The sequence below is a fragment of the Juglans microcarpa x Juglans regia genome, chromosome 3D (genome assembly GCF_004785595.1).
Source record: "Juglans microcarpa x Juglans regia isolate MS1-56 chromosome 3D, Jm3101_v1.0, whole genome shotgun sequence".
Lineage (NCBI taxonomy): Eukaryota > Viridiplantae > Streptophyta > Magnoliopsida > Fagales > Juglandaceae > Juglans > Juglans microcarpa x Juglans regia.
In genome coordinates, this window is record NC_054598.1 from 31,701,084 (window position 1) to 31,773,172 (window position 72,089).

At 34.5% G+C, this 72,089-nt stretch overlaps 2 protein-coding genes and 1 long non-coding RNA gene across 3 annotated transcripts; 2 read left to right on the top strand and 1 right to left on the bottom strand.

Moving 5' to 3' along the window:
- Positions 1 to 9,039: 9,039 nt before the first annotated feature.
- LOC121255223 (cytochrome P450 89A2-like) lies at positions 9,040 to 9,773 on the top strand. The gene is made up of 2 exons (XM_041155500.1): positions 9,040 to 9,207; positions 9,381 to 9,773. The coding sequence occupies exons 1-2, from the start codon at positions 9,040 to 9,042 to the stop codon at positions 9,771 to 9,773; spliced, it is 561 nt and encodes a 186-aa protein (XP_041011434.1).
- Positions 9,774 to 30,151: 20,378 nt separating this feature from the next.
- LOC121256381 (cytochrome P450 89A2-like) lies at positions 30,152 to 31,771 on the top strand. The gene has a single exon (XM_041157159.1). The coding sequence runs from the start codon at positions 30,174 to 30,176 to the stop codon at positions 31,707 to 31,709; it is 1,536 nt and encodes a 511-aa protein (XP_041013093.1). The 5' UTR covers positions 30,152 to 30,173; the 3' UTR covers positions 31,710 to 31,771.
- A 15,733-nt stretch (positions 31,772 to 47,504) lies between these two features.
- LOC121254917 lies at positions 47,505 to 47,842 on the bottom strand. The gene is made up of 2 exons (XR_005938746.1): positions 47,744 to 47,842; positions 47,505 to 47,559 (listed from the first exon to the last, which is right to left on the bottom strand). It is a non-coding gene; the product is annotated as an uncharacterized LOC121254917 (long non-coding RNA).
- Positions 47,843 to 72,089: the final 24,247 nt, after the last annotated feature.

Sequence of the window (72,089 nt, forward strand, 5' to 3'; positions counted from 1 at the left end):
TCAAAGAGAAAATCTCTCACAATTGAGGAGAAAATACGAATCATGTTACATTCCCACGTGACACTACCATGAACGAGAAGAAAAATCCAGCTACAGGTACCCGTCGTTGGCCACCCTTTGGGGAATCAACTGAGGTGGCCAATGCCACGTCAGCTGGTATTATTATAATAAAAAAAAATCATTTTCAAAAGAAGAAGCAAGGCATTATGTGCCGTCGAACCCCCATCGCAGAAAATCGTTGACCATTCCTCATATTCCTCATATTTTGCATCTACCAGCGTTGGGTGCCGTCGAAGAAATAAGCCCTGACGTTGTCTCTATTTTTCTCATTGCGCATTTTGTGTGGAATATGTTTGTTCACTCAATGTTGTTTGGAATTATGGTATTTCAAAGCTAGAGTAAGAGGAATGAATGTGCTTTTTTAAGCTAATTGCAACTAGAGTCAAAGGCTCAGGCTCCAAAGATGAGCAAAGTCTCTGCAAACTATCCACCTTCATAGCTTCTACAATTACACTGCACATAAAGCTGATCGTTAAGAAATGGACTTCAAAAAGAGTAACTCATTCAGTGAAAACAATTATAGATAACAAGCAGTGCCAAAGCTGGCAACTTTGGCTTTTTCAACCCAGGAACATGCACTGCATCATCCTCCAATATTCCCCGCTCACAACCTTTCTTCTCCACTATATTACTCCTTGAAGTTTCCATCCAATCTGACAACATATTTCTAGTTTTATTGAGAATATAAAATTACTAAAAAAGCTCACGGAAGCAACAAAGCTTCAAGTTTCGCCCAAAAAACAAATGTCTGATATTTTGAGAAATTTTGGATCTAGGTAGTGTATGATAGATCTGATTGGTCAGTCAGTCTAGGAAAGATCTAAATTAAAATTTTATGTAATAGCGAAGACGAAGAATATTTCAGAAGATGTGAACCAGTAGATGAGAAGTCCATGTCTTCGTGTTTCATCTGAATCTGTTCCATGGGTATACGAAAGGGAGTGCTGCATTGTTTCAAATGAGAAGAAGATGCAAAAAAATCAAAATCAAAACATAAAATGAGAAGAAGAAGATGAGCTTCGTGGTTCTCTGTAGAGGTACAAGAGAAGAAGATGGCATCAGTCTCCGTGAGTTTTCGAAGCTTGCTGCATTTCACCTAGCCAAATTCAACAACACGTCCCGTTTTATTTTTACACGTGAAAGGACGCGTACGCAGTGGTTCCCAACCAGAGTGCGAGTAGAGTTTTTCCGAGAAGAAAGAGTTGGAAACTTGAAACTCAAGAATATCCTGTAGGTCCCATTTCCGAACCCACGGTCAACATTCATGACTATTGTTTTTCTTAATTTTTTTTTTTAATTCCTGTTTGATTACGTTTTCTTTTGCCATCTTCCTAATAAAATTAGAATTAAATATTTGGTACGTTTTTTTTTTTTTTTTTTTGCTGTATTTTTACGTCTTTTTTTTTTTTTTTTTTTTTTTTTTTTTTTTTTGTGAATAACTCAATTCCATTCAATCAAACCAAAGAGATACAAGGAGGGAGGTCCTCCAACATTACAATATGATCATAATTGGAAAGAGCATCTTTTGTTAACAAGTGAGCTATAGAGTTGCCATTTCTCCTTACATGAGAAACCTCCCACTTAGCAAAGTTTTCTAAGAGCTGTTTTGCACATACAAACATACTTGCACTGTTACAGCCTTCTTTGTCCCCTCTCAGATTGTTGATGACTTGTAGGGAATCCCCTTCAATAATTACCTGTGTTAGACCAAGCTCCAGTCCAAAATGCACTGTTTTAAGAGCTCCAAAAGCCTCAGCTAGTAATGGATAAGGGAAGAGATGTTTCTTAGTCCTCATGGTTGCAATGATTTTGCCCGTGCTGTCGCTAACTGCCACTCCCACACCAATGATACCTCTAGCCTTATCAACTGCACTATGGTGGAGCCTGCCAAACATCAACTGAAGTACAAATCTTACTAGAGCTACAACCCTGATTGGATGCCTCCTAGTTCAGCATATCCAAGATACTTCTTGCCTCTTGCACAATTACCTTCGGGTGAGCAAAAACACCTTTAAAAACTAAGTTGTTACTTCTCCACCAAATCTTATTGGCCACCACAATAAACTCTTGAATGATCTTGCTTCCCATGGTTTGAAATAAGGCTTCAAAAAGATGTAGCATATAAATGTATGGTAGATTGCATTTATGTAACCTTATAGAACATTGACTCCGCACATCCTTGGCTGACTCACACCCCCATATGGCATGAATTGAGTCTTCTTCCTCCATGTTGCATATAGGGCAGAGGGGGTGTTCTACTACTTTCTTCTTGAAGAGATTGGATTGGGTTGGAAATGCCTCTTGAGAGGATCTCTTTAGGAAAAATTTACTCTAGGCTGAACCTTTAACTGCCATAGCTGCTGCCAAAAACCTTTGAGGGAAGAGCTACTTGATGCTTGACTAGAAACAGGAAGGCTTCTTTCAATTTCCTTATGGTAGGCACTTCTAACTGAAAATTCACCATTTTTTGTACCTTGCCACACAAGTCTATCTCTGCTATTGAGGCAGCTTATGGGGGTTTTGATTATGGACCAGCTTCTCAGTGATTGAAAATCTGTTGCACCAGTGCATATTTCCACTGCTTAGTGGTAGGATCAATTAGAGATGAAACTGTTGCATTATTCTCCAGCACACTAGCATTACTCTGGGCCTTGCTAGGATTAGGAGAGGATATCCATTTATCCTTCCAAACCTGAACATTATGACCATTTCCTATCCTCCAATAGGATCCTACCTCTATTAATGGCCTAGCTGCTAAGAAGCTTCTCCAGATATAAGAGGGTTTCGAGCCTAATTTTGCCTCTTGAAAGGTGGAGCTTGGATAATACTTGGCCCTGATCACCTGAGTAGCAAGGGAATCAGGAAGTTGGATCAGTCTCCAACATTGTTTGGCCAACATTGCTTTATTGAAAGCTTCAAAGTCCCTCAGGCCCATACCCCCTTCTGATTTAGCCTTTCCCATATTTTTTCATGAAATCCAATGAATCCTGTGTTCACTGCCTTGCTGCCCCCACCAAAAGTTATTGATGACCCTGTTGATGTCTTGGAGCAAGGAATTAGGGAGTTTAAAAATAGACATTGGGTAGGTAGGAAGAGCTTGGATAACAGCTTTGTTAAAGATCTCTTTCCCAGCTTGAGACAGCATGTTAATCCTATGATTACTGACTTTTGATCTAATGTTGTCCAAAATTCCTTTAAAAGTCTTGGCTTTATTCTTTCCCACCACTAAGGGCAGTCCCAAGTATTTCTCATATGACATGCCATTCCTTACCCCAGCAATAGATAAGATGAACTGTTGTGTGGCCCTTGTTGTATTCTTGCTGAATATGATAGAAGTTTTTTCCAAGTTAAGCCTTTGACCCGAGGCTGATTCATAGGCTCTTAATAACCCAAAAAGTCTGCCTCATTCAATGGCATTAGCTTTGCAAAAAAGAAGGCAATCGTCAGCAAAAAAGAGATGTGAAACTCTGAGCCTATTTTTTGCAATAGGGAACCCATGGATCAGTCCCTCCCCTTCAACTTTATTGATCAGACTACTAAGTGCCTCAGCACATATGATGAAAATATAAGGTGAAATGGAGTCTCCTTGTCTAATCCCTCTAGTTGGGTGGAAAGATTCTTGAGGGTTTCCATTGACAAGGATAGCCTATGATACTGTCTCGATGCATTTCATCACCAACTCTATCCATTGATTGCAAAAACCCATTTTGATAAACACAACTTTGATGAAGCTCCATTCTAGTCTATCATAGGCTTTGCTCATGTCTAATTTCAATGTTATGTAACCCTCATTTCCTGTCATTTTAGCCTTCATAGTATGCAAAGCTTCAAAGGCCACTATCACATTATCATAAATGAGTCTATTAGGAACAAAAGCAGACTGTGAGTTAGAAATGATAAGAGGCAATATATTCTTGAGTCTATTTGCCACTACTTTAGAAATGAGCTTATACATGACATTGTACAGAGATATGGGTCTGAATTCTGTGACTTTAGTGGGGTTCTTTTTCTTGGGAATTAAGGAAATGAAGGTGTCATTAATAGCAGTGAGATTGCCATTCGAATTCAGTACCTGTAATATGGCTTCACTGACTTGTTTGCCAATGAGAGACCAATGATTCTGGTAAAAGGCTGCTGAGAAGCCATCTAGGCCAGGAGAGCTGAGGCCCTCCATTTGAAAAAGGCCCTCTTCTATCTCTTGTTGGGTGTAGGGTCTTATGAGAGAAGCATTATGTGCTTCTGATACTCGAGGCTCCATTGCATCCAAGCATCTGGAGATGAAGTGGTGAAGAGATCTTTGTAGTAGCTTTGAAAGAGGGAGCTAATACCCTCTTTGGATTACACCTCCTGTCCATCTTCATCCACCAGCATCTTTATCACATTATTTTTCCTTCTGAGAGAAGCACATTGGTAGAAAAATTTAGTGTTTCTGTCACCCTCTCTCAGCCACCTCTGCTTAGCTCTCAGCTGCCATCTAAGGTTTTCTTCCTCTAGTAGTCTGTTGATAGCCTTCTGAGCCTACTTGATTTGTTCGTTCAGATGGCCTTTGTTGTCTTTTTGTAGTTCATTCAAGAAGGTCAATTGCTCAGCCACCTGTTGTTTAGAGTTGCCTCTATCTCCTTTATTCCACTGCATGAGTTTTTGTTTGCACATTTTAAGACCCTCTTTAAAAGCATGCAGTTTGTTCTTATATTCCATGGGACTAAGCCAGGCTTCCTCCACCACTTTAAGATAGTCCTCCCTTAGAGACCAAATTGCTTCCAGTCTAAAAGGTTTGTTCTTCCTGATTCCTTGAGGTTGGCTTTCATCCATAGTTACCAGCAAGGGGCAGTGGTCTGAGCTCAAAGCAGGAAGAGTGTAGACCCTCGAGTTTGGAAAGGACTCAGCCCAACAGGAGTTACATAATGCTCCGTCAAGCCTTTCTTTGGTAAAGGCTCCTCCATGTTGCCTATTAGTCCAAGTGAATTTATTACCTATTGAACCCATATCACAGAATTCACAGGCCTCCACAGCAGTTCTAAAAGCCTCAATCTGAGCACTTGACCTCAAAACCCCTCCCCATTTCTCTCTATAATTAAGAATCTCATTGAAATCTCCAACACACATCCACCCTTTTGAACTCTCTGGTTTAATAGCTTGAAGTAAATGCCAACTTTCCTTCCTCTTAGTGGTGATGGGGTGTCCATAGAACCCAGTCAACAACCACTCCTTCCCCTCCTCAGACTCCTTCACCAACAGAGAAATGTGGTGTTTAGTAAATGTGTGTACTACTGCCCCAATGTCCTCTTTACAAAGAAAAGCAAGACCACCACTCATTCCTTTACAGTCAATGACAAAACTGTTATCAAAACCCAAGCGTTTTTTGATGGCTTCAATCTTATCTCTTTTACTCTTTGTTTCCATCAAGAAAACAAAGTATGGGAGCTTTTTAAGCACCATTTGGTACAGATCATGAACTATCTGGAAGTTTCCAAGCCCCCAACAGTTCCAACTGAGACAACTCATTGGTTTTGGTGGGGCTATTCAACAGCCTCCACCATAGCAGATTGAGAGGAACCAGTGTTTCCATCTTCCTCGGTTTTGATTTTCTTACTAGTGTTCAGCCCCTCATTAGCCAAAGTATGGTTTCTTTCTCTCTTGTTACTAATTGGTATGTTAGAATTACCTCCCAATCCTTGAGAAAAATTCTCAAAGCATATGTCTCAGGCCCTCCTCTTCCAGCTAGCAGTTCTCTTGGCTTGTTCAAGAACTTTAACTTGGTTGGAGATAAACTAGTCAAAGGAATGGATTTGGTTCACCAGATCAGACAAGGTCTCAGTTCCCTTTGGAAATCTGTTGTCTAGGCTAGGGTCAAAACTATCCTCTATTGCAACAGTGTTTCCATTACTAAGTACTGAGCCCACCACTCCAAGCATGTCACATGTCTCCTCAACGGGAACTAAAAGTGTAGTAGCTGTCTTATTCAAGTTTTCCAAGCCTACCCTTTCTATCTTTGGTTTTGACTTTATCACCTCCCCTACTACCTGCCCCTTTCCCATGCTAGCAGCTTTTTCCTTGGGAATATCAGTCTCCTTGGTAGGCATCTGACACCCCTCCCTAAAATCTGTTTTGCCAGCAAAAGTATCTTCACTGTCCTCACCTTTCTGCCTCCATGGACGAGGTTCAGTCTGAGCATCCTGGTTATAACCTTCACCATATCTTTTATGCTGCAGTTCACTCTCCCTTACGATAGGAGCTCTTAACCAGGATCCATATTGGTCCTACCCCTCACCAATCCTACCATTAGAGCACAAGGAATAAGAGTGTTTGATGATCCCACACTTAAAGCAAAGGGAGGGCAACCTCTCATACTTAAAATACACCCACGATTCTTCCCCTCAACTGTGATGAACATGCCTCTTAGAAGGACTTTAGTAATGTCAAGTTCAACCCTTATTCTAAGAAACTTTTTCCACCCAATACCTCTATCATCTAAGTGGACTTTAATAAACCTTCTCATAGTACTTCCAATCTGATAACCCACTACTTAGATCCAAAACTCCTCTTTGGTGAACTGCACTTCATTAATAGACATAGAACCACTAAAGGATTGAAAACATAGTAACCATCTATCAAAAGACCACGGCCTACCATTGATCACCCTCTCCATATCCTTGTTGCAATGGAACTCAATAAGGAATTTATTAGCTCCAACTTCTGAGAATTGTAGCCAGCTCTCACATTTCCAGACTTTTGACATGGTACTCTTAAATGCTTTCCTATTAAACATTTTTTCTGCCACAATCATAACAAGTAAACAAAGATGTTTTGGTTTTACAGTGATCCCTAATGTTTGATGGTGTAGAGCCAAACCCTCCTTCTCCCTCTATGTAAGACTTAGTCTCTTCCATTGCTTTGACAGCTCCTCTTCCATGATCACCTCTCTCATACCAGCAGAAGCTAACCCAAAAGACTCACTCTCCTCTTGAGAGAAAAACTCACTTGCAAGCAAGCAAGAGCACGGTCTCAAAGGGGCACCTATAGTTACCTTGAGTTCCTTCCAACCTCCTATTTTTACGTCTTCTTTAGTCATCTGGTCAATTCAATTGGAATTAAATAATCTGTACGATCCAGTAGTACTTGACGGAATATATATATATATATATATATATATAATCAAGAATAATATGCAACGAGTAAAGAAAAAAAAAGTCAACCATTGAAGTAAAAATACACAAAAAGCAACCACGTCTCCAGTAAAAAATGTAATTTATAGATTTTTTTTTATTAATCACATTGCATCAATTAATCAATTAATTTTTATTTCAATTATCCATTTCTCTATTAGTTTCACTCTTTATTATTTTGCATTCATAATTTCAATTTAAATATTCTTTTTTTTTCAATAATATTTTTTGATAATTTCTGTTTTCAAAACCATCTATTACGTATTTCGAAACTCAATTACTCTCAATTGTCATTTTTCTAATATTCGTCTCTTCTAATAGTCATATATCTAATATTTTTGATAACTTTCATATTAAAATAAATGAATAAAACATTTAGAGCGGGTTTAGATTGAGATCTGATATTACTACTATTTACTATTATTTATAAATTTCAACTTACAAATCTAATTATTATTTATAAAATATTTGATCAACTCATCTTATTTCATCTTTAAATTCAAATAGAATGATAATTTTCATCTCTTTTGATACTAATAAAGAGACAGATGCAAGTTGATTTTACCCATTTGGTTTTTCAAAATTTATTTTTTCAAAAATATAATATAGGAAGCTAAAAATAAAAGCCGGATATTAGGAATGGTTTTAAAGATGACACCTCAAGCAAATTTTCCTGCACGTCTTGTCAAATTATTTTTTTTTGCTATGTGCCATTAATGTTCCGTTCTCATGCCGTCACCTACATTTTTTCGTTTCTCATATATCTAATGCTTTTGACTATCTCATTGTATGTGCCATTAGCTTATTTCAGGGTTACACAATGCATTCATCACTTACCTTCTTCTCTCCCATAAGAAGTTTTAAAAAAAGACAATGACATGGTCATGAGAAAAGTGATGGTTAAGAAGGACAAATTATCTCATTCAGAGACTATTTTTCGACAAAAAATTTCACGAATTACTTAAATTCAAAACCTAACTTTTGAAAACTCTTAAATCAAAATATATCAACAACACAAAATTAATCAACTGCATGATTATCTGCTACAGAGAGAGAGAGATACCAGTGGATGCAGCTGTGTTCACAGGGAAAAGCTGCAATGAAGGCACACAAGAAAATTAGGGCTTGTTTAATATTTGGAGAGAGATAGATATATGGGTAGTAATAAATGTTGTAGGACCAATATGATGTGTTTATCTCTCTCCTCTTAATAATCTGACGAAACTTCGATATCAACTTAGAGCATTCACAATGGTTCCTTTATTTTATCCTTTACAATATATCATCAAATTTAATTTTTTCTATTTTACATACTGACTTTTATAATATATCTTATATATATCAACTTACCTATTTTTTCTTCATATCATTTAAATAATATTTTTTTATTATTTTTAAATATTTCCATTCTACCAATAAATTTGTAATATCCATATTTTTTTATATTTCCAATATATTATTATATCAAATGTAATATAATTGAGTCCTATACACACAAAATAAAAATTTATAAACCATTGTCCAGAACAGTGCCGCCTACTCGAGCCGTCCCTCGATCGTCCCTCTCAGCTCTGTTCTCAGTAATAACCGCAAGGATATTGGTGGATCTCCCTACGGCCAGACTTGGCGTGTTCTTTGTCGTAATCTCAACTCTGAAGTTCTCCACCCTGCCAGAGTGAAATCTTACTCTCTGGAATGCAAGCGGATCTCGGGAACATTGGTTAACAGCTTCAACCAGTGTTTCTTGCATGGCGATCAGCCCGTTCGTGTGTTCGATCATATCCACCATACAGTTTTTTCCTTGTTCATTCTCATGGCTTTTGGCAATGTCAATGATAGCACGATTAGAGAAGTTGAACGCATTCAAGCTGAACTTATTTTCAACTACGACCAGTTCACTGTGTTCTCCAGCTGGCCAAGGTTGGGGAAATTGCTGTTCAGAGATCGTTGGAAGAGGTACTCGAATATCTTGAAGAGTCAGGTGAAATAATCTTGCCACAAATCAGAGCTCGAAAAAAGTTAAAGCAAGAGGAAAGCAAACAATCTGAGTTGGTATCATACACCGATACCTTACTAGATATGCAAATGAATGATGATCATGATCAGGAAGCTGGCAAGTTTGAGGAAGCTGATATACTGAGTTTGTGCTCATAGTTCATCAATGCCGGCACCGACACAAGCCTAATGACGCTACAGTGGATCATGGCAAATATAGTGAAGCACCCACACATTCAAGCCAAGCTTTTTTCTAAAATCAAGGCGGTGGTGGGAGAAGGAGCCGAAGAGACTAAGGAGGAAAATGTGCAGAAGATGACATATTTGAAAGTAGTGATTCTCGAGACTCTAAGAATTCACCCGCCAAGTACCTTCTTGGTACCTAATGCAGTCTCAGAAGATTCAGAACTTCTTGGCTACAAAATCCCGAAAGATACGACAGTGAACTTCGTGATATCACTGATGGGGTGGGATCCAAAGGAGTGGGAGAATCCAATGGAGTTTAGGCCGGAGAGGTTGCTGAATCGTGAAGAAAATGGAGAACCAGATTGAGGGTCTGATGTTACAGCGTACATGATGATGTCGTTTGGTTATGGGAGGAGGATCTTTCCAGGGAAAAGATTAGCCCTGCTTAATCTGGAGTATTTTGTTTCAAATTTGGTGTGGAATTTTGAGTGGAAACCAGTGGACAGAGAAGGTGTTGATCTTTCGGATAAGGAGGAGTTCTTGATGGTGATGAAGAATCCTCTGCGAGCCCACGTATCTCCAAGAATCAAATGAAAGCTTAGGATTGCAGTCATCTAGAATAATAATAATAATAATACATGAATTTATTCATTTGTTTGTTTTGCTAATTTAGATGGTCGGCCACGCTGATCTGTTCGTGTCTGGGCTTATTAATTGCCCATTATGTTTGCTAAAGGGAAATACTTTATATACATAGGGATTATATAGAAGTAACACTACAACAAATAAAGTCTTTTGGGACAAAAAGTTCCATTCCAAAAGACTGAAATTTTGTCCCAAAATATATTTTGGGACAAAAAAAACATCCCAAGGTCGCCCCAGTAAAACTGTCTCAAAAGGTATTTTAGGACGAAAATTACAAATTTGTCCCAAAAAAAATCTTTTGAAATGAAATTTAGTTGGACCATTTGATCACAGTCGAATGGAATTTTTTTTTTGAGACGATTGAAATTCGTCTCAGAAAGTCATTCGAATGGTGGAAATAACGTTCGAACAATATGTCTGTTTGAATGGATACTTCATGGCGGGTCGATTGATACCAGTCTGTTCGACCAAATACACATGAAGAAACATTTGAAGAAACAAATTGATGATCGAACGTAAATTAAGCCGTTCGAACGTGTTTGAGACGGAAAGAATGAATTGCCTGTTCAAACTTATTTAAACGAGGGGCAACTTTTTTTTACCATTCGAACTCTAACTTGTGAGGTTCAAAAGGTTATGTCTGATGTATAATGTTCGAACATTTGATAACAGTTCGAACGGTTAGTATTTTCATGGACAATACTAATTTAAAACCAAATAGATATTTATATTTCAAAAATACATTGTAAATTGTTCAATATAAATAAAACTAATCTAATAAGTGAGAACTAAATAATAATACTAATAATGTTATCAGTACATATATAATTATTCAATATGCAAAACAATTCTAACGAAAATCAATTGTTTGAAGGTATGAATTGTTGCATAAGCATCTACATTTGAAGCTACATCTGTCTTTGTTGATCTTGCATTTGGAGTTGCATCTCTCTTTGTTGATCTTCTTGCTATTTTAATCGCATCTCTATGTTTGTTTGTTTCGTCAATTGAGCCTCTAACTCATACTGTTTTGCAATCAATTCTTCGATCCTAGAATTTACATTCTTTAACGCAATAGCAGTTGTACTTTGCGTTGATGAAGAGTCTAAAAGTTTTATATAGTAACCCAAACCCCTCAAATATATTGAACGTTGACCCAGAACTTGTGTAAAAATTTCAACATCACTTGTTGATGAATTCTGATCTAATAAAACTTCAACATGGAAGGCAACCATTTTATCCTAAACACACCATATAAAATTAATATTGACACAATAATTTAAATATATTTAATTAAAAAAAATTATAATACTTACATAATTCTCACGAGTATCGGGATGGGTCCACTTTTCATTACTATTAGTATGTGATGCAGCATATAATTTTGTCAGATCATAATTGGTGTCTAACTCTTTCTAGAAGAGACATTGTTAATTTATTTGTTTTGTTTATAATACTTCGCTCCGGCATAGAAGCTGTAAAAATTAGTAAGTGAAAATTACAAATAGGACACATAGAGAATTCATTTAATTTACCTTATATGATAGATCCTCACACATGTCGCAAAAGTTTTCCCAATTTTCAGGTCAGACATCCTGAAAAGGATGTTAGCGTGTATCTTCCTTGTTCTTGTATTTCTTGTAATGCTCGTGACACATCACCTTATACTTGCGGAATGCACGACACATCAGCTCTTCAACAGTCTTACGCTCCTCTCTTCGACCAAAATTTAGTTCGAAGTCATCCTTGAAAAAATTATATAAATAAAAATATTATTATTTAGAATATTAAATAATATTTATATAAATTTATTATTTAAATATTACGTACCAAACAACGCTTCTTCATAAGCTCTTTCACATCTTGCGAGACTTTATGCCATGAACTTGTAACCAAAGGTGCATAAGTTTGTGTAAGAGCACCCACATGCAATACAAGCCAAGCTGCTTGTTGTCCCTCGCATCCGGTATATTCATCAGAAATGTTAATCTTAATCTTACCTACTTTACGATATCTCTCCAACTTCACACCTCTAATAGTGTCTCATCTGTGATGAGATTGTACTGTTATCTCTACAAAATAATATTTAATTATTTGTCTCGTATCAATTATCAATTATCTTAATTGAAAAAATGAGTATTAGCTATTTACCTTGTTCCATAGAGTCAGTCTCTATTGGTGAGTCAGACGGAAAGCTAGGAACAAGTGGAAATGGAATGCGAACTTCCTTCCTCTTTGGTGGCAAAATTGCGAGATACTATATAATGTGAACACAAAATCGATCAATCATCTATATCAGTTTCATCTGTAGATACTTCAGATGACTCAACACTTTGATCAACTATCGGCTCAACTATTTCAGCCTCAATATTTTCGCTATCTAATTGGATCACCTCATACTAACTCAAATCCACAAATAAGTTAAAGGTAAGTTGGCTCTCTTGATATGCTTCTTGAGTAAAGGGATCATCTTCTTCATCATCTTGTCCCTCTGCCTTAGGGACAACGTCATAAATATTTCTAGGAGAAAACTTTTATATTACTTGCCATTGATTTCTTAATTGGGGATCGTCTAAATAGAATACTTGAGATGCTTGAGAAGTCAAAATAAAATGATCATCTTCATACCATTTTTTTATGTATTAATATTCAGAAAATATTCATCGTGGCATTTTCCCCTTTAAGGATTGCTTAAATCCCACCAATCACACTTCAATATATAAACCACAAACTCTCTCACATATCTCATTCCAATTATATCTACGATAACTCTATAGAAATCAACATTGTCTCCATCATGACTCCCTTCGACAAGGATACTATTATTTTGTATTTTCCTATAAAGTTTTCGATCAATTGTGTGATACCTACTTTCTCGAGAAATACATGTAGAATATTGAGCAGCACGTTTCAAGGGGCCATGTGCCAGTGCATATAGTTCGTCTGATATATCGTTCGGATTACTCACATATATATGTACAACCTACATATTAAATAAAGTATAAACATTCAACCGTTAATAATCCAGTCTATTTTAAATATGTTTGTGCAAAATCTCATATGTATTAATGTCATTACCCGTTATTCGAACCATTTCGGAAACTCCTGTTCATGTCTCTAGTCTATATTATTTACTCCCAAGTTTTTTAGCACGTTAATATGATCACTGAAATTAAAAACTACCAAGAACAAGTATATTCGTATAACTGTTTAATAAGTAAATTCAATGATTAATTAACAATTAATTTGAACTTACTTCAAGTGACTCTCTATCTTAGGGCAGTTATTTAGCATATACCACTAAACTTTCTCGAATTTCATTTCACACAAATCATAACCGCACTGAGCACCAAGTTGACGTACTTGTTGGAAAAATACAGAAAATCCGTTTCATTGTCTTGTTTGGTCAACATCAAAGTTTCTTTCCGGCCGATCAAACATTGTGTCAATGCCGTGGAAGTATTTGGAACAGAAGGTATACCAATCATCATCAATATATGTTTCTGTAATTGATCCTTCTGGGCAGACCTTATTACCCACTATGCGTTTCAACTTTATAAGAAACCGTTCAATGAGATACATCCATCTATACTGGACTGGTACTGCAAGTCAAGCCTCACGTGGCAAATGAACGGCTAAGTGAACCATGATGTCGAAGAATGACAGTGGGTAAATACTCTCCAACTTACACAATAGTATAGCAATTTATTGTTCCATATGATCCAAAACTTCTACATTCAACATTCTAGCACATAAATCTTTAAAAAATGCACCCAACTCAATTACCTCAACCCGCACATCTCTGGTAAAAACTCCACGGATACTTATAGGCAAGATACGTTGTAAAAATACATGATAATCACAGCTTTTTAGTTTAGTAATTTTCTAATCATTTGTTCGTACACACCTTGTTAGATTCGAGACATACCTGTCCAATAATTTAATCTTCTGCAACCACTCACAAAATATAGTCATTTCGTTCCTTGACAATGTATACCACCCAATTGGCATGTAAACAAACAAACCACTTTGTTGCAAATACATTTTAGGTATAATTCTCAACCACTTTAGATCTTTCCGTGAGTTTATATTATCTTTCGTTTTACCTTCAATTGATATCAACGTTCCTAACACAGACTCACATATATTTTTCTCAAGAGTAATGCTACACAACCTCCACAACCTCCACACACCACATTCTTTAATTTTTTTTAAAACTTTTTTTGAGCTTATTCTTTTTAAACTAATTCAATTCTTCTATTTATTATTCATATATTAAATATTTGATAAAAGAAAAAAATTTTAAAAATTAAAAAAAGTGTGGTGTATGGAGGTTGTGTGAATAGTAGGAGGTTGTGTAGATTTTTTCTTTTTTCAATATGCATAACATCAAGACTATGCCGCAATTTTAACATCGACAAGTAAGGGAGTTCAAAAAATATACTCTTCTTTATCCAATTCAACTCATTCTCATTTCGTTTTCTCTTCCATTGTTTTTTACCAAAATCATTACTTCCAACATCAACAAACTATGCAATAACATCTTCACCAAACAAGAATGGTGGAAGGTGCCCCTATTCAATAGTGCCATCAAATATCCTGTGATTTTCATGTCATCTATGGTTACTAGGTAACAATCAATGAAGACCCATGAAGTAAAGTTTCCTCCTATACGTAAGTCATTCATATTGGGTATGTTTGTTATAATTTAGACATAACAATTTCCCCTTAATGCTCCAACCTAACAAGTTTCTAAAAGCGGGAAAATCATTTATTGTTTATAACACCGCTACATACATCTTGAACGACTTACATGTTGATGAATCAAATGTTAAGACCCCATTCTCCCACAAATTTTTCAATTCTGCTATCAGTGACTGTCAATGTATGTCTATATCATTTCCCGGTGATCTCGGACCTGGAATGAGCAAACTCATAATGAAATATGGATATTTCATACACTTTCACGATGGTAGATTATACGCATAAGTACAAATGGCCAAGTACTATGACTAGTACTCATATTTCCAAACGGATTAAATCCATATGTTGCTAACACAAGTCGAACATTACGAGGTTTTTCAGCAAACCATGGGTGTTCCAAGTCAAATTCCTTCCAAACTTGAGAGTCGGCAGGATGTAATAAAACATTATCATTCTTGACTCAAAATGATGAGTGTCATGTCATATCCACAACCGTTGAATGTGACATAAATAACCATTGTAATCTAGGTATCAATGGAAAGTGGCATACGGCCTTCCGCAACACATTCTGCTTCTCAGTTGTCCATCTTGATTCATGGCAAATGGGACACTCATTCAATTGCTCATTCTCTCGCCAAAATAACACAATCATTCTTACATGCATTTATTACATTGTAATCGAACTCGAGTCCTCTTTTCAACTGTTCTGCTTCGTAGAAGTTGCAGGGTAAAATATTGTCTGATAGAAGTGTCTCTTTAAATAGCTCGAGCAACATATTAACAGCCTTAATAAGCATTCGGCACATGAATTTTATATGAAGCAATCTAACTGTAAATGACAACTTACTGTGCCTTCTACACCCTGGATATAACTCACGCTGTGAATCATTCCACAAGCAGGTAAAAGTGTTGTGGCACGGATCATTTGGATTTGATGAATCTGTATCACCTTCATCCATAAACATTCCCGCACCAATGTCGCCCAGCATTTGCTCCATATCCTCTTCGGGATCATCACCAACAACCTCAGAATGTACATCTTCATTGATGTCTTCTTCTTCATCCCAAAATTCGAATGACGTGGATATGGTCCTCCATGTAAGACCCAGTCGGTATAAACCTTGGTCAATAGCTTTGACAAACAGATGCTCTCTCACCAACTCTATCTTATGAGAACGCAAATTCTTGCAAAGTTGGCATGAGCATCTAATACGACCATCACTACCAATTGTACAGAATGTGAACTCCAAAAACTTCTTAACTTTTTCAGCATATACATTGTAATCCTCACCCAACCGATCTCTAACTCGCATCCAACTCTTATCCATGTATAATATCGTATTGCAAACAGCCACATGCATCAACAAATAATCAATTATCTAACATATTATGTAATTTCTTTCTTTTACTGGGTAGTTGGTCCTATCTCATTCGGGATTGTAAGATCATAATCGCCAACCTACCAACTATTATCTATCACGTCCAACAAAATTTTGGCAGCATCTCTCCATAGTTCTCCAAATATGCTCATTTGGTCATGTATACTAACGAGTAATACATCGATGCACCACCACCAAAACTGCATATCCAGAGAACAATAAGGGATGACTCTACCAAAATCATAATTTCCGATGCAACAGATATAATATGATAGTTTGCGAGAATGATCTTATAATCTTAAACTATACACTCCAAACAATTCAAGAGTTATCAATCAACCGTTCAACATGATTGAAACTCTCGAAAAGGCCTATGGTTTATTTCAATGCAAAGTAGAAAATACGATATTAAAACACAACAATAATAAAAAATACGAGAATAGAAGATACAATAATCCCCAAATCTTAATTATGTATTTTAATTATTATGTATTTTAAGTATCTATATATATCATGGGTATTTTAAGTATCCTAAATATTAAGTGTATTGTAAGTATCCTAATTATAATGTTTTTTAATATTGAGTGTATTTTAAGTATCCTTAGCATATTAAATTTTAAGTGTATTTCAACTATCCTTGCAAAATCATATTCCAAGTATTACTCAATTAGATTAATTATACATTATAGTTATTTTTAAGTATTAATTAAAATTTAATTTTATTATTTTTAAGTTAGTCCTCATAGTTTTTAATTAATTATTTTTTAAATATTAATATGAGTTTAAGTATTAATAATTCTTATGTTATTTATAATTTAATTTCATTATTTTTTAAGTTAGTTGTAAGATAGTTTTTACAACTATTATCTTTTAAGCATTAATATGAGTTTAAGTGTTAATAATTCTTATGTTTATTATTTTTAAGTTATTTACATTACAACTCATGAGCACAACTGTTCAAACATGAATATTATAGGGTTCAAACGGTCTCAACCCAGAATCCAAACACCAATCAGTTCAAACATGATACAATCTTACAAAACATTATAAACTCATATTTAGAAAACACTACAAACATACAGCATGTATACTTCGAATAGCAACATATTTTGAATTTAATCTAATAAATACCTACACAATATATATATATATAAATTATAAAACCAATAAACAACTATATTAAAGTATAGATTCTCCAATAAACACCTACACAATATATATATATATATATAAAATAGAATCAATAATAGATTTGAAAATAAAATGAAAAAGAAAGCCATACATTTAAGCAAAATAAGTGTGCAACCCTCTTTGTAGGATGATAGAATGAAGGATTGTGTGAAGAAAATGAAAGATTTTGAAGAGAAAACGGAGAAGAGAAGAAAAGAGGAGAGCAAAATGAGGGATTGACAGCGTGCGGAAATGTTTGAAGTTCTCACTTACCGTTCGAACGGAAATAATTGGCGGCTGAATATGAAATATTTTCAGCGCGCCAGTTTTCCAGCTCACAAAAATTTTCGCTGACCGTTCGAACGATTAACAATACATTTGAATGGTAGAGTCATTAATTGGCAAGATATTTTCCCACAACTGCAATAAACCGTTTGAACGATGACAAAGAACATTCGAACAGTAATACAGGAGTCATTAGTTGGTGGGATATTTTTCTACCACTGCAATAAACCGTTCAAACAATGACGAAGTACATTTGAACGGTAATCCAAGAGTAATTAATTGACGGGATATTTTTTCACCACTGCAATATACCGTTCGAACGATGACCAAATACATTCGAACAGTAATCCACAAGTCATTAATTGCCTGAATATTTTTCCACTATTGGAATAAACCGTTCAAATCGTTTTTTCATAAATTCAAACACAAATATAGCCTTCGAACGGTTTATGAATATTATTCGAACGTATCACCTTAATGTTTAAATATATTTATTTTCATCATTATACATATTAAAAAAAACTATAAGATCAAGTGTTTTAATTATATTTACTCACATATATATTAGTAATATATACTATCATATATATAGTAAGATATACTATATATCATATATATAGTATCATATATATTATACTATACTAAAGTATAAAGGAAAATATAAGATCATATGTATTAGTAATATATACTCACATTTATATTAGTAATATATACTTTCATATATATAGAAATCTATACTATGTATCATATATATAGTATCGTATATGTTATATTATACTAAAGTATAAAGGAAAATGTAAGATGATATATATTAGTAACATATACTATCATATATACAGTAATCTATACTATATATCATGTATATAGGATCATATATATTATACTATACTAAAATATAAAGGAAAATATAAGATCATATGTATTGTATTAGTAATATATACTCACATATATATAGCCTCAAATATACTAAGATCATATAATAAAGTATAGAGAAATTTATAAGATCGTATATATTAGTAATCTATACTGTATACTGTATACTATCATATATAACATATATAATTAAGTATAATGGAATATATAGTATGATATATATTAGTTAAGTATTAACTCATATCTATAGTACTATATACTATCATATATATATATATATATATATATTATCATACTTTGATAATAAAGTATTATATATATTATAATATATTATAATATTACATATATATTACAATATATATAATCTACTATAATAGTATATATATTATACTAAATTATAGTATTATAAATATAATATACTATAATATATACATTTTTACTAAATTTGAAACAAATACCGTTCTAATGGTAAATACTAACATTCGAACAATCATTTAAAACCGTTCGAATGGTTAAATATAACGTTCGAACGATTCTGCACATATAAATTATTGCAGGCAGAGCTTTCTCAAACACCATCATCCCCATTGTTTGAAAATGAGAGAAAACGTTTGAACGTCCATCAATCGCCGTCGTCTGCCGCCGTGATCACCGCCTACGTCGAACACTTTTCCTCCTAAGTGAAGGTATGTACTTTAAAAGTTATTTTACCGTTTATTTTTATGGTTTTATTTGTTTTATCTAGAAAAATTATATTTTTTTCATCAACAGTCACCGTAAAACACCAAAAATCCATCGTAAGATGTTTAGAAATGAAGAGTTGTATGTGTTTTGTCAAAGAAACCCACAAAATCGATGTATTTCATATGTTTTCATGGCCACTGAGTAGACTCAGCCATGGAATAGCTCGTTCTGTTTTCCGTTCGAACGAGTTAAACTTTCCAATCGAACACTTTTTTTGACGTTTGAAAGGAAAAAAAATCAGGAAAATCTTCCATCCAAACAGTTCAAGAATGGACTGTTTTACTTGAGCGGCAGGTAAAACTATCTGATTTTATGACTCTTCTATGGGAGGATCATTCCCCCCATCAGTATTTAATGATCGTGGCTGGGCACCAATCATAGATCAGTGAGAAGAAGGAATTGAGCTCATTTCCAATATTGATATCGTTGCTGAGTTCTATAAAAAGCTCGGTGGTGCCAGCCCAGACGATGGAGGGGCATACAGGATATGTGTCCGAGGAGCGCCTGTTATATTTTCTGTGGACAGACTTGCGACATATCTCAGTATTCCTAGGTTGGTCGATGTCTATCCGAACATGTTGTCTATAGAGTCTGATCCTTCAGATGATGCAGAGACCGCTCAGAACGAGTGATCAATTTACACAGATGAGATCGATACACTCGCTGATCATAAGGTCAGTGACCTAATTATTGGTCCAGATGCTCCAATGTACAATAGGACGAAGAGCATTTAAGAGGCAGATTTATCTTCTTTCTTCAAGATCATAAATCTGATAATCGCCAATAATATTGACTCTCGGCAGCACAAGATCGAGGTTGGCATGAATCGAGCGAAATTTATGATAAGGGTCTCTTGTGGCATTCCGATCGATCTCATGGGCAATATATTGGAGAGGATCCGATTAAAGGCTCGGTACATTACAACAGTTATATTGTCATTTGAGATCCTGATAACTCGATTTTTTCTACATTCCAGGGTCGTGCCAAAAGTTTCCGAGCATGCACGGGAGCCAATGAGACTGATTAACAACACCACCCTGTCACGAAGCACAGGACACTAAAGACTTCATTTTTGTGGACCTGTTCCTGACAGTGCGGATATTCGGAGAGATGCACAGCCGGGAGATTCTAGAGTATAGGCTGGTGAGGCATCTATACAAGTCGAGGCATCACATACATCTACTCGTGAGGAGATGGCCAACATACTGCGTGCTGAGATTGTCATACACACATCAGCGGTGATTGATACAGTGCATACTATAATGTTTGAGTTGCATACAAAAATTACTAATAGCGTATCTGAGTTACGTACAGAAATTAATGCTAGCTTCTCTGAGTTACGTACAAACATTAATGCGCATCTCTGAGTTACATATAGAGATTAATGCAAGTAATGCAACTCAGGTTACGCTCAGTACTCAACTGACACAGGTAGAGAGACAATTAGCTGCAGTCAAGGATGTGTGTAGAGACCTCACATCATAGTAGTTTCTATTTTTTACTTTTTTATTTTTTTTGTTATAGTTATGGATAGTATATATAGTGTTTTAATAAATTTTTTTAGTTATAAATTAAATATTTTGTCTTTTTTGGTATAATTGTAACACCCCGTAAATTAGTAAATTTTTAATGAAGTATTTTTATTTATTTATTCAAAATTTATTCTCTTATTTTATAATTATCGGATATTTTAAATGGGTTATTTTATGATCTTTAAATTGTGGGAATTAAATTGTTATGTTTTCTTAATATTTATTTATTGTTATACATTTAAATTGTTCTTCTTTAAAATTAATTGATTGTGAAATTTAATTATTTTATTTTCATTGTATCATTACGTTTAAATTATTTTAATTGATTTGCTGTTTTAAAATCATTTCCGTTGGATCATTTTCATGACTCAAGATGTGAGGACTGGACCTCATTTCTTTCACTCCATTTTCTCTTTCTTCTTTTTTCTTTCTTTCTTTTCTTCTTTTCCTTTCTTTTTTTTCTTTTTCCCCTGTTTTTCCCCCTCCCCGCGCGACCCAGCTCCCTCTCTCTCCCTCTCTCCCCGTGCGTCCGTCACCTTCACCCAGACCGCTGCCGTCGCGCCGCCGTGTGCGACACCGCCCGGCCGACCAGCTCCCCCTCCCTCCGGCGACCTCACCCCCCAAATCCCAGCCCCTACCTCGCCGCCGATAGCCCGCACGCACCCCACGAAGCCACGGCATTCTTTGCCCCGTTGCGCCGCCGTCGCGCCACCTCCGGCCACCATTTCTTCACTACTTCATCCCTGACCTTCTAGCAACCCAATGGACCCAACCCCAGCTCCGATCCGTCACCGGTGAAGCCCCACCAAGCCCATTTCTGATTTGTGCATCTTTGGCCTAAAACCACCCCTTGCGCCGCCACCCACGGCAAACCACCACCACCATTGGCTTCACCGACCTCTCTAGGCCCTACCCTATCGATTTTGGGTCTTAGTTTGTCCCCGTTGAAAAGTGGGTATTTGAGACCCACGGCCACAGTGTATTTTACACTGTGTTGTTGCTGAGTTGCTACCTTTTGCAACTCCGTGATCCTCCAGAAATCATATTATAGCGCTGTAAGTATTTTCCTTAAAAAACTTTCGTGATTTAAATATATTTTTGCACTAACATATATTATCTGTGAATTGGTTTGTTTTGCCGGACTAAGTCCGAGGAGTTTCGGGGGTCGGATGGATTGTGGACGAAGTTGTTGTGTGTTTGTTTGCATTGTAAATTGTGGTTGTTGGTTGTTGTTTATGGCTTGTTCATGTACATTGCATATTGCACGCATGATCATGTTTGTAAAGAAAATTAGGTTTTTGCATTATTGCATTCATGTTCATGTGTTTATTGAAAATTGGATTCTCATGTGAGTAAAAGGAAAAGAGACTGTAGGGATGGTGGTAAGCAGGGACGGTGGTAGAGTCCCGCCTGCGATTCTCGCCTACGGTGCACGCGATAGGGATGGTGGTAAGCAGGGATGGTGGTTGTGTCCCACCTGCGATTCCCGCCTACGGTGCACGCGGTAGGGATGGTGGTAAGCAGGGACGGTGGTAGAGTCCCGCCTACGATTCCCGCCTACGGTGCACGCGATAGGGATGGTGGTTGTGTCCCGCCTGCGATTCCCGCCTACGGTGCACGCGGTAGGGATGGTGGTAGAGTCCCGCCTGTGATTCCCGCCTACAGTGCTCGGTTAAGTATTCATTGTGTGGAAAGGAACTATAGGGATGGTGGTAAGCAGGGATGGTGGTAGAATCCCGCCTGCGATTCCCGCCTACGGTGCACGCGATAGGGATGGTGGTTGTGTCCCGCCTGTGATTCCCGCCTACGGTGCACGCGGTAAGGATGGTGGTAAGCAGGGACGGTGGTAGAGTCCCGCCTGCGATTCCCGCCTACAGTGTCCAATAAATGGGTTGTTTTGTGTGAATCATTTTCTGAGAAAATGACAAACTATATTTTTGGGCCAAAATGGGATTTTTGGTGTGTGTTGGAAATAATAATCTTTCTGAAAAAAATGGTATTTTTTGACTAAATGTATTTTGTCATATTGTTGGTTGTATTAATGTATTTTTATCCCGAGAGTTGTTTGGTTTATACTTACCTGTGGTACCATTTTATGGTATCGCAGATTTTGATGCAGATGATGATGACGAGCCTTAGCTTGGCTCCGTTGGTGGAGTGATTTGAGATTGCTCCTGTTTAGCGAGTTATGTTTTTATCAATTTATATATTGTCTTTGTAATATATTTGGGATGACTGTATAACTCTTTAAAGATAAATTGTGTTAAATATTTGTATTTAAAATTCTGGTACTTAGTTGACTATTATAATATCCGCTGCGAATTTTTATTATGCACATTTGCATGTTGCACACACACTTGAGCACATTTCGTTGGGATGCGTGACCGTATTGTCATCATCCCGACGTCACGATTCCCGTTCTTTTGTACGTGGGAGTCGGGGCGTCACAATAATTATTGATTTATATTATGTGATGTGTGGCTAATAATATTTATTTAACTAAAAATATTATTTAACATAAAAGAAATCATTAAAATATTTTTCAATTAATTACATAACATTAATTTATGAATACGTATATTTGATATATATGTATATATATATATTTTTTTTTTATATTTTGAGTTACGTATCGAGATTAATATTTTATATTCAAATGTACAAATGTGGTGTTTGAATATGTTTGAACTAAATATGTTCCGTTCGAACGGTTTAGAAACCTTCCCGCTAGGTTTTGCCACAAAATATTTTCCGTTCGAATAACAGAATTTATTGTTCGAACAGTTTTCAACTTTCCCGACATAATAAATTACTTTCCCGCCAAGATTTTATTGTCCATTTGAATGGAAATTTTTTTTAAGATGATTTAATTCATCATAGAAAATATTGTTCGAACGGATATTTATCCTGTCGAATGGTTCTGTAAAGCCATCAATTTTTTGTGACGAAATTTAAATTTCGTCTCAAAAAATTACTTTTAGGGATGAAATTTAGTTCGTCCCTAAAACTCAAATTTGTTGTAGTGTAAACTCATAAATTAACGTGGCTTGACGTGATACGACAAATTGTTAAGTTACTTTTATTGTGAAGTAGTTCTAACGGATCTCATAAAACCATATCAATTTGTGAGTTTATTTTTATATAATCTTTTTGTATGTGTAGCAGTTATCTTGATAAATTATTGTTTCTACATTCTATGCAGAGTACGCATGGTACAATTTTATCAGCATGCCCAATGCATGCTTGGCATGATTCCAAGAGCAATGTTAATGAATGATCTGAATATTCCCATAATCTACGGCTTTAGAATATAAATAACATTATCAGTTCAATAATAGCATCATCTAGCTAGGACACATGTATTATTTTTTAAAAACAATATTATATCATATATAGCAAATTAAATCAGCAAATGTTGTTTGGAATTATGGTATTTTAAAGCTAGAGTCAGAGGAATTAATGTGCTTCTTTAAGCTAATTGCAAGTAGAGTCAGAGGCTCCAAAGATGAGCAACGTCTCTGCAAACTATCCACCTTCATAGCTTCTACAATTACATTGCACATAAAGCTGATCGTTAAGAAATGGACTCCTGAAAGAGTAACTCATTCAGTGAAAACAATTATAGATAACGAGCATCGTCAAAGCCAGCAACTTTGGCTTCTTCGACCCAGGAACATGCATTGCATCATCCTCCAATATTACCCGCTCATAGCCTTTCTTCTCCACTATATTTCTCCTTGAAGTTTCCATCCCATGTGACAACATATTTCTAGTTTTATCGAGAAAATACAATTACTAAAAAAGCTAACAAAAGCAACAAAGCTTCAAGTTTCGCCCAAAAAACAAATGTTTGATATTTTGAGAAATTTTGGATCTGGGTAGTGTATGATAGATCTGATTGATCAATCAAGGAAAGATCTAAATTAAAATTTTATGTAATAGTGAAGACGAAGAATATTTCAGAAGATGAGAAGAAGATGCGAATTGACCAGTAGATGAGAAGTCCCTATCTTCGTGTTTCGTCTGAATCTGTTCCATGGGTATACAAAAGGGAGTGCTGCATCATTACAGATGACAAGAAGATGAAAAAAAAAAAGTCAAAACAGAAAATGAGAAGATAAAGATGACATCAATCTCCGTGAGTTTTTGAAACTTGCTGCATTTCACCAAGCCGAATTCAACAAAACAATCCGTTCTATTTTTACATGTGAATGGACATATACACGGGAGTTCCCAACCCAAGTGCGAGTAGAGTTTTTCCGAGAAGAAAGAGTTGGAAACTTGAAACTCAAGAATATCCCGCTGTTCCCATTTCCGAACCCACGGTCAACATTCGTGACGATTGTTTTTCTTAATTTTTTTTTTTAATTCCTGTTTGTTTACATTTTCTTTTGCCATCTTCCCAATAAAATTAGAATTAAATATTTGGTACTTTTTTTTTCTTTTTTTTTTTTGCTGTATTTTTACGTCTTCTCACTACTATTCACAATATATCTCATTATTATTCACAACTCATTTTAACTCATCTTTAAATCCAAACAAAATCGTCTGTTACGTATTTTGAAACTCAATTACTCTCAATTGTCATTTTTCTAATATTCGTCTCTTCTAATAGTCATATCTCTAGGGGCGGGGTCTACACCCCCCGCTGGATCTCCCCATCTCCAGCTAGGCATTCTAAGTTTTTTTTTTTAATATCATTTTTAAGTACTTTTAAATATATTTTTTTAAAAAAATTCACAATATTATTAATAACATTTTCTTAATCGCTATGCAAAAATAAAATAAATAAAAAAATGGGAGTGATAGCTGCCAGCTAGATCCCCCAGCAGGATACCTAACTTTTTCCTATATCTAATATTTTTATAACTTTCATATTAAAATAAATGAATAAAATATTTAGAATCAGTTTAGATTGAAAGATACTCATTACTATTTATTATTATTTATAAATTTTAACTCACAAATCTATAATTATTATTTACAAATTATTTTAACTCATCTTATTTCATTTCTAAATCTAAACATGTCTTAATTTTCACCTCTTATAGCAATAAAGAGACGGATGCAAGATGATTTTACCCATTTAGTTTTTCAAAATTTATTTTTTCAAAAGTATAATATAGGAAGCTAAAAATAAAAGCCGGATAGGAATGGTTTTAAAGATGACAACTCAAGCAAATTTTCTTGCACGTCTTGTCATATTTTTTTTTTGGTACGTGCCATTAATGTTCCGTCTCTTGCCGCCACCTACATTTTTTTCATTTCTCACATATGTAAAGCTTTGACTATCTCATTGTATGTGCCATTCGCTTATTTCAGAGTTACACAATGCAGTCATCGCTTATCTTTTTCTCCCACATAAGAAGCTTTAAAAAAAGACAATGTCATGGTCATGAGAAAGGTGATGCGTTGTGCTGATAATGTATATTAATGTATTTTAATTTTTTTAAACATTTTTTTAATCTCATATTACAAAAAAAAATCACAAATTTATTAAAAAACAAAAAACTTTCTTAATTATTAACTAAAAATAAATAAAAAAAATAGAGAATCGGTAGCTTCTCTCGATAGCTCCTTTTTTTCTTTAAAAAATCGTTGGAACTAATTTTAAAAATATTTTAAGTGCACGCTTATCAAATGATAAACAACTTTTTGATAACAAAATTCAATTCAAAGCTTAATTTACTATAATAATAAAAACTCTATTTCCTATGGCGATTGCAAATAAATACTGATAAGTTATACGATCTTTCTCACATGTAGGATCAAAAACTTTATTAATAAGCTGACCTATCAAATACTTTATTAATAAGATTGTAAAATCAAGATCCAAACTCAAGACTTCTTATTTAATACCTATAAAATCATCACATGAGCTTACACAACAAATCTAAATTGATTAAATATAATAAATTTAATTAGTTAAGAAAAGAGATCCATGTGTTATGGGGTTACACAAACTTCACAATCCGTTTTGTTGACTGCATGCAACCAAATCTCGTAGGTATGATTCTTTACAAAAGCTTCACTTTTCCTCCCCTTTCGTTTTCATTGAATATTTGATTGTCCTGCATTAATATTTTAATTGTTATGAGGTAATTGTTGGGTCCACATGCACTGATCTCTTTTGCACTTTTTATACTCCAACTATTATTTTAGACCATAATATTTGTACTCAAAACTATTTATTTTAGACCATTTTATATGTACTCAAACTATACCATTAAACTCAACTACAACAACAACACATAAAGGTAACTGCATTCAGCAGTAAGCAAATTAGTACATGGCCATCAACAAAATTAATACTCAAGAACTTTTTTTTTTTTTAGGGCAACTCAAGACCATATTTATATAGCAACGAATGGTGATCAAGACCATGTAACTTATATACTCAAGACTCAGACCATATAACTTATATTCATTTTGACAGAAAATAATTATTTTTTATTAAAATAAATCTGTTTTTGTTACAAATAGTCGTTATTGTCATAAATAATCAATCAAAAATACTTGTTTTTCTTATTTATTTCTCTCCTATTTAATGTATTAATAATACGAGGGAACTTCAATCTCACCTTAGCATTTTCACAAATTATTATTAAAGAAATAAGTTATTGTTTTTATTAAAATATACTAGTGATTTATTCGATGAATAAATAAGATTCAGGCAAAACGAAAAGTTTGAATGATATGATCATGTGTGCGTGGGTTGTACGTCGACTTTTGTAAGTAAGTATATATTATTGTTCTTAATTTCTTATATATATATATATATATTTTCCCTATCAGAAGGGTTTAAATATTGCTGATTTTTTATACTTAGGATCGGGTTAACTTATATTCGACCGAAAAAAAATTAAGGTTTTTTTTTAATAATGTCGCTATATATTACATGCTATATTTTTTACTATAGAAAATCATACGTGATTGGTTAAAAGCAAAAGGCTAGTGGGATTTACTCTACTTATTATAAGTTCACAAACGAAAATGTCTGATCTCTCTAATTGGTTCAAGTACTAGTATTTATAATCTTTCCTATATCTGTTATTATGATATGATAATAATTAGATTATAAAATTACTATTTTTATTATTAAGTAAATTTAACAAATTGTATGAATCTATATCACGTTTTTAATAATTATTGAATAAATAGACGTCTCATCCTTTGCTTGATCATTCAATTATGCGTATCAAATTTAGTTCATAAAGATATAAATACAATATTAAATATTATAAAAAATTCTAATTGAATCCTCTAGTTTGATTAAAAAAAAAAACTCAAAAGAAAGATGTGTGGAGTAATGGGGACATTCAAAGAAAACGCAAAGATAGAACGAGAGTCGGCAACCAACCCGTTTTGACAACGCATGCCCATTTTATATGTACAGCCGAAACTGAATACTTATCACAAGAAACGGATGGCAAGTTGAAGTTCACAGACAACAACACGTACACCAATTATAATCTTGGTGGACTGATGTATCTACTCGTCCTTCAGCAGTGCAACACTTACCGAGGTTGTCGGGATAACAATATTTTTTTTTTTAATTTATATCTTCAAATATTTTTAAAAAAATTTATAATATTATTAAAAAATATTTTTTTAATTATTAAATAAAAAAAATTACCGAGCACAATATCGGAGACGGTCAGTCAAATCGAAGCACTGCATATATATGTTCTTGATTCAAATTAATGTCGTTAGGGAGGTAAAGACGACGACCAAAAAAGAAAAGGAAAAAGGGAAAAAAAATGGGGTTCGGTCCCTTTTCGTATCCGTCATTAGTCTGGAAAATTGGTTGAAAATGAGTCCCATTTTGTTCACACACGAGGGTGAACAAAGTTGGGTTTTAATGTTTGGAACACTGATTAATTCAAACCGAATCGGAATTTTATATATATATTATATATCATTTTTTTATATTATATTGTATATATTTTACGTTAAATCACTCATTATTAATAGATCATAAAATGAGAAATATGAGTTAATTATTTGTTAAAATTTTGTTAAAGTATAATTTTGTTTATCCATAAAACTGGATAACACTAAAATTAAAAATATTTGAAGTTTCGATTTTGGTGATGAATTGATTCGCTATCAATTCTTAAATTTCTAAAACAGATATATATACACATTCGGTTTTAAAAAATATATAAAATTGAATCGATTACATTCCTAAATAGTGTCCTAATTTATCTCTCTCTCATTTCCATTGTTTATATATTAGGATAATAATTATATTACTCTTTATTTTCATTTTTAATCATATAGATTAATTTAATAATATTACTCTATTTTCATTTTTAATCATATTGATTAGTTTAGTATATTTTAAATAACTTGGTGAATCAATCACCTCTCATTTCCGTACGTTGTCTAAAGTCAATATATTTTTACTAGGTCTAATCCAGAAAAATAAAAAATAAAAATAAAAAATAGTACCGGTCACACCTAGTGGAAAGGTTAATTGGAAGGCTCGCATGAAGCTTCCGGATTATTACAAAAGTCGAATGAAATCATAGAGCATTTATATATCTTTTTTTTTAAATGGGAGCATTTATATATCTATGTTCAAATACAGATAAATAAATAGTATGGTTCAAAGTCTTCAACTAAAGACAAATATTTTTGCTCCTCCTTTTTTTTTTTTTTTTTTTTTTTGATATGTTAATGTCTATATGAAGATAATATATAGAAGAGTGTATTATTTATATTGAAGATTATACTATAAAAAAAATTACTTATTTATGACAAGTGATTTTTCAACAAAATGAATTTATTTTCATTATAAATAGATATGACTCTTTACTATAATAAATTGTTTATTTGCTGTAAGTTATTTCTTATCAAAATGACTAATTTTTTTTTCTTTATCAAAATGAGTATATTCTCATAAAAAATAATCATTTTTTTTGTAAATAATTTATCACAAATATTTAATTTTTTTACCACCTTATATGAATCATTCTCAGTATTATTAATTTTGATAATTATACCCTCTCAGACTTCCAAAAAAATCAGAATTTACCGCCTTCATATAAAACTTGAGATAAATACGTACCCTTGATAAACAAATTATCTCAAAATCCAAAAGCCCAAAAATTAAAATACAAAATATAAAAATGTGAAAAAGTAAAAAATACTAAAAACATGAAATCAAAATAATTATTCTACATAAGCATGCATATATAATTTCTTTATATTGAGAAAGTTTTTTAGAGATATATATATATTATAAATTTTGTAAAAGTTGTTTTAATTTTCTATTTAATGGTTGATAGAGAGTCGTGTATGAGAAAAGTCATGTGGTCCCACACCCATTTGGGGGGTGTGGTTACCATTTGGCATTAACTCCTTATAAATGACACTAGGAGTAGCAATAGAAGAGGGCCGAGCTGTGCTGTGTGCAAGTGACACTAAACATGGATGTCTGGTTCATCATCCTCATCTCTCTTTCTCTCTGTTTTTGCATCAAATTTCTCTTACATCTCCTCTCCAATTCCACCAAAACAGGAAAACTCCCACCAGGACCCTCACCTCTTCCTTTCATCGGAAACCTTCATTTGCTTCCCAAAACCACGGTCGACCTCAGATCTTTCCTCCGTAGCCTCTCCCTCAAGTATGGCCCCGTCACTACTCTCCATATCGGCTCTGAACCCGTCGTTTTCGTCACCTCCTACTTGGCCGCCCATGAAGCCCTTGTCCGGAACAGTGCCGCCTTCTCGAGCCGTCCCTCGATCGTCCCTCTAAGCTCCGTTCTCAGTAATAACCGCAAGGATATTGGTGGATCTCCCTACGGCCAGACTTGGCGTGTTCTTCGTCGTAATCTCAACTCTGAAGTTCTCCACCCTGCCAGAGTGAAATCTTACTCTCTGGAACGCAAGCGGATCTTGGGAACATTGGTTAACAGCTTCAACCAGTGTTTCTTGCATGGCGATCAGCCCGTTCGTGTGTTCGATCATATCCACCATGCGGTTTTTTCCTTGTTCATTCTCATGGCTTTTGGCGATGTCAATGATAGCACGATTGGAGAAGTTGAACGCATTCAAGCTGAACTTATTTTCAACTACGACCAGTTCACTGTCTTCTGCAGCTGGCCAAGGTTGGGGAAGTTTCTGTTCAGAGATCGTTGGAAGAGGTACTCGAATATCTTGAAGAGTCAGGCTGAAATAATCTTGCCTCTAATCAGAGCTCGAAAGAAGTTAAAGCAAGAGGAAAGCAAACAATCCGAGTTGGTATCATACACAGATACCTTACTGGATATGCAAATGAATGATGATCATGATCAGGAAGCTGGCAAGCTTGAGGAAGCCGATATGCTGAGTTTATGCTCAGAGTTCATCAATGCCGGCGCCGACACAAGCCTAACGACGCTGCAGTGGATCATGGCAAATATAGTGAAGCACCCACACATTCAAGCCAAGCTTTTTGCTGAAATCAAGGCGGTGGTGGGAGAAGGAGCCGAAGAGATTAAGGAGGAAGATGTGCAGAAGATGACATATTTGAAAGCAGTGATTCTCGAGACTCTAAGAATTCACCCTCCAAGTACCTTCTTGGTACCGCATGCAGTCTCAGAAGATGCAGAACTTCTTGGCTACAGAATCCCGAAAGATACGACAGTGAACTTCGTGATATCACTGATGGGGCGGGATCCAAAGGAGTGGGAGAATCCAATGGAGTTTAGGCCGGAGAGGTTGCTGAATCGTGGAGAAAATGGAGAACCAGATCGAGTGTCTGATGTTACAGCGTACAAGATGATGCCGTTTGGTTCAGGGAGGAGGATCTGTCCGGGGAAAAGATTAGCCCTGCTTAATCTGGAGTATTTTGTTTCAAATTTGGTGTGGAATTTTGAGTGGAAACCAGTGGGCGGAGAAGGTGTTGATCTTTCGGATAAGGAGGAGTTCTTGATGGTGATGAAGAATCCTCTGCGAGCCCACGTATCTCCAAGAATCAAATGAAAGCTTAGGACTGTAGCCATCTAGAATAATAATAATAATAATAATACATGAATAATGCCTATTAATTCGTTTGTTTTGCTAATTTAGATGGTCGGCCACGCTGATGATCTTTTCGTGTATGGCTTTATTAATCGCCATTATGTTTGCTAAAGGGAAATATTTTAAATAAGATTATATAAAAGTAAATTCAGAAATTAATGTTGACGAGTTATTTTTATTATAAAATAGATCTAACAGATTACATAAAATCACTTCAATTTGTGAATATATTTTTATATAATATTTTACGTGTGCATCAGTTCTCTTGATAAATGATTGTTTCAACATTCTATGCAGAGTACGCATGGTACAATTTTTTCAGCTTGCCCAATGTGGCATGATTCCGAGAGCAGTGTTAATGAATGATCTGAATATTCCCATAATCTACGGCTTTAGAATATAAATAACATGATCCAGCTAGGACACATATATGTATTATTTTTTTAATGCAATATTATATCATATATAGCAAATTAAATCAGCTAATGAAGTGAAATCCTCAAGAATTGTGCATGTATTCGTACGTACGTTAACATCACACACATATATGTAGAATCAGGCCAAGATGCAGATAGCATATGATTCTCTCTTGTCATTGGTTTGTTTATCATTATCATTCCCAAGTATTGATAATTGTATCTAGTTCTTGATAACTCTATAGATCAACCAAGGGAGTAGTACTTTTTGGTTAGGAGCTGGTTTAAATTAATTTAGTTTTATACCTTCCAATTAACCATGTGTTGCTACCTAGCTGTGGGCCTTTCATCATTTTTTTTTAAAAATAAACTTGACAAGACATGTTTAATGCTAAAACCCCACCCAAAAAACTACTAGTATTAATTAATTGGAAAATGCAAGACACCCCGCTTTTTGGTCCGTTTTCTCTTCTCGTTTGACGTGGTTCCTCCACATTGCACTGCTTTTTACTTTTTTTTTCAGCTCGCGTAAAACACATCCCCCCGAGCTTGGTCTCCTTCTCCCCAACCCAATTGCCCATCAACATTGACATCGACATCGACCTCGGCCCCAACCCCATGAGTTTGTCTCCCCACCCCTCCATCTCCAAAGGAATCTTCGATCAGCACGACATATAGATTTTTTTTATTTTTTTTTTTATTTTACCTCAGTTTCCCCTGCCCCAGCCAACAATAAGGGAAAAAAATGCATCCCCTGCTCCCCAAACCTCCGAAAGCACCCTTTTCAGATTAATAACAGGGGAAAAACCAGGGTCGACAAGTGCAGGCTATAACAACTAAAATTGCACGAGTTTAAACTTCTTTATACCAGAGCCAACAAACCATAACACAAGAATCCACAACAAAGAGTGGCCCTAAATTCAAAGACAAAAGGAAAAGAAAAGAGTCCTGAAGAGCGGCCTGTGGAAAAACCAAAATAAAACAAAACAACACAAGACAAAACTGGCCAGTAAGAAAAGTTCCCATTAACGACACATTAACCTTAACAACAAGGAAAAGAAATGAACCTTTGAACAATAAGAGAGTTAAAAAAGAAAGAAAAAAAGCAAAGTTGACGGCTTGGAGGGAAAGCAAGGCCCAAAGAAAAATTCTTTTAACTCTCGACAGAGCCTTGAAAACAGAGATTCTTTTATCCTTCAGTCACTTTTAACATTTTCACATCTTTATTGGTTGACTGTTAAGATGTTTTAGGTTTATTACTTTTATCTTTTATGTTTTACAGGTTATGTCTACACCATTTTTATACTTTTTTTCCTGCATGCTTTTTCTCTTTACAGATTGTCAGATTTGTCTCTGAATGCTTTTTCATTGTCAGATTGTGATACTTTTGAGATTTCTTGTGAGCTGACCGGTTATGTCTTCACCATTTTTATGCTTTGTCACTGCTATCTACGAATGGTTTCTTTCTTCTGCAAGTTGTTAGATTTCTGCTGCAATGCAGTTGGCGTCTGTATGATGCGTTTTCACTTCTGCAGGTTGCATGCGTATAGAGGCAATTGTCTTTTCCATCTTTAAATTTTGAAAAAAAATGATATAAAAAAAAAAGGATGCTTGATACAGGAGAAGGAAAAATAAATCATAAAAAACAGAAAACACATAAAACATTAAAAAAGTTGTGAAAAAAAATCAATCAAAGTCTAAAAACATTATAACAAAACACGGAAAAAAAAAAAATTCATCTGTTCTGCCAGTGCATGAAAGGGTGCTAGCTATAGGAGAAGGAAAAATAAATCATAAAAAACCAATAAGAAAACACATAAAACATTAAAAAAGTTGTAAACAAAAATCAATCAAAATCTAAAAACGTTATAACAAAACACAGAAAAAAAAAAGCTTCATCTATTCTGCCAGTTCATACAGTTTTCTACAAAATATTCTTAATCAGTGTATGAAAAAACTTCATCGTTACTGAAAAAAAAAATCGAATCCATCTATTCTGCCAGTTCATGCACTTTCCTACAAAATAAAATAAAATACATGTCAGAGATATTTTTAAGTAGAATACATCTAAGTGGATAAAAGAAACAGTACAAAAAAGCCTTACTCCATTAATGAACACAAAAAAAAAAACATATGCATGCATGGTTTGAGGAGTTTTTTTTCCATATTTGGTTTAGGAGTTTTTGAGTTTTTCTTTTCTCATATCTGGCTTGGTTGGTTTTGCTGTTTTTGATATGTGAGATGGGTCGCCTGGTAGGAGAGGGGACATTGCCCTTTAAAAGATAATGGGTTTTGACAGGAGAAACCTAGCCACCAGACATCTATACAGCCTGATATTTTCATAGGTGAAACCAAACCACCTGATATTCCGAAATTGAGGATCAAGCAATTGTCTAAGGTGTTCATCTTTGGCAGTGTTCAACCTTTTTTGTGTTTTTGATTTCTTATCTATTGTCTTCTCTTCCAATTTTTTTCTTTTACTGGTTTTGATGTTTACTGTTGATTTCTTTTCAGCTGCTTTCCCAGTTGTCTAAGGTGTTCTTGGCTGGAGCTGGAGATTTCTAAAGCTAGAACTTTCTGGCCTTTGATCATTGTGAGTGCATAGTTATTTAGTGTAGTGTTTTCTAATGGTGAATGTAGTGCTTTTTCTGTTTTCTTTTTCCTATAAACCTCAACATATGTTTATATATTTGAAGATAAAATCCTCAGCAGATGTTCATATCTATTTCCTTTTCTTTGTTTATTGTGTCTCCAGATTTATTTTTTTTTTCTTTTTTTTTTTGTTTCATCTTGACTTTGTTTTTTCTTTTGTAAATATGTATTTGAAGAGATGGTGTGCATATATCACATATTATCTTCACAAAAAAAATAAGGGTATACTAACAGCCAAACATGTGAGAATCCCAGAAACACCAACTTGATTTTATGAAATGAAAGTTCCACACCCTCAACCATTCTGTTATTCCTTTCCTTTCAAAGCAAAAATAAATATCATTGGGCATCTATTTGCCATTCTACTCAATTGATAAAACAAATATTAGTGAATTCCACTCTCAATCTACATTAAAGCCATAGCAATAATCTGAAACTCAAAAAGAAAAAGAAAAGTTGAAAAACTCATGCTTTTACCCGTCAAAACTCACTACCCGTTTTTTTTTTTTTTTTTTTTTTTTTGCTTGTTGTGTCACCAGATTTATTGTTTTTTATTTTTATTTTTTCCTGCTTCATCTTTACTTTATTTTTTCTATTGTGAATCTGTATTTGAAGAGATGGAGTGCATATATCAATTTCATTTCAAATCCAATTACAAAACTCTAATAACACAAACACAATCAGTTTGAGTTTGTGGAAGTTTTGATTTTTTTTGGTAAATTTATGGATCTGGTAAATTTATGCATTTGTAGAAGTTTTGATTTTTTTTTTTTTTTTGATAAATTTCGGTTGGTTTTTTTTCCCTTTATAGATCTCAACACATCTTCACAAAAAAAATGAGGCTATACTAACAGCCAAACATGTGACAATCCCAGAAACACCAACTTCATTTTATCAAATGAAAGTTCCACACCCTCAACCATTCTGCTATTCCTTTCCTTCCAAAGCAAAAATAAATATCATTGGGCATCTATTTGCCATTCTACTCAGTTGATAAAACAAATATTAGTAAATTCCACTCTCAATCTACATTAAAACCAAAGTACTCATCTGAACTAGAAAAAAAAAAAGAATGAAAAACTCATGGTTTTACCCGTCAAAACTCACTATCCATTTTTCTTGTGAAGCCCATAAATTCGAAAAACTCAAGAATCAGGTGAAGGATGCACAGGGGCTACCTGTTAACTCCTCAAACCAAACAAATACTTCAAACAGAAAAATAATGATGCTGATGATAAAACAACACATAAGGATATAACTCTATACATGCTATAACATTTTTGCAAAATAGCCACAACTCAGGTAAATAATATATATGTTATAAACCAATCAGTTCAAACACTATACCTTATCAAATGCAACAATCAAATTATCCCTCACGGTTGAAGATGGACTATCTACTGCCAGACTTCGAAAATATCGATACACAACCACCAACTCATCCCCAAAATCTGAAGCCAAGATAGCAAGTTGTCACAAATATCAGAGAATGTCACGTTAAAAGATCAAGATCAGAATAAAACATACAAATACGGCCTAAACATGGAATATATTAGGATCAAAAGTTTTTTTACAACATAAACCAATAAAAAAAATAGTTCTTTTACAAGATAGATAAAGTTTTATTAATGAACAACCAGAGGTCCAGAACCCAGAACAAAAAAATAATAATAAAACAAAAGAAAGAAACCAAGCAAAAATCTTCTTTCTCATCGATGAAAACTTAGGTATGTGGAACTTAGAAACGTCTAAAAATCCAAATTTATTTAATTTATTTCATGAACAAATGCTCGGATCTGTTTCATTACGCACTCAAATTGGAAAGAGAGGCAAAAGGAAAACCGATTAGATCCAAAACTCAAAACGGAAAAGTTTGGGAGAAGGATGAAGAGAAATTTTCGTACCTTATTTCAATCAGAAATTGCGGCAACGGCGGCAGAGTGAGGCAGAGGCGGGAGAGTGAAGCGGCACGGCGACGCAGAGATGAGAGAGTGAGGCGAGGGAGTTGAGGAAGGGAGTGAAATGGGAAAGTGCGGCGCGGGGGGGAAGGAGAAAACGATAGGGTTTTCCCTATTTTTAGCAAAACGTCCGCGTTTTGCACTTTGGCACTTTGACACATGGGCTGGGCCCTTCCCACACACACCCCCGGCCCAACAATAATAAAACTCACCCAAACACTACACAACCTCCCAACACCGAAAGCCCAATCCGAAAAACCAAGATAATATATAAGAAGAAAATATTTTGATACAAAATACACAAGAATTTTTACAATAGTAAAATAAAATAATGAAAACGATCTTAATATAGGATACACAACAGCTTTTGTAATAATAAAATAAAATAATGAAAACAATCTTAATAATAATAAAAAATTAAAATTAAAGAGCCAATAATAATATAAAATATTATTAGAAAATTGAAATTTATATCAAATATTATTATGACTCAGGAGGCCCAATCTGAAAAATGAAAATAATGTATGAGAAAACATATTAATACTGGATACACAGCAGCTTTTGCAATAATAAAATAAAATAATGAAAGTGATCATGGTAATAATAAAAAAAATGAAATTAAAAAGTCAATAATAATATAAAATATTATTAGAAAATTAAAGTTTAGCTAATGTAATTTTTGCAATAGTAATATAAAATAATGAAAACGATCTTAATAATAATAAAAAAAATAAAATTTAAGAGTCAATAATAATATAAAATATTATTAGAAAATTGAAATTTATATCATATATTATTCTAAAGCAGAGGCCCAATTTGAAAAATGAAAATAATATATAAGAAAACACCTTAATACAGGATACACAACAGCTTTTGCAATAATAAAATAAAATAAAATAATAAAAGTGACATAGTAATAATAAAAAAAAAGAAATTAAAAATCCAATAATAATATAAAATATTATTAAAAAATTGAAGTTTATATTATTGTGACAAAACAAGATAAGTGTAGAAAAAATTATCTTGTCTTCATTGAGTTTAGGATTAAAGAGAAAGTTTTGACTAAAATACTAGAAACAAAATTCAAAAGCGGTTTAAATTTTTTGGCATCATTCCAAAATGTTTGCAAAATACATATTTGGACAATCTTCTTGTGCTTATATGTGTGTGTATACAATACAATCAAAACTTACAATGTCTTTCCTATCTACACAGGAATTATCCTCCTTATCAAGAGATCTAACTATACAAAAGACTCTCCACTGTTGGTTTCGAGACATGTAAGTGCTTTTTTAAATATTTTAGTGTGTCCTTATTAATAGAAAATTAATTTTGAGAAATATTTTATTTTATGAATTTTGATATGTGATATCAATCTATACTTTTTATAGATTCTGTTTTCATGGTATTTTTTTTTTTTATTTTGTGTTATTTTGTTTATAGAATTTAAAATACACCATGTAGATGTGTATTTCGCATTAAGCAGTTGTTAATTATTCATTTAGTCTTAGTTGTGTGGAACAGTATCCAACGTTTGGAAGAATTGTTTGCATCATTAACATAATGAGAAGTGGTAAGATTGTATTAATCAGTTATGTAGCATTTGTTTTTAAATAGAAGTATTAATTTTGTAAGAGTTAAGCTTGAAAACTATTTTTTGAAAATCATGGAAAACAACCAGCAAAGAAAATCCCGTATAAAGACTTACCAGAAGAGAAAAAGGAAGAACTCCGTAGAAAACAGAGAGAAAGATATGCTAAAAAAAAGCGTCTAGAAGCAATTCCATCCAGTTAAATGATTCAGCTTCATTTAGGAGTGATCAAATGACTACATTAATTGATGAACCTTCAAATGATGATGTTGAACATATAGACATCATTCAGGACTTCACTGTTCTACAAAAAGTGTTAAAGAGACAACGAAATTTCCACGTTGATGATATTGACATCGATGAATTGGGTTTATCTCATGAAGTATGTGTTCCTCCTGGCGTCAATGTCTGTGTGGTTGATTCAGAGGCGACTTCATCATTAAACAACGTGACGAATCGTTCTGATTGTCCGAGTAATTCAGGAAACACATACATCAATGAAACAACCGTCTCTAATCAGCTCTTAATTCAACAGGTTTTCTTGAATTTATTTTTCTATCTTTCTTATTCAAGCAGCGTTATATTCCTTTCCATTGAAATTTGGGAACATCCTATTCAAATAGGTCCCATATGTTGTTCGGGAAGAGTCAAGTCTTGAAACAAGTATACCGCCACCTCGTAGGGGTAAGGAACAAGTATAATTATATTATTCGTTCTTTTGATTCCATTATCAACTCTTGCTATTCTTCTAATAGTGTCCTTAGTCAAATCATTCAAAGAATTCGATGGGTTTACGCCTATTGTCTTGTGTTAATTTTGAACTCAATAGGTGGGGGGCATCACCGCTCTGCTGGACTTAGACAATTATTGCAAGTTGTACCATCTGAAGCATATTCTTTGCCATGTGTGCCTTGTTGCAGACATTGTAAAGCAAATCGATTCTATCATGAAACAAACGGATTTTGTTGTGCTGATAGAACAATTTTTTTGTCACAAATGATGTCCCTGATCAGCTTTATGATCTTTTTACCTCCAACACAGATGAAACTGTGCATTTTAAGACCTATGTTCAGACTTATAATAACAAGTTCGCGTTTACATCTTTTGGAGTTAAATTCGATAGAGATCTTTGCAGACGGAATAGAGGGATTTATACCTTCCGAACTCAAGGACAGATCTATTACTATATCAATGATTTAGTCCCATTAAATGGTCGTCCTTCTTATCTCCAATTGTATTTTTATGATACTGAGCATGAATTGAAAAATCGCATTTCTGAATCAGACAGAATGAATCCATCAATTATAGCTCAACTCTTCGATATTCTTCGCATCAATTCATATTCTATGTTTTTTTGGTCTCTTGGTGATTTGCCAAATTTAGAAAATCAAGTAATCCATATAAGATCAGATGCTGGCCTAGATCAGCGTGTATTCAATGCTCCGATATCGTCACAACTTGCAGCGATATGGGTTGAAAATGAAGATGCAGATCAATTGGAAGGACGGGCCATTTGTGTCTTTAGTCATTCTTTTGGAAGTCATATAGTTCAGTATTATTTTGGCTGTTATGATCCACTTCAGTATCCGCTGTTGTTTCCTTTTGGGGATATTGGTTGGCATCAAGGCATTCGAAGGGTCAATAGAGAAAGAACATTAATATGTAATGAAACAACTCAATCAATAGATCCTCACCAATCAATGTCAGCAGAAGAATTACTTACAAGAGAACAACGAGGTGAAAGTGTAATCTTAATCTTCCCATTTTGTAATTAGTTTGTAGATGTCCAATTTTGTAATATTTCATTCTCCTTCAACTTTTGTAGCATTGAACAGAAAAATAAAGGATTCAATTGTTTCGTGCCGTGAATATTATTGCTACAAATTACAAATTAGAGAAAATGTCAGATCAATTTTGTTGTTTTCAGGTCGTCTATTGCAACAATTTGTTGTCGATATGTATGTTAAGATCGAGACGTCAAGATTAGATTATTTTCGTAGCAAACAACAACATATTCGATCTGATTTATATCAAGGTATTGTTGATACCATTACGCTTGGGGGAACTAATGCTTCTAAAGTTAGAAAACGAATTATTCTGCCTTCGTCATTTATTGGGGGTCTAAGAGACATGCAAAAAAGATATATGGAAACAATGGCTTTAGTTCAGCGTTATGGTAAGCCAGACATTTTTTTAACAATGAGATGCAATCCAAATTGGCAAGAAATTTCAAATGAATTATGCCTGCATGAGGAGATTCAAAATCGGCTTGATTTGGTTGCTCGGGTCTTTCGTGCAAAATTAGAAGAGTTAAAGGATTGATTATTCAAGCAGCAGATATTTGGAAAAGTCTCAGCATATGTTTACGTTATTGAGCATCAAAAAATAGGGCTTCCACATGCTCATTTTTTAATTATATTACAGAGGGATTGGAAACTCTATGCGCCTGAATCTTTTGATGAGATTGTATCAGTAAAAATACCTGATAAAAATGTGAATTTACACTTGCATAACGCTATTGTCAAGCATATGATACATGGACCATGTGGGGTGTTGAATCCTACAAATGTTTGTATGAAAAAAAATAGTTATTGCAAAAACTGTTATCCAAAAAATTTTACATCGGCTACGACTGTTGGAAATGATTGCTTCCCAATATATAGGCGTTCTGACAATGGAATAACTGTCAATGTGAGAGGTCATAATTTGGATAATCGTTGGGTCGTTCCTTGTAATCCGTATTTGTTTGCAACATCTGACTGTCACATTAACGTCGAGATTTGTTCTACGGTAAAAGCAGTCAAATATCTTTATAAATACATTTTCAAAGGGCATGATCGTGTTGCTTTCAATTTGATTTCTGAACAAAACAATCAACAAATTGATAAAATCCAACAATTCTAATCGGCCCGATAAATTGCTCTGCCTAAAGCAATGTGGAGAATATATGGCTTCATTATTAATGAAATGTACCCAACAGTGTATAGCTTACATTTACATCTTGAGGATCAACACCAAGTAACTTTTCGATCAAATGAAGACTTAATCAATGTTCTCAACTCTGATCGGTCTGCAAAATCGATGTTAACAGAATTCTTTGCACTAAACCGAGTGGATGAGAATGCCAGGACGTTGTTGTACAAAGAATTTCCAGAATTTTATGTTTGGAGCCAACAATACAAAGAGTGGACTTGTCGAAAGAAGAAAACTGTTATAGGTCGAATTGTTACAACAAATCCATTTGAAGGTGAGAGGTATTATCTACGGATATTGTTAAATCATGTCAGAGGACCTTTGTTATTTGAAAATCTTAGGACAGTTGATGGTGTTGTGGCTCCAACATTTCGTGAGGCAGCAACTATGCACGGTTTGTTACAGAGAGACAGCAGCTTAGAAGATTGTTTACATAAAGCATCTCTATATCAAATGCCGTCTAGTTTGAGACGACTATTTGCCACTATATTGGTTTATTGTAATCCAACCAATCCGAGAGAACTTTGGGAACGTTTTGAATAAGATATGTCAGTTGATTTTAGGTCAACTGAAGATTCTATGTTCAATGTAAGAATGCAAATTTTGCGTTCGATCTCATTTACACTTGAATCAATGGGGAAAGATATTAATTCGTTCCATCTTCTTGATGACAACATTTGTTTCGATGAAGACCAATTCGAATCTAGAGAAATTGACGATGAATTGGCTATTGAAATTCCAAAAGAAGATATTGCTGCATCAGAAGCCCTTAATAGTGAACAACGATATGTCTATAATTCAGTTTTGGGAAATGCTTTTTCAAATAGAGCTGCTACATTCTTTGTTGATGGCCCAGGGGGACAGAGAAGATATTCATGTACAAGACACTTCTCGCCGCAGTAAAATCAAGAAAATTAGTGGCACTTGCAACTGCTTCATCTGGTATTGCAGCATCTATCCTTCCTGGAGGTCGAACAGCACACTTGCGCTTTAAGATTCCACTGGATACTGATGAACATAACATGTATCGTGTCAATAAACAAAGTGCCATTGCAAAGCTACTACGTGTAGCAAAGTTAATTATATGGGATGAGGCCCCTATGTCAAGAAAACGACACATCGAAGCATTAGATAAAATGTTACGAGACATTAATGACTCAGAGTTAACATTTGGTGGAAAAGTTATCGTTTTGGTGGAGATTTTCGCTAGGTTTTACCTGTTGTTCGTAAAGGAACAAGACAACAACAAGTTGACTCCAGTTTGGTTTCTTCCTATTTGTGGCCTACATTCATCAAGCTTCATTTGACTGAAAATATGAGAGCAAGATTGGATCCAGTTTTTTCAGAATATGTGTTAGAATTAGGCAACGGAATGTCACCAATCATAGTTGATGAAACTATAAAAATTCCTGATGGCATACTTGTTCCATATGAAGATGACCGCACTTCTTTGAATCATTTAATATATACTGTTTTCCATGATATTCATGAATATTCAATAAATATTTCAGCTATGATGAATCATTAACACCAAAGAACAGTTATGTTGATGAAATAAATGCATTACTAATTCATAGGTTTCTTGGTGAGCTTAGGCGATGTTATAGCTTTGATGAAGCAATAGATGCATCTGAACAATCAGTCATGGAGGATTTTTTAAATACTCTGACCCCAAATGGACTTCCTCCTCATGAATTGTTACTGAAGATAAACTCTCCCATCATGCTGCTTAGAAACATTAATCCTTCAGAAGGACTATGCAACGGAACACGCCTAATTTGTCGAGCTTTTGATCGAAATGTGATTGATGTAGAAATCGCAGTTGGGCACCACAGAGGAAAAAGAGTATTTATTCCAAGAATCTCATTTTTGCTAAATGTTGATGAAAATAGTGGTTTCCCATTCAAACGAACCCAGTTTCCTATCAGATTAAGCTTTGCAATAACTATAAATAAGTCACAAGGGCAAACATTGGATTTTGTTGGGATATATTTAACTCAACCTGTTTTCTCACATGGTCAATTATATGTGGCTTTATCAAGGGCTAAGACTGCATCTACAATAAGGGTTTTAATACGACCAGTGTCGATTGAACTATCAAAAAAGAACTGCATAAAAAATATTGTGTATACAAAATTATTAAGATTAACATGTTCAGATTAATGCTATATAGGTAATAATTCAATTGTATAACTTGAGTTTAACTACTTATGCAAAATTACATATTTAATTGAATTATCTGTTCTGTATGTTTAGTATTGTAGTCTTGAAAGATTTATTGCATTTTTTAATTCTCTTTGCAATTTTCTTTTTAAATTTATTATTGGGTTTATTATACTTACACGTTTAATATTTTTGTATATGAACAGCTTTAAAGATGCTGACGATTTATACATCGATAAAAGATATCACTCAAAATACAAGGAATTGAAAAATGAAAATGATCGTGGCTGACAAGTCATCCAAACGAATAGGCCAACGCTTGCCAGTGAAGTACCAAAGTCTAACATTGATTGATCCAGAGGTATATTAATTACTTCTATCTATTGTCTTTTGTTTTTTTCGTGTACTAAAAACTTGTAAATGATTTTGTTATTCTTGCATCCTCTCTATTAAATTTTAATTTTTTGTTTTTTTTTACTGATTTGTTGGGTCTTTTGATGTTTGATTTTCTAAATCTTTTCATATTATATAAATGTTGATGATGTTCTTTTCATTTAGTTCTCTTATTGTAACATATTTAAAAAAATATTATTTTTTTAAAACCCGAAAACAATTTAAAATCAAAAAAAATTATTATACTCAATTATTCATTACAATTTTTTTTTTATAAATTGTTCATTTCAATTTCTTATACTATACAGGGAAATCGAGTGCAAGCGACAATGTTCGATAAAGATATTGACTCACGAGATGATACCTTACATATTTTCCGGTCATATTACATTAATAATGCATATGTGAGGCCGCTGGATCCAAGGTATAGAATTGAAACATATGAATATCAATGGATCCTAAATTCAAGAATGATAATTGAGGAAGTTTCGAAGGATGAAGAACAATTGGAGCTACCGAAGTACCAACTCATTCCGTTCAACGAATTTGACGCTTACAAAAACTCAATTGCAGAAATAGGTAATTCACTCTTTATTTTATAATCTTTAATTATCGATGTATTAAAAATTTAAATCTTATTTGTTAGATGTTTTGGCTGTTGCAATTCATATCAAACCATGTAGAGAGATAACTTCGGTACATGGACCGACAACTATTCAGGAAATCTATGTTATCGATCAAAGGTAAAAATATTTTTTAGATAGTTCACTCTTTTAGAAATATTTTTCATTCTTTATTTCTTACATATTCTGTTAATTCTTTTTTATTCCAATTTTGTAGCTTAAACCCCATAAGTTTAACTATATGGGGTCAATTTGTGCAAGATGAATGCAAAAAAATCTCAGAAATAATTGGCACAAAGCCAGTTATATTTGGAACAAGAATAAGAGTTGGTTCTTATAATGATATTTTTAATAATTAACAATCTTATATTTTTTTTTATATTGTATATGCTTGTATTAATCATGATCTTTATTTCTAATGAAGGATTGTCTCTTTCATCGCATCTGAAAAGTAAATTTATGATCAATCCTATTCTTCCTGAGATAATTTCATTGCAAGAGTGGTAATTATCACAAATATAAATCATTATTTGTTTCATGCCACTTGAATATTGAAATCTCCATATTTTTATTTTTTATGTTGCATTTATTTTTATGAATTTTAAGGGCGGTGATTAATGACTTATTACTTGAGAGTATTATTGCAAAATGCTTGACATACCCGTCAACATCTCTATCTTCTGTTGGTATTCGAGAAATCATCAAGAATTGTGATGTTGCTGAGTTCATTAAAAGTTTATAACTCATGCAGGTAAAATCCTATTCTTTGTAACAGATTTAAATATTTATACAATCAATTCACCTAAAAAATTGTTTATAATGTAATGTAGAAAGTAAAATTTTGGATAAAGGTGAAGATAATTGTAGTTACTTGCGGCAGATATTTTTTTACATGTCATGTATTGGTTGCAATAAAGGAACTGGGTATGATTACAATGATACATTCCTTTGTTACCATTGTAAACACCAAAGCATTTTTCAACCACGGTATGTATCTTTCAAATTTTTTATTTTATTTGATAATTTATGTGATAGATTTAATGTATAGCTTCTGTTGATTCTAACTTAAAATGACATTTCCATCAAATTTATAGTTGTCGAGCATATGTTGAACTCGACGATGGTACAGGAAGACTATCTGCTATTATGTTTGGTGAAGTTATAGAACAAACATTCGGTTGTTCGGCAGTTGAACTTATGAATTACACTGGTAATATATGTTTTCTTATTTTCTATTAAATTTATCGTTGTGAGTAAAAAAGTTCATCTTAGAATTTTTGACATGTTTACTACATTATCTATGAGCACATTGAGTTTTATATTAATTTTTCATGTATCTGTTCTTTAAATTTTTATTAATCATAGAAGCTTATTAAAAATTTTCTTTGCAGGAGCATCTGCCATATATTAAAAATCTTGTAGCAGAAATTTCACAAAAAGAATGGATGATCGAACTTTTAGCAGACCCCAATCGACTCAACCAGCAGGAACACAAGAATTTCAATGTCGTCTCTATTGATACAGTACAAGACGACACAAAATGATGCATCATAATAAAAATATCAAATGGCTCATATTATGAACTGATATTTTTGTTGATTTTGTAAATATGTATTGGATTATGTTACATTATAAACTAATATTTTATAAATATCAATATTTTTACCGAACTAGGCAAGCGTGTTTTGCTCGTTGTTCGGACCTAATATTTATATATATATACACTTTAATGGACCCGTCACTTGCGTGAGGCCCAACATTTCTTGATCACAAAATTCAGCTCACGAACGCAAAACAGTCACAGATTTCTTGAAAGACGAGATGTCGCACTCTAACCACAAAGAGTGGCTCTACAGCCACACGTGGTGGCCCTCGATCGAGCTTCCGACAGTTTATTTTTTATTTATTATTTTTTATATGTTTTTAATATTTTTAAATATTTTAAAAAAATTATAATATAATTAAAAAAATACATCTTTAATTATTAAATAAATAAAATACTGTCGATAGCCTCATCGGAGCCCCATTGGAGTATTATTTCTAAACAGTAATGATATATTGCATAATATATTATCCAACAATAGTATAAATAAAAATATTTTTATAAAATAATGTTATTTTATAATTATGTAAAATGTTAAAAAAATGTTGTGCGTAAATACTTTTCATTTCTCAACTACAATTTAGGGAAGAAAAAGTCAACGCACCTGGAAAACCCGAAAATGACACTTCGAGCCTACCGGTTGGTGACGCTTGCGTATGGGTTTGGAGTTTGGGTTTGTAATCGAGTACAAGAAATGTATTTTGAAAGAGCGATGCCGCCGCCGCTGGGCCTACCGCGCAAAACTCATACTTTTTAATTTTAATTTTAATTTTATTTTTCAAAATTTTTTAACATATTTAAACATTTTTAAAAATTAAAAAAATATCAAAATATTAATAGGTATTTTCTTAATTAGTAAGAAAAAAAAACATAAACAATCAAAATAAAGAGACAAAATTAGAAAGCATATTAATTATTTTGAATTGGTCTGATGTCTTCAACGTGAGGAGGAACAATTTAATTGGCTGACTCGCAGCAAAGCATTAATTTGTAATTGCATCCACTTCCATATTAGTATGATATATATTAGTCATTTTGGAAATGTCGTTATATATGATATTTCCATATATTTAATGTATTATTTATTTGTATATTATAAGAATATTATGGTCTAAGAAATCCATACTACCTGTTATTCTTGATTCCTCCAGATACATATCAAAATCCATATATGTACGCTTAGGGTAATGAGATAGATTTCTTTTAAAAATTTTAAAATTTTTTTCGGACATGTGTTTGAGTCGTTCTACCATTGTGTCTAATTGTAGCCTCAATCAATGTCACCTTTTGGACCAACTATATCCTACTCTCTGTCGAGTAAAGACAAGTTCAAGATACGATCAAGGTAGATTCCTTTTAAACTTTTTTAAAAAAATTTCGAACATGCATTTGAGTCGTTCTAACACCGTGCCTATTTGCAGCCTCCATCGATGCCACATCTTGGACCAATTATGTCCTACCATTCGTTGAGTAATTCGGAGGAGTTGAGATGAGTTCAAGATACAAACCAGTATATTCCTTTTAAACTTTTTAAAAAACTTTGGATGTGCATTTGAGTCATTCTAACATCGTGCCTATGTGTAGCCTCCCTCGATGTCACATTTTGGACCAACTATGCCTGACTCTTTATCGAGTAATCTGCAGGAGTTCGGAAGATCTGGAAAGACCTCCCAACTAGCAAGTGAATAATCAATTGTACCATTTGGTGTTGAAAGTGAAAAGAAAGTTAGAGGTACATCACGCACAACTGATTAAAGTTGTCATATGACTAATGGTATTATACTTTTAACCCAATGACTAAACACCAAGTGTATATAATATAAATGTTAATCCTAACCATACATTTGAATTTTTAGAAATTTCATCAGACGTAAATAAAGAGGAGGAGGCCGAGGGGACTCATGGTATATTGGAAGATGATGAACGAGTTGAGGAGCCAAAATTTGATATGGAGTTTGCTATTGATAAAGAGCTTCTGGCCTATTAAGAAATAAATGTCAAGCAATAGAATTTTGGTGTTATCACACAAAGGACAAAGAGAGAGGCAGATAAGAGTACGAAGTATGTGACACTTGGATGTGCATGTGGCAAAAAGTACCATCCTAGCCAAAACGGATTGTAAGGCGAAGGTAAATACTCATTTGGTGAATGGGGTATGGGTTTTGACCACTGTTGACATTGCTTACAATCATATATAGTATTGTTCGCCCATAGAATTCTAGATCTTTTAGATCTCACAAATGCTTAGATGAATACAATCAGATGATGCTCGATTTGAATGACAGAGTAAGTATTTGAATGAACAAGAATTTCAATGTACTTGTTGAGGTGGGGGTCCGGGGGGGGGGGGGATTTTCAAGAGAAAGATTGTTCAAATTTTATTGACAAAACCAGACTCTTGTCAGAATTTTCTCCTCTGCCAGTTGAAGTATATTTTCCCATATAAGGAATTAATATCTTACTTCTACCTGCATATAATTCAAAATTTTCAAATGTAAAATATGAAAAATTCAAAATCAATACAAAATTATACAATTAAAAAAAAAAAATTGCTTTACTGTGTTATACTTTGGGCAAGCATAACATTCCTTTCCGAAATTTTTGTTAGTTTGGGAGATCTTTAATGGTGCATTCAAACCACACCAACAAATTGGTGATTCCATTAGAAACGCATCAACTACACATGACGATGATTGAATCGATACCAAAAGTGATCTAAATTAGAATAATTGCATAGTTTGAGGTCTGCATAAACAAGTTGGGTCAGCATATCAATGTGTTTGGCATATTACATGGCTTTCAGTCCCTTTCATGCAGGCATGAGTACATCAAATGCGAAGTAGCAATTATAAAATATCAAAGCTGGCAAATAAAAGTTCCCACAAGCCTTATTGGCAATGCCTATTGACCTAGAGTGGGGAATTAAAACATGCAGTGATAAAGATGGGTCATCTACAACATCTTGTAGATATGAAATAGGGCATCCAAAAGTATAAAAAGATGCTCATCATCGGAACAGATTCTTCTGCTCACAAGAAGATCCAAATGCAAGGTGACAACCTAAATGGACAGAAAGGAACTTACAATTTTTTTTTTTGGGATAAGAAAATGAACGTATGGAAAATCAACAAGAGTTTATGTGCAGTTGTCGCTTTCAATAATCCTACCCAGTACTTAAAACTAACACACACAAAAGCCCAATTATGGTCAAGTGTTGTCCATAGCCTTGAATAATTTTGCTTCAAGTTTTCAGTGACGTTTTATACTTCAAAAATAGTATCAACTTCTATTCTAGCATTACTAGAAAACTTTCCTCCTCCTCAGTACGAGAGATAGATTCTATTTGGGGAATGTCATGTTTATCTTGCTGAAAGACTTCTTATTTTTTTTCATAAAATTCTTGATTAATTTTTAGGATTGTTATTTAATTCTTGTTGTAAATTTTTATTTTTATTTTTATTTTTTAATTGCATTATTTCTTTCTTAATCTGACTTATTTCATGTTGTAAATCCTGAAGGGTTAATGGTTTTTTTTTCACTTATCTAATATTTTATTCAGATTTACTTGTAGTTCAATTATAGTATTTTTTGTTGCTATTTCATTGCTAAGAAAATCTTTAAATGTTTTAAGGTATTGAGCTTTTAATTCATCGTCATCGACCTTCTCTATTAAATCTATTAGTAATTCTTCTTGTTTACTTAATGTTGTTTTTGCAACAGGCCGGGTATCTAGACATCCTAATTCAATATCTGGACGGCTAGATTCTTCTACTTTTGTTGCCAGAATCAAATGTCTAATACATTCTTCTGCTAGTATCTTCTTCCGAGATTTCACGATCAGAAGTTTCTCTTAACTCTAAATTTTATAGAGTTTTTCTTTTTCTTCAGGAGGCAATCCATATCGTTCACAGAAATTTTTCATTTCATTTTTAGCTTTCTTTTTGTCTATTTTAATTTGATTTTTAATTTTCATGTCTATACACATCTTTAATCCCCCCTTTTTTTTAATTGTACTTATGATGCCTCCTTAAGTGAGATTATCATAGTCTATAGTTTCTGTTAGGTTACTTAAGGCTTCTCTCTTTTTATGGGCAAATAAACTGGGGATGCCATGTCTTCTCTTTTCGTATCTCTTCTTGGTAGTTTGGACTCTATATATCCTGTTCCTATTATTTCTACAGCACTTGATCTACTTGATCCTACTTCTCTGATCTTCAAAGGTGGCCGATATCTTGGTTGATCAAAACTAGTCCTAACACATCCATCAAGCTATTGTTGAATAAAATCTAAATTAGAAACTTCGTTTTGGATTTTTTTGTGGGTGATTTTCATTATCTAAAAACTATTCTTTAGATAAATTAATGTCTTTCCAAATTATTGATATGGGTACTTATTTGCATCATTTGTGTTTGTTTGAATTAGAAGAGTTTTATCTTTTGGACTTTTTACTAATGCATGAACATTAAAATTCGTTTTTATGCATTTGTAATATATCCTATATATTAACATTAAAATTCGTTTTTATGCACTTGCAATGTATCCTATATATTAAAGCTAAGGGTTGACTTCCTTCTAACATTTCATATCCTTATGTTTTGATATTCACTGTCAGAGCTTTCAAGATGTGGGGCCTTTAGCAAAACAATCAAAGTGAATTCGTCGATTGTGAAGAATTGATTTTACTATACCTAGAATTAATACTTGTACTATAATCTATGAATCTAGCATCTCTTAGGCATAACAAGACCGAGACATTTATTCCTCTTCTAGTGAGTGCCTTGATTGCTACTTATACAAGACCTATGCGTATAAAATTGTATTTTTTTTTTTTTTTTAATGGCCTCTCTAGTAAATAAACAACATTTTTCGTATTGTTTGTTCAAAACATATACTTGCTCAACTGTGTTAATATTGTAATTACTTGTGAATGAAAGTAGTGAAAAACTTATTTTATAGATTTCTTCTGTTGGAAATTTCAGAGTATTCCAGTCTTATATATCTGCACTTTCTTTTGTTACGTTGTATTCTTCTTCATTTACTATTTGAGGTAATGCAAACTTTGACCCAGAGCTAGAGCTAATCCTAGAACTATAAGGATTGGATCTAAACATCCAATTAAATTTTTAAAATTAATTAAATCTAAATTTTATTTGGATTTTTTCTCAAGAACTTTATGCTTCCACCTTTTTACTAAAGATAACAGGTAATACATACCCTCTCATACCTGTCCACTCAGGCCTCTCTTGGGTCTTACTATTTGGATCCAGGATTTTACTGTTCAGGTGACATTTTTCTATCTTAGGGTCAGGTTGTGGCTTGGATGGTGTTTGGGATAGATGTTGACAAAGCTTAGACTTAACTATCTTTTAAAAGATGAACATGACTTCGGGATACACTTCTCCAATTCTTAGATACTTATGCAAGCTTTTGGCTCTAATACCATAAATGGAGATCAGGTAATTTAAATGGACTTGTTGGAATTCATCTTTGATCATAGGGAAGACACTTGTCCGCATATGACATTGAGTAACTTGGAGGTTAAGGAAGCTATTTTGAAATTGGTAGGAGTAGACTTATTGATAGTTTTAACTTTTAATAAATAAAAAAAGTTGATGATGTTTGTTCTGATCTTCCTAATGCTTTCTAACATAAGAGAAAGTGTATTGTTGATTTACCTTATGTTAAAGATTTTTCTGAAAAGAATATTCCAACTTAAGTTAGACATATTCAAATGAATAATGAGACTTTAAAATTTTGCAAAATGAAGTCGATGACTTGCTTGCTAAAAAGATCATTAGGCATAGTAAGTCACCATTGTTCTGTGCTGCTTTCTATGTTCAGAAAAATACTGAGATTGAGAGAGATACTCATCGCCTAGTTATTAATTACAAATCTCTAAATAAGGTACTAGAATGGATTAGATATCGCACTCCCAATAAGCAAGATCTGATCTAGAAACTTAGTGACGCTTCAGTTTTCTTTAAGTTTGATATGAAATATGGTTTCTGGCAAATCCAGATTAGTGAAACTGATAGGTACAAAACTACTTTTACCACTCCCTTGGGACATTATGAGTGAAATGTTATGCCACTTGGTCTTAAGAATGCGCCTAGTGAATTCAAAAATATCATGAATGATATTTTCAATTTATTCAATCATTTCACCATAGTTTTTTTTTTTTTTTTTTTTATTGATGATATTGTTATTGTGACGCCCCGACTCCCACATACAAAAACAAGGGAATCGTGACGTCAGGATGGTGACAACACGGTCACGCATCCCAACGAAATGTGCTCAAGTGTGTGTGCAACATGCAAAGGTGCACAATAAAAGTCACAGCGGATAATATAAATAAGTCAACTAAGTACCAGAAATTTAAATACAAATATTCAACACAATTTATCTTTAAAAATTATACAGTCATCCCAAATATAATACAAAAGGTAAATACAGTAATTGATAAAAACATAACTCATTAAACAGGAGCAATCCCAGATCACTCCTCCAACGGAGCCAAGCTAAGGCTCGTCATCATCATCTGCATCAAAATCTGCGATACCATAAAATGGTACCACAGGTAAGTATAAACCAAACAACTCTCGGGATAAAAATACATTAATGCAGCCAACAATATGACAAAATACATTTAGTCATAAAATACCATTTTTCCCAGAAAAATGATTATTTCTAACACACGCCAAAAATCCCATTTTGGCCCAAAATATCCGTAAAACATTTTCCCAGAAAATGATTCACACAAACAACCCATTTATCGGACACTGTAGGCGGGAATCGCAGGCGGGACTCTACCACCGTCCCTGCTTACCACCATCCCTACCGCGTGTACCGTAGGCGGGAATCACAGGCGGGACACAACCACCATCCCTGCTTACCACCATCCCTATCGCGTGCACCGTAGGCGGAATCGCAGGCGGGACTCTACCACCATCCCTGCTTACCACCATCCCTACAGTTCCTTTACACACAATGAATACTTAACAGAGCACTGTAGGCGTGAATCACAGGCGGGACTCTACCACCGTCCCTGCTTACCACCATCCCTGCCGCGTGCACCGTAGGCAGGAATCGCAGGCGGGACACAACCACCATCCCTACCGCGTGCACCGTAGGCGGGAATCGCAGGCGGGACTCTACCACCATCCCTGCTTACCACCATCCCTACAGTCTCTTTTCCTTTTACTCACATGAGAATCCAATTCCAATAAACACATGAACATGTATGCAATCATGCGAAAACCCAGTTTTCTTTACAAACATGATCATGCGTGCAATATGCGATGTACATGAACAAGCCATAACCAACAACCAACAACCACAATTCACAATGCAAACAAACACACAACAACTCCGTCCACAATCCATCCGACTCCCGAAACTCCTCGGACTCAGTCCGGCAAAACAAACCAATTCACAGATAATATGTGTTAGTGCAAAAATATATTTAAATCACGAAAGTTCTTTAAGGAAAATACTTACAATGCAATATAACAATTTCCGAAGGATCACGAAGTTGAAAAAGGCGACGTTTGAGCAACACTACATTGTAAAATACACTGTAGCCGTGGGTCACAAATACCAACTTTCAAACGGAGGCAAACGAAGACCCAAGATTGATAGGGTAGGGCCTAGGGAGGTCGGTGAAGCCAATGGTGGTGGTGGTTTGCCGTGTGTGGCGGCGAAATGGGCGGTAGAAGACCAAAATGCCCAAATCGAAAATGTAGATAGTGGAGCTTCACCGGTGGCGGATCGGAGCTGAGGTTGGGTCCAATGGGTTGCCAAGAGGTCGAGGATGATGTGGTGTGAAGATGGTGGCCAATGGTGGTGCGACGGCGGCGTTGGAACGAATGGTGGCCGCGGCTTTGAAGGGCTACTGGTGGTTAACGGCGGCGCGGATGGAGGTGAGGTTGGTGGGGTGAGGTCGCCGGCGGCAGGGGAACACAATGGGGTGGGCGGTGAAGGCCACCGCTGGCTCACGGCGGCACTGGCGTGAAAGTGGCCCGCGGCTTCGTGGGGTGCGTGCGGGCTACTGGCGTAGAGGTAGGGGCTGGGATTTGGGGGGTGAGGTCGCCGGAGGGAGGGGGAGCTGGTCGGCCGGGCGGTGTCGCGTACGGCGGCGCGACAGCGGCAGACTGGGTGAAGGTGACGGACGCACGGGGAGAGAGAGGGAGAGAGAGAGAGCTGAGTCCGCGCGCACGGGGGAGGGGAGAAATAAGGAAGAAGAAAAAGAAAGAAAAGAAAGAAAAGAAAAGAAAATGAGAGGAAGAAAAATGGAGGGAAAAGAAATGAGGTCCAATCCTCATAACTTGGGTCACAAAAACGATCCAACGGAGATGATTTTAACCACAAGTTAAATAAAATAATTTAAACGTAATGGTAAATTCAAATTGAAATAATTAAATCCCACAGTAATTAATTAAATATGAAAAACAATTTAAATGCATAACAATAAATAAATATTTGGAAAGCACATAAAAATAATTTTCACCAAATTAAAATCATAGAAATAAACTTACTAAAAATCCAACCAATTTTAAAATAAGAGAATAAATTTTTGAACAATAAAAAAAATAATCCTTCAGTAAAAATACACTAAAATACGGGGTGTTACAGTTATATACTCCAAATCTATTGATGAATACTGAAAATATTTGTATTCATTTCTTGAAGTCAACAAAAGAAATGATCTTGTTGTCTCTACTAAGAAAATTAAATAATTTCAAACCAAGATTTGTTTCCTTGGTTATGACATCCATGAAGGATAAATTCGTCCTATCAATAGATCCATCAAATTTGCTGATAAATTCCCTGATGTCATCACTGATAAAACCACGTTTTTTAGGCATGTGTTTTTTGGATTTATAGAATTTATCAAAATTTTTGTAAATAGCGTTTTTCCTATTTTGCCTAGAAGGGGTAATTTAACACTCACCTACACTCTTACAACATGCCCTTTTCGGGCAATACGGCTTTCATAATACGCCAAGCAACTTAACGATAGCTCTTCGATCGCTATATTCTTACTATAGCAGAGAGGAATGGTTAAGTGAAGGTCTCGACGTCTTCTTTGGTAAACGGGATGTCTATCCAGGGCGTCGTAGTCTTGCCTAACCGTTTGGCCAGAAATGCTTTTGTATGGTATAGCAAGCTGTTTAGCTACTTGTATCGATTTGCCACAGTGTGGTAATAGGCGGTAAGCCAAACTGTTCACAGAAATTTCTCATTTCATATTTGGCTTTCTTATTTTTCAGTTGTTATCGTAATATTTTTTATGATTACACATGCCAATACCAATTTTTTTTTTTTTATAGTACTTGATATTATCTCCATATGTGAAATTATCATAGTTAATCAAACCAGTAATATCGATAAGTTCAACTTTGACCTTATGAGCGAAAAGATGAGACAGTCCATCAATGAATTTCTCTTTCCAATAAGGTTTCAAACTATCTTCCCTTAGCATTACTCTGAAAATGAAAACATCTTAATATCATCTATAATTAGATATAGTAAGGCATCTTAAATTATTCAAATAATCACTGATACGAGTAGTAATATTAGAAGGGGTACCAATAAAATTAGTGTGACTAAGTATGAATAGAATGTTTAGATCCAATTCATCTGTTAGTGTGGCGCCCCCAATCCCCCTTATAAAAAAAACACGGGGATCGAGACACCAGGATGATGACAACACGGTCACGCATCCCAACGAAGTGTCTAGTGTGTGTACATGCAATAGTGTACAATAAAAACGCAGCGGATAATTAAGTCTACTAAGTACCAGAATTTAAAATACAATCTAAATATCAGAAGAGGTTTAAAAGCATTTATACAGTCATCCCAAAATAAAGTTTAACACATGTCCCAAATACAAATGAGTAAAATAAAATAACAAAGCCAGTGATCCCAGATCACTCCTCGGGCGAAGCCGTTTCCTCAAGCTCGCCCTCCTCCTTCTCCTCTGCATCAAAATCTGCGTTACCACATAATGGTACCACAGGTAAGTATAACCCAAATAATTCTCAGGAAATAAAATGTATTTAATGCAACCAACATGCATGCATATGATGAAATATGCATTTTCCTCAAAACATCATTTTCCCCGAAAATGATAATTTCTCCAATACACGCCAAAATCCCATTTGGCCCAAAAATAATCCGTAAAACATTTTCCCAGAAAATGATTTACACAAAATCCAACACACACTATTTTTCCAGAAAATAGCCAATTAATCCGTTATTACCCTATGCACCATGGCCTCCCCTATGGACCATCCGCACGTCCTGGCTTCGTAGCGGTGCTAAGTTCCGGGCCCGGCGCGTACATTGCCAAGCACCCACACTACGCAACGAGCGATGCCCAGTTCCGCGCCCAGCGAGTACATGGCCAGACATCCTCTAGTCCCCGCCAGCAGAAGGACCACGGAGTCGGCACGAATCTCTCGTCTGATCCCATTGTCGCCCGGCGACAATCCAGGGGACGTTACTCAATATATTCCGCTCCCGAGTAACCAGAGGAGCTCCATCGAGATAATGCCCCATCTCGGCTTGGGGTCGTGATACACACGCACCCAAATTCCATACTCACATGAAAACCCAGTTTTCATAAACACATGAACATGAATACAATACACGAAAACTCAGTTTTCCTTTACAAACATGATCATGCTTGCCAAATGCAATGTACATGAACCAACACAATATCCAAACCAACAATTACCAATCCAATCAAATCCAACCAAACAACTCCAATCACCAATCCATCCGACCCCCGTACTCCTCGGACTCAGTCCGGCAAAACCAATCAACAGTTCAAATACAGTGAAATGTGTTAGTGCAAAAATACATTAAATTCACAAGAATTCTTTGAAGAAATACTTACAGCGCTATAAAGCAATTTCTGAAGGATCACGAAACTGCAAGAAGTGGAAAAACAGCTACAGAACAGTGTAAAATACACTGTGGCCGTGGGTCACAGATACCCACTTTTCAACGGAGACAAACGAAAACCCAAAAATGATAGGGTAGGGCCTAGGGAGGTCGGTGAAGCTAGTGGTGGTGAAGGTTGGCCGTGGGTGGCGGCGCAATGGGCGGTAGAAGACCAAAATACTCAAATTGGAAAAGTGGATGGTGGAGCTTCACCGATGGCGGATCGGAGGTGGGGTTGGGTCCAATGGGTTGCTAAGAGGTCGAGAATGAAGTGGTAGGAAGATGGTGGCCGGAGGTGGCGCGACGGCGGCGCAGTGGTGCATGGAACGTTGCAGCTTCAATGGGTTCGTGGTGGTTAACGGCAGCGATGGAGGAGCTGGAAATGGAGGGGGGTGATCGCCGGCGGCAGGGGGAGCGGAGGAGCCGGGCGGTGTCGACCACCGCCGGCGCATGGCGGCAGGCTGGGGGAGAGATGAATGCACGGCGAGAGAGAGAGAGAGAGAGTGTCGCGCGCGGGAAGGGAAACCAGGGAGGAGAAAAAGAAAAGAAAGAAAAGAAAAGAAGAAAAGAAAAAGAAAAGGAAAAGAAAAATAGAGGGAAAAGAAATGAGGTCCAATCTTTATAACTTGGGACACGAAAATGATCCAACGGAAACGATTTTAAAACAGCTAGTGAAATAAAATATTTCAAACACAGTGATTAACATGAAAATAAATAATTAAACCCAATAATAAGTTAATTTAATTCGAGAAGAAATTTAAACACATAACAATAATTAATTTAAAGAAAGCACTTCGAAAATAATTTTCGTAAACTAAAAATCATAAAAATAACCCAATTAAAAATCCAATAATTTTAAAATAAGAGAATAAAATTTTGAATCCATAAAAATAATTCCTTCAGTAAAAAATACACTAAAATACGGGGTATTACAGTTAGCTCCAAATTTAGTTTACCCCCATATTATTGATGGGGAAGACTACTCTATCGAAGAATTTGATTGCCCTGATCTCAACAAATGGAGTATTCCTAACATTGCTTTGAAGAGACTATAGAAAGAAGTTTGGTCTATGCAACTTCCATCTAAGGTGAAAATCTTTGCTTGGAAAGCTGTCAAAAGGATTCTACCTACCAAATAAAACCTTATGAAGAAACAAGTGATGGTTGAGGGAGGATGTACTTTCTGTGGTGCTGAAAGAGAAGATGTCCTTCATGCTTTCTGTTATTGTCCATCTATCAAAGAAGTTTGGTCTAATCATTTTCCCACAATGCTGCAGACCAGTAGAAATGAGTTGTTTATTGATGTTGTGCTAAGTTTTCTTCAAGACAGATCTAAAGATATGCTTGAGTTGTTTTTTCTAATTTGCTGGAGTTGTTGGTATAGAAGAAATATGAAGATTTTTTAGGAGAAGTGTGTAAGTGCAGCGACAGCTGTGGGAAATGCATTGGCCATACAGCAGTCCTTTAAAGAACTGAAATGTAAACCTGTACTTACTGTAAATAATTACTATAGATGGGAATTCCCACCTCCTGGGTCTCTTAAACTTAATGTAGATGGAGCCTTGTCTTCAAATGGCTCGTTTGCTGGAGTTGGAGCAATTCTAAGGGATTCAAAGGGGGATGTTATGATCTCTGCAGCAAAGAAGGAACAAGCTATTTTGAATACAGTGGCGATTGAGGGTTGGCTATCCTGTGGGGCCTTCAGCTTAGTATCCACCTTGGTATTCATAATCTAGTGATTGAAAGTGATTCCTTGTTAGTAGTTAATGAATTTACTAGACAAGGAGCTTCAAAGGTAGCAATCGGAAATATTATTAAGGAAGCTAAGTAACTGATGAGTCATTTTAATTCTTGTGTAGTTCAATATTCCAATAGAAGTTGCAATGAAGCAGCACACTCACTTGCCAAGTTTGGTTTAAGTGTTAAGGATATTAGTTTATGGTGGGGTTCATACCCTGATGTAATTTCTAATATCCTTTGGATTGATTCTCTTGTATAAGTTTGTTTTTTTAATGAATGAAGTTGTTTTTCCTATAAATAAATAAATTAATTAATTAAAAAAAAAACATTGATTTTAAGGCTATTTACAAAACTAGTTGGATTCATGCACCTTTATATATAGGCAGAGTGTATTACTAGTATAATAAACAGCAGTGAACAATAAATTTGACCATAGGAAATGTACTAAAACAAGAGTCTTAGTAGTACTCCAATCAGCAGGAATATTTTATTTTGAACCAATAGTGGAATCAACGGGTCTTTAGTAGGAGTCTTCAATATTTTTTGTTGGCTTGTACTAACGTCAATAATTTCATCATCAGAATATGGCTTAGACTCATCATCAGAATTATCATTATCTTCCTAGAGTGACTTCTTTAATAGATAAATCAAATTCTTTTTCTTGAGTACTTGGAGAACAGACTTCTTCTTGGACTTAATAGATTTACATGATTTATCAGAAGAAGTGGGTTGTTGTTTTGCCCGAGCAATAGGGTATTCAAGCTCTTCAACCAAATTTTTAGTAATAGGAAAATTTGTGGGGAAATCTACAACGCTTACCAAAGTTGGAGTGATGAGAGGAAACATTCTATTAATCTTGAAATCACCTAAAAACCAAGGCTTAACACTTACTAATCATGTTTTCTATCTTGTTCCTATTGCATTTTGTAACATATATCCTAGCCAATTGTTTAACGCTTACACCCTAACGCTCTTCTGGCAAAGGGGGCCTTACAGAAAGGTTCTTGGGATTCGCTTTATGACCAAGGTGGCGCCAATAAAGACAAGAATTAGACACAATCAGATTAAGTGAAAAGAAATGAGGGTACGTAGGTGATTACTCAATGAATTGAAATGAACTAATTTAAATCATATATTGGGTGGTTTAAGGTCATTTTAATGTTGCTATCTCAGTTTTCCTTTGTCAACGACAATTGCACTAGTTTTTGTTGATTTTCAAATCAATCCTTTTGGCACCGTTTCATTAATTTTCTGTCAGAAATTATTTTAATTTTAAAATCACATCCAACAAATAAAAGAAAACAATACAGAGAGAAAAAGAAAAAGAAGAAAAAGTCCCTTCGGTGTGAGAGGGAAGAGGATCAACAAGACACCAGAAACCCCAACAGCCAAATTGTGAAGTTATGGTTTGGTTGAAATTGAGAGCCGAAAGGCCTCCAAAGTCCAAATCAGTAGGGCTGCGAAAACGGAATATGGGGGGCTGCTAAGAAAGATGGAGCAGCCACTTTGGTTTTTTCCAAATTTTGAAACCAAATTAATGAAGACGAAATGGTGGGTTTGACTTATGCAAGGTTGACCTTGGGTTTGCTTGTTGGTACATTCGTTTTTGAAAATGGAAAAAATTAAAGTTTTCTTTCAAGTTGAATTGGATGAAGTTTCTTTCACTCCATCTATAAAATGACATATATCTATTCAGCATGGGATGAATTTAGATTTGTTTTTAAAGTTTAAGTTTAGAGAAGTATTAAGATTTCACAAAGTAGAACTCGCGTGTTAAGGAATATAAAATATTAAATCCATCTCTATTCATTAGATCTATTTTACAAAAAAATGAGTTTTACAATATGACGTAACAAAGTTGAAGATATTATCAATCAATAATTTGATATGACTATTATCCTAATTTGGTTACATAATTATTAAGTCAACTGATTTAATTTTTATAATGATCAAATCAATAGATTTTCAAAAATATTTACTTTATCCCATTTCCATATAAGTTTCCTATAAATATGGACTAATGCTTTGTATTTTATCACACTTGAGAATACTAAAGACGTAGCCCTCAAAGTCTCTCACCCTCACCCTCATTCTCCTTTTCATTTTCTATTTTATTTTTGTATTAGAGCCCTCGGAAAACACCAAGTTCAATCATGCAACTATTTCTTTAAAATTCTTCCGCTAACTTTACATCTCACAAAATTTTCATTATCGTTCGACTATGTTTCGTCTTAAATCTATGCATTTGAAGTATTTTTATTAGTTGTGAGCCTTTTTATTGAGTTTTGGTCTGTTGTAAGCATTGTTTGAAACCCTAAACCTACTTTTTACCTTTTGATTTTGGTCCTATAGTTAATCATGACCATATGTAACCCTTTGTTGGCTCAATCTTTCAGCTTATTATTAGTTATCTGTTGACTTTGGCACATTATCAACTAATTATTAGGTACAACTCCAGATTTGATGTTCCATGGGATATACACTTCCTCACCAATGTCACTTTCCTTATCTAATCGGCGATCAATCAATGAAAATGAAGGCTATATCGAGTTTCAAACTCAAGATTTTAAAATTCTTCACATTGAATTTTAGGTGATGTTGAAGATTAAATCATTATTGATTTGATTATTATCTTGTTTGGATTACATAATTATCAAATCAACTTATTTGAACTCCATAATTATACTGTGAAACAAAATATTGGCTACGCCACACAACATTTGTAACCATCTAATACCAAAATTCGCATGTACAGCTTCGCTAGTAATGGAAAGTATTCATTTGAGAAAGAGTGGACCAAATTCTATTCGAGAAAGTGCATGCAACATGACCTTCCTTCATCTCAGTGAGAAAATGTGTTTGAAATATCCTAAATATAATATTATTTTTGTAGATGTAAAGTTTGGTTAGGACTAAATGACTAAGTTGATAAGTTTGTATAGGATTAGGTGACTAAAATGATAGATTTATCTTATCAATAAGTTTGAATTTGAATGAATATAAAATAAATGTTGACTTTATTTTAAACAACATTAAGTTTATCTAGGAGTTTTTAAGGTTGGTTAGATAAATCAGCAACATGAAATTCGAATTCAAAAATATCTGCAATTATCCAAAACAGAAGTTGAATACAGTTCAGTAACTACAGAGAAGAGTTATCGCGACATGTCAGCAATCCGTTAGGAGACGTCTTCGTGAAAGATTCTGCCCATTAGCAGAATTCTACTTCAACTGGGACTCTTTTCAGATTGTTTATTTAAAAGATCTTACTGGTTAGGATTCATACATATTCAAATCTACATATTTTCTAGACCACTTTATAGTGCATTGTTTAGTGAGAAAATTCCTTAGTGAATTTTCATATTTGTGATCTCTCTTTGAGTGTGATCGTGCTTCGTGTGTGGAGGATCGTGTGATTGGATTTCAGCCCTTAGAGTTCTAGGAGGAAAGACAATATTTGAAAATCGCCAGAGGTTCTGGCTGCTACCGCGGTAGAATAACGGGTCGTTTGTTTGGGCAAGTAAGAGAGTCAAGTTACAAAGGTTTTGTAATTGATGAGTACTTGTAATTGATTTTCAAATAATAAGATTGACTTTCCTGGGTTTGGCTACCCCGTAGAGTTTTACCTTTAAAGAGTTCTTTAAAGGGTTTCCCTTCGATACCAATCTTAGTGTTATGCAATTTATTTATTTTATGTGATTGATTAATTATTAAATTAATTGCATGCTTAACAACTAACCAATTTGTTGAGTGAATTGGTAGATATTTCCGCTGCATTACAGGGGTACTTGAGTAATTTCAATTGGCATCAGAGCGTGGTTCACTCATCCGAGTGTGATCTGTTCCCCTGTTGACTATGTCGCTGCATATCCCGCCACATTTTGATGAGGAAAACTATGCATATTGGAAAGTTCGTATGAGGGCTTTTCTCAAATCGTTGGATGAATGAGTGTGGTATTTCGTTGAAAAAGAATGGACTAAACCAACAACAAGTATTGATGCTTGGACAAAAGATAAGATCAGCAACTGTAATTGAAATAGCAAGGGACTGAATGCTATATTCATGGCTATATCTCCGGAAGAATTTAAGAGAATCTCCATGTATGAAATTGTTAAAGAAGCATGGGACATCTTGGAGGTTACACACGAAGGAACAAAAATTGTGAAAAATTCAAAATTACAATTGCTTACTACAAAATTTGAAGAGATTAAGATGATGGAAGATGAAAGTTTTAATGATTTTAATGCTAAACTTAACGATATTGTTAATTCCAGGTTTAATCTCGGTGAGAAGGTGGAAGATTCAAGGGTCGTGAGAAAGATTTTGAGATCTCTACCTGAAAGATTTCGGCCTAAGGTTACTGCCATTGAGGAAAGTAAGGATTTGGATGCAATAAGGGTTGAAGAACTGGTCGGTTCCTTACAAACGTATGAATCCTCACTTCCTCAAATAAGAAAAGGTAAGTCCATTGCTTTAAAAACAGTAAAAGAGGATCAAAATGATTTTCCTGATGAAAATTTTAACAATGAGGATATAGATCTCATTGCAAGAAAATTCAGAAAATTATTGTTTAACAAGAAAGCTAGTGGAAAACAAAAGAAAGGTAAATAATTTTTTGCAAAGAAAAATTATTCTGAAAATTGGATTAAAAAAACTTTGATAATAAAAATAAAGTAAAGTGCTATGAATGCTCGGGTTATGGCCACATAAGAATTGAATGTCCAAATTTCAAGAAAAGTAAAGGAAAAGCATTGAATGTCACACTTAGTGATAGTTCAGATTCTGAAAGTTCAAGCTCATCATCTGATGATGAAAAATCTTTTATGGATTTTCCTTCTATGGTGAATGATTTTCCTGAGATTGCACTAGCAAAATCTGAAAGTGGTTGTGATTACAGTGATTCGGATGTATCACTTATTAATGCTGACCAAGAACTATATTTCCAGGAAACATACAATGATGTGTGTGAAGAAGTGGTCAAATTAAAGAAACTCAACAAAAAGCTGTACAATACATTTACTACTGTGGAGAATGAGAAAAACAATCTCTCTAAGACATTAAAAATTTATGATGATGAAACATCAATATTAAAAGATCAAAAGGTTGCACTTGAAAAAGAATTAGAAAAGTTTCAGGAGTGCAAGCAGAAAACAGCAACACAGAAATTAGAAAAGATGTTGAGTTCTAAAAAATCTAGTTATGATCACACGGGTTTGGGGTATATGACTTTCCAAGGTATGGAACTTAAATGCTCATCATCCGCTGCCACTTCATCAAAAAGTATCATATTTGTTAAAGGAAGTCAAGATGAGGAAGTTCCAAAGAATGCCGTGTCTAAAACTCATGTTCCGAGAGCCTCACATGATAGATCAATGACAAAGAAGCCCAACCAAGGTAAGTATGAAGGTAAGTTTATTCCTACTTGTCATCATTGTGGTATTCTTGGCCATATAAGACCATATTGCTTTAAATTGAATAAAGTAAAGAAAAATGGAGGTGAAAGAAAGTTAAAAAATAAGGGAAAGACTCTAGAAAATCAAGTTGATGAGATGAGTCAACAAATTATTTTCATAACTCTAAAGCTTGGTGAACTAGCAGAATTTTACTTTCGCAATAAAGAAAAGATCATACAAAGTGGTATTAATGAAAATAATAGGCCAAATGTTAAAGCAAAGTGGGTGATCAAAAGAAGATACCGTGTCACATTAATTGATAGGACCACTTGCATGTTCTTACATTCTTGCATTTCATTTTATTAGTTTAGGACATGCATTTTGTTTTTCTGTTTTTAAGTTATGTTTTTGTTTTCAGTTTTTTTTTAATAAGAAAAATAATATAAAAAAAAATTCTAGTTTGTTTCTAATTTTTTTTTTGAAGTACATGCTAGATATATCAAAGTTTTGAGCACGTGTTCTCACAAAATAAATTTTTGAACTTATGCATCTCTCTACTTTGTGCAGTTCACTTTGTGCATACTAACCCTTTGAGTCATCTTGACAAAGTTCATTTACAAAGCATTGTGAGAAACTTATGTGTTTGCACCTTATAATTAAGTTCATATTTATTATTGAGATGCTCACCATAGAGGGAGTTCATACTTTGAATTGACTAATACTAGTTGAACCTAGTACAAAAATAAAGAGATTTTCCATTGCCAAATACAAATAGTTAATCCATATAGAAAAATTCGGTGTTATATAATTGTGAAAAAAGACAAACACCATACATGGATCTATCCCTTAAGTCCTTATAGAAAGAATCATGGCTCAAATCATTGTAGAAAAATATGAGCAACAAAAATGGACATGAAAGGGGTTGTGCAAATTAGTGTTTGGAGGAGATACTCATGTATCTAGGCCTTAGCATAAAGTTTGACTTTTAAGGTGAGTAACAAACTCTTGTGAGCATCTATAAGAAGCAAAACATCCATAAATAAAGGTCTCAAAAATATGTTGAAGAAAGAAGACATAAAAGTGCTATGATATAAGGTTACTCACTCACACACTCACATTAACTTTGACATTGATGATCTTATGAGGAGTGAACATCCATAGTGATTATTGCAAATTAGAGGATGTAACCTATTGAATTTATTTTGTGAGTAACATTATGCTTGAACTGAGATGCATTTAGGCGTGTTCAAAGGCTCTTTTTTTAAAAAAAGGAAAAAGATTAATTTTTTTTTTAAAAAAAAATGGAAAAACAAAATAGTGTGGGTCTCTATTTTATGTCCCAGTGGGACTCTATGATAAGAGTCAGTGCATGGCACGGGTAACTTTTAAGTGACTTCAGCTAGTCAAATATGACCCAGACTCCTTATACGTCCCGATATCTCCTAAGTGTTGGATGTTGGTTTAAGTTTGGGACTTGGTTTATCATATATTGGCATAAGTCCTAGTGATGAGTCTCTGTTTTGTTTCTAAGTCCCAGTGGGACTGTAAGGCACAAAGCACGTGCACGTTCCTTAGTCACTTAACTGACTTAAGTCACACGCTCAGCCCCCGAATTGATTTCTCTAAATTTTCCGATACACAGCTCACGGCTCTCTATACGCAAGCCGTAGCCTTCCTCATCTCTTCCATAACTTCTTCGATTTACTTGAGAGAAATACTTGGGTCCGAGTTTCTTGACTAAAGGCTCTCAATCACGGACTCACGGTAAAATTTTGAATTTATTCAAATCACTCTCTTCTTCCAGTTCTAGGTTTTGACATATCAATATCTAAAAATTGGGATTTTGATTGTTAATTTATGATGTTGAGACTGCGATTTTGATTGAGCAAAGTGGGCATTGTCATAGTTGATCACATGAGAGTATCTTATTCATGTATTGAGGACGATTTTTTGTGAATTATGTGATTATACATTTCTGTTTTATCTCAATGCATACCAAGTGTTTAATTTTTTGTCACAACCAAGTTGTCTCAATCATTTGCTCATTGCTTGACATACATTCATGCTCATACATCAGGTGCATTTTATCCATGAGAAGTTAAGTCACATGGGAGTTTTTCATCATGACTTTCTTAGTTTTTTTTTCATCTCGACACACATAAGTGGTATTAATTCTCTTATGGGTATTGTCAGATTAGTGACAAAAATGGGGAGTATTAGAGCAAATTAAAATATTTTGGTATTGTGAATTTTAGGGGGAGTTTGAGTAGTGTGTTGTTGAGGGGGAGTTGAAGAATTTGCTGCTGAAATGAATTTGTTGAGGGGGAGATAAATGATGTTAAAATGGAGAAAGTTTATTTTTGCTAGACATAATTTAATGTTGGACTAAAACAAGATTAGACTTTGAATTAACTTTTAAATCTTGTGAAATATGGTTTAATTCAGTTTCAAGTCTAATTTCATTTTGTTCAAGTGAATGGTTTGAACTGAAATTCTAATATTAGTTAATGATGCTTCACGAGATCTTGGTCTAATGGTTGTGTTTGTCTTAGGTATACTTTACATTCATCAAGTTGGTTTTGTCACCAATCCGCCAAAGGGGGAGATTGTAGATGCAAGACATTCCTCAAGTTGACTTTGTCACAAATCCGCCAAAGGGGGAGATTGTAGATGTAAGGTTTGACTAGGAGTAGGTGACTAAGTTGATAAGTTTGTATAGGATTAGGTGACTAAAATGATAGAGTTTATCTTATCAATAAGTTTGAATTTGAATGAATGTAAAATAATTGTTGACTTTATTTTAAATAACATTAAGTTTATCTAGAAGTCTTTAAGGTTGGTTAGATAAGTCAGCAACATGAAATTCGAATTCAAAAATATCTGCAATTATCCAGAACAAAAGTTGAATACAGTTCAGTAACTACAGAGAAGAGTTATCGCGACATGTCAGCAGTCCGTCAGGAGACGTCTTCAGGACAGATTCTGCCCGTCAGTAGAATTCTACTTCAACTGGGACTCTTTTTAGATTATTTATTTAAAGGATCCTATTGGTTAGGATCCATACAGATTCAGATCTACATATTTTCTAGAGCACTTTCTAGTACATTGTTTGGTGAGAAAATTCCTTAGTGAATTTTCATATTTGTGATCTCTCTTTGAGTGTGATCATGCTTCGTGTGTGGAGGATCGTGTGATTAGATTTCAGCCCCTAGAGTTCTAAGAGAAAAGACAATATTTGAAGATCGCCAGAGGTTCTGGTTGCTACCGCGGTAGAAGACAAACGTGTCGTTTGTCTGGGCAAGTAAGAGAGTCAAGTTACAAAGGTTTTGTAATTGATGAGTACTTGTAATTGATTTTCAAATAATAAGATTGACTTTCCTGGGTTTGGCTGCCCCGTAGGGTTTTACCTTTAAAGAGTTCTTTAAAGGGTTTCCATTCGATACCAATGTTAGTGTTATGCAATTTATTTATTTTATGTTATTGATTAATTATTAAATTAATTGCATGCTTAACAACTAATCAATTTGTTGAGTGAATTGGTAGATATTTCCGCTGTAATTTCAATTTTTAAAGTAATACTAGATAAAATTTTAGAGTGAGAAAATCTCGCACACACCATTTAAAAAAAATGTAAGACCCAATATTAAAATGAGTTTTTCTTATGCTTGTCTTGCTCACTATATTCAAAGAAAGTACGTGAGACTTACACACCCAAATACCATACAAATCATTTTTTTTTATTTTTAAGATCTTGAAGGATCATGTTTTGAATAAAATCTGCGAGGACTGCTCTTCCTTCGGTTTCCTCAACCCTGTCTTAAGCTTTTTTTATCCATTTTTCTCATACAATTGAAACATGGATAATCCATTTTTTTTTCCCCACACATTATTGCTTCAATTCCTCTCGGCGAAGAGTCATGTTGGGCTTGGGCTACCATTTCTTTAGCACCACCAATGTGTCTATTGCCCATGTGCTAAGGAGCACTGTCCAGCACCTTATTTATTTGTTCAGTTTAATGGAATTAGAAGAAGTATAAGCCATTATTAACTAACACCACATCCAACAAGGTTTTCAAACAAAGCAATATAAATAAATATAAAAAACAAAAGTGGCATACAAGCCAAGCCTCTTCATTTCCTTCTTCATCAAGAATCATGCTAAATTGACTTGTATTTCAAGAGGAAGCAAAATGACATGTAAAACCTTCTTCAGACAAAATAGAATTTTGAGTTCAATGCCTAATTAAGTGCAGTTTGGATAGTGAGATGAAAGTTAAATAAAATATTGTTAGAATATTATTTTTAAATATTATTATTATTATTTTGGGATTTGAAAAAGTTAAATTGTTTATTATATTTTGTGTGAATTTGAAAAATTTATAATAATAAGATAAATGAGATAAAATACTTTCACTATCCAAATAGAGCCGAAGTGATATACAAACAAAGTAATATGGTAACTAATTACTTGACTTTAGACTTTCAAGGATCTCCATTTGGTGTTGAAGAACGTACTTTTGTTGCATTATAGACAATCCACTTACATCCATCATCATGATTCACTCTTCATCATTTAATGATTGCATTCGAACTTTTTCCTTTTCCAAACTCAACTTCTCTTCCTCAACGCGAATTATATGCTCTTCCCTCGATTTCTCCAAACAGTTTTTTTTCCTTGATACAAAAGAAAATACTACTTGGACACCTCATTTTGACACCTTAATTTGACACCTTATATATTTTAATTTTTTTCTTTACTTAATAGTTAATAAAGTAACTATTAGTGTATTGATATTTTTTTTTTATATTTTTTTAAAATGTTTTAAAATTATAAAAAAATATGAATAAAAAAATTGAAAAAAATGAAAAGATGAATTTATGCTAGGCCGCACACCCAGAGGTCAATGCTGACGGCAGTCTAGCACTGCTCTAATACAAATTAGCTCTTTTTGTTGATTACATGCTTCCTCAAGCATCTCTATTTTCTTTTTTCTTATTAGACAATACCAAAATATCTTCATATATACTAAAGGCTTTCTTTCGTTTTACCCTCTCAACTTTCCTTCTTATTGGTCTCTCCAATTCTCCATAGTTATCATGTGAGAGATCGTCCCCGTTGACTTTATTTATCAAATCAGGAGTATAAGGGGTACGAGAAGAAGATGATGACACGTTTCCTGTCCTTGTAAATCCATTCCTAACAAAAAGCCAGCAATGTGGAAATACATGAGTAAATCAATTCCAGGGTCTGGCACTTGAAAAGTTTTATTGACAATCATTGGGCAGGGAAGAACAAGGAAAGATGTGAAAATGAGATGGTGAAGAACAGTTAACCAGGACATACAAAATGCCAGTTTCAAGAAAATGCTGCAAAAATAAAGAGGGAAAAAAGATGGTGCAGACCAATGTCTCCCTGCAGAACTAGTACAAATTAAGAAGTTCTGGAATCTTAAACAGAGGAATGAAACACAAACAACCCAACAAATAGAGTTGCTATCAAAGGAAGGTTTAAACAAGATGGCATGACAGATACAGTGCCAAATTGGGAAGAACATACAAAAAAGGAATTAAATGAAATACATACATGTTGAATACACACGCACATGCCAATAAAAGATTACACTTCAACTGCATAACAAATACCAAGAAAATATTAAACTATGTAATGCAATTGCAGTATAGTTTCCAGTGAAGCCCACAAAAAATAATTGTTAGCATTTTTTTTCCTAAAAACTATAGACTTCAGCAAGAAAATACATGTAGATGACATTCATTTACATACAATAACTAGGTTAATCTATATCACATTCACCCATGACCTTACCAATATAAATCTCACCAAAAATTGTTAAAAGTTAAAGCTGTAATCTAAAACTGCTGCAGCTCCAGCACCTTCAATTGAAACTCCATAAAAATGAGTAAACTTACTATCCAAACGGCACAAAACTTTTATTTCCCCTTTTTGCTAGTAATATTCAAACTAATTCTTGAAATCAAGGAAATAGCTGTAAAACTAAGATTAGTCAAGACTGCAGTGTTCGTTTCTGCTCAGAAAACAGCCTCTTTTTCAGTGAACTCGAACACTGTAATTACAATAGGTCTGCCGCTTGCCACAAACAATCTGCAAAAATGACTTCCAGTACATTGACTTTCCAATGAAAAGGATATCATGTATATGTAAAACCCATACATTTAGCAAAATTGATTAAACTGCAGAATTCAGTGCCCGTGGAACATTGACACAACCGACCATCTGTTTCATGAGATTAAAAGAAGAAAAGAATACTTTGTGTTCCAAAAGGAAAGCACACAATCGAAATGTGCGGCCATTGTTGAAGAAGTGGAAAGCCTTCTAATTGCGAGGTTCATTCGTGAAGCTCACTATCCCAAATGACTCTCCAACGTTGTACTAGTCAAGAAGGCAAGTGGGAAATGGAGAATGTGTGTCGACTTCACCAACTTGGACAAAACCTGTCCTAAAGATAGTATTCCTCTTCCAAGGATAGATCTGATAAGGGACTCGACGGCTGGGAACACCTTGCTCAACTTCATGGATGCATACTTCAACTAAAATCAGATCAGGATAAGCCCCGATGATGAGGAAAAAAATGGCATTTATCACCAATAGAGGACTTTATTGCTACAGAGCAATGTCGTTCGGCCTAAAAAGTGCAGGAGCAACATACCAGCGTCTAGTCAACTGAATGTTCAAAAACCAGATCGGGAGAAATATGGAAGTCTATGTAGAAGATCTTTTGGTTAAGAGCAAGAAGTCCGAGCAACATCTTGGAGTCGAGTCAGGAAAATTCTGGGTTTCATGGTCTTCGAGTGAGGGATTGAAGCTAATCCTGGAAAGATTAAGGCGATCGTGGACATGCCTCCACCCTGAACTATCAATGAAGTTCAGAAACTGACAGGGAGGATAGTTGCCTTGGGTTGTTTCCTTGCAAAGTCAACCAGCCGGTGTCGTCCTTTCCTCAAGGTCCTGCAAAAGGGACAAGAATGGGATGAAGACTGCGAAAAGGCCTTCAACAAGTTGAAGGAATACTTGGCAAATCTACCTTTGCTCAGCCAAACCACGTCAGGAGAAGACCTGACTGTCTACCAGGTCGTATCACCCAATGCGATGTCCGACCCGAGTAGAAGAAGGAGTTCAACGCTCGGTTTATTATGTAAGTAGGGCCTTTCATGGGGCAGAAGCCAAATACCCCTGAATGGAAATGATAGCATTCGCATTAGTGATCACTACCAGACGGTTAAGACCCAACTTTCAAGCTTATCCAATAAAAGTCCAAACTGATATTCCCTTGAGAAAAATATTGCAAAAACTAGATATTTCTGGTCGAATGACTAACTGGGTGATCGAGCTAAGTGAGTTTGAGATCGAGTATCTTCCACACACCACAATAAAGGGCCAGGTGTTAGCAGATTTTGTAGCCAAGTTCTTGAATTTTCCAGAGGAAATGGTCCTTATGCCTCAGGGTAAGCCGTGACATGTCTGCGTCGACGGCTCATCCTGCTTGTCTGGGGGAGAAGTAGGAGTCCATATAATAATAGACTCAAGACAAAAACTTGATTACGCGCTCAAGCTCGAATTCAAAGTCACCAATAACAAAGCCGAGTATGAAGCACTCTTTTCAGGTCTAACAATTGCCAGATCTTTGGGTGCAACTGAAGTTGAAGTAAAAGCTAACTCTCAGATAGTGGTGGGGCAGGTAACCGGAAAATTCCTTACGAAAGGAGAAAATCTGAAAAAATATCTCCAACGGGTAGGAGAAGAGCATGATCTCTTCTAGTACCCTATCATCCATCAAATTCCAAAAGGAGAAAACCAGGAAGCAGATCGGCTAGCCAAAGCTGCCTTAGGTCAAGAAGAATTCCCACTCCC

Excerpts from the sequence above, each read along its gene's own strand:
- LOC121255223 (XM_041155500.1), top strand. The coding sequence starts at position 9,040 with ATGGCTTTTGGCAATGTCAATGATAGCACGATTAGAGAAGTTGAACGC. Across the intron at positions 9,208-9,380 it reads CGAATATCTTGAAGAGTCAG|TTCATCAATGCCGGCACCGA; the intron begins GTGAAATAATCT and ends TTGTGCTCATAG.
- LOC121256381 (XM_041157159.1), top strand. The coding sequence starts at position 30,174 with ATGGATGTCTGGTTCATCATCCTCATCTCTCTTTCTCTCTGTTTTTGC.